Source organism: Nelusetta ayraudi, unplaced genomic scaffold, assembly GCF_046127955.1.
Source record: "Nelusetta ayraudi isolate G7.1 ecotype Tasmania unplaced genomic scaffold, CSIRO-AGI_Nayr_v1 ptg000021l, whole genome shotgun sequence".
Classification (NCBI taxonomy): domain Eukaryota; kingdom Metazoa; phylum Chordata; class Actinopteri; order Tetraodontiformes; family Monacanthidae; genus Nelusetta; species Nelusetta ayraudi.
In genome coordinates, this window is record NW_027466071.1 from 1369494 (window position 1) to 1440771 (window position 71278).

Below are 71278 nucleotides of genomic sequence, written 5' to 3' on the forward strand. Positions count from 1 at the left end.
TCCAGTGTTCTAAATCTCTTTAACTAACAGTTTTGTGGTCAAAGACATTGAAATAACCATCTCGTGCTGCAAGACATTTTGTGGTTGAATACTTGGCTAGATAGAGTTAATTGACATCTGTTTATTTTTCTGTAAGCCAGTGATTGGAAAAAGCACAAATGGAATTTATTTTTTGCTTTTAACATCATTTCATTTTATCTTTCATTTATTTTTACAGCAGGGTCTCAAACACAACAGTGACCCTGAATTTATGGTGTCATCTCTCGATTTGCTCAATAGCGAGACCTTTTGTGCACGCGAGAGCTCAACGATCCTCTGGGCCTGAGCGGGAACTGGGTTCTAGCTCCGTGGAGAGGTGCTCCACTGTGGGAACTGGGAGCCGCTTGACGCACAGCAGCACGCAGTGGTCTCTGTAGACCCGGCGTGGATGAGAAACTACCTTCACTGGGATCCCTTGAACTGGCAGGGCCTGCCTTCTCTGCCTCCTCCTCGCCTCTCGCTCCATCTGCCGTTCCCCGCCAGCAGGGCATGCAGCTCGTCGGCAGTGTGAGAACGGTTGCATCACGGCTCTCGCGGTTTTGTTAGCCCCTGGCCCCTGTGTTTCTTGGTCAATCTGTGGGAACCCTGAATTTGGACGGCAGCCTCTGTTCCCATCACCAGTCTGGTTAGAAAATAGACTTCTGGTCATGTACCAGGCACCCAGATCGACTGTTTGTAGCCCACTCCTTCTCACGAACTGCAGGGAGGAGAGACCAGCGGCTGTTGCTGTGGAGGCCTCTGTAGATTTCGTGTGCAGGTAAAGCGGAAACCAAAAGGCCCATGAGAAACAAGTTTTCTCTGTAGTTATACTGCTACACATAATACTTACAATCCTTGATTTTATTCTAAATGAAGTCATGACGGACATTTACATTGAACTCACATTGGAGCCAGTTGGCTATTGTCAGAAAACTCTGATAATCCATCTGAAAATCCATACCATTTTTAGAAAGCTTCTTCTTCAATGAGTCTCCTTGTTCCAGTTTTTCGTTTTGCCGTCATGCCTCCAGTTCTGTTTTTATTGTATCCACTTAAAGTTAAATTTTCCCCGTTGTCTTATAAACCAGTCCAATGTGCCTTTGACGACAATTGCATCCAGACAAATCCAACCTGGTCCATGTTTCCCCCCCCTTTCCCGGAGAGTTACAGTTTTGGGGAGCATAGCGGGAACAAGGAGGAGAGAGAGGACAAAGGCATCTCCGCTCACGTACGTCCGCGACAGAGATGGAGCCAGATGAGAGCTTCTCTGCTCCACACATGTGGACGGGAGAGAGACGGATCTCAGAGTCTGTGAAGACAGCTGGAAAATTCCCCTGAGCCTCGTCTAATTGAAAGCTTATCATCATCTCTTTGGGCTTCCTGAGCAGTGGGGGGGGGTTGAGAGGGGCGGTGTTCATGCACAGCGACTGGAATGAGACCTGGAATAAGTAGTTGGCAGCGTTTGAGACGGCGGAGATCTGTCCTGCGCTCACGCTGCGAGGTGGAGCTCGGCCCGTCTCGGTGGAGGTCGGTGTGAGATCTGTCAGCACGGGATCATGTGTGTGAGTTTCTTGTGCGTGTGGGGAAGTGCTTACAGAGCTCCGAGTTAATTGAATACAGCGTGTATCAAGTCTATGTGCACGTCCCGGGGCTTTGTTGTGCTGCCAACGCTGCCCCCATGGAAGGCCCTGACGCAGACACGGCAGCAGCCACAGGGAGGGAAAGAAAGAAAGCATCAAACCGAATGGGAAGAAAGGATGAAAGAGGCAAGGAGCAAAGATACAGGAGAGTATTAAAAAAAAAGAAAAATAAAGGAGTAAGTTGAAGAAGGAAAAACAAAGCTTTATTTTTTTGAGCCAAAGTCCCTTTCATGGTGCATCAACAGGTGGCAGTAGTTTAGGAGTGGAGATTTTTGGTGTTGTGTTTCAGGTTAACCACATGAGACATCTGAAATCAGACCACCCCATAAGGAAGCAGCTGATGTCTGTCGAAGCTTGCAGGCGTGGCTTTTGGCCAGTCAGCCAAAAAAGATGCCGTCGACGCTGCATAAACTAACAAACACACAGCAAGTAAAAAAGGAAGCCGACATTCCGAAGTTCTCCCGCATTGTTTTTAACAAGTAACGACTCGCACCGAGGTGCTAGCATGGAGGCCGCCAGGGTGGTATCGGATTCCTGCCTGCTTAATTCTGTGTTTGCCGTGTGGACAGCTCAGACATTTATTTTCTTCTGTCAAAATGCATGACAAGAGATGATCGCCATAAAACTTAATGGAACAGGATAATTATTTGAGGCTTTTGGGAAGGAGCTGCCAGGGCAACGAGGTGGAGGCATGCATGGCATTTACTGTACGAGGCTGAGAAACATTCATTGGATCAGAATGTGCTGGAAAGAAACCAGGTCCCACCAGTGTTTATTCTGTTTGTCTTGATGCTAATTCATTAGAGGAAAATGTGACAAGAGTTTTGTGGGGTGGATTACACTCGTTGACCTATCACTACTTGTCCCAGTTCAACGGTAAAAGACATCACAGTCCTCACTTCTCAGCACAGATTCACATTAACGGGATGAAAGCAATCTGATTTCATACTCAAACAATTGAAAAAAAAAAAAAACCCAAAACACATATGCATGAAATTCACCTTTTTAGTATTTGGAATAATTGTTTTCATATACCTCTCCAGGAGAGTTAATTGCATAAAAACATTCCAAGGACCAGTTTCAGACAATGTTTTTTAATTAAAAAGATTAAAAACTACATCATCCGCAAACTTTACAAGCACACAACATTGAAGCATGAACAATATCATTACATACATTGTCGAGATTCTTAAACAAACAGGAGTTTCAGATGTTCGTACATGCTTTGAGCATAAAGAAAAATCAAAGGAGAGACAGTTACATATATGAAAAAACCTGACATGTTGTATTAAGAAAACAAAAGAAAAAAAATAGTAATATTGTGCTCTTAATCCAATTTACAATAAAATACAAGTCACTTGTACATTATAGCTTTTGCTTTAAGAATGACTTTCGAGATCAAGACATGAATCATTTTACATCTATCTTTCTGACGGTATTACAGGCAGTTGTGAACATCTTTGGTTTTATTGTTGAAACCAAACAGTCATACGTAAGTATGCGTGCGGTTTCTCTAGCTGCATGATTTTTGCCCATAATAAAGAAAAGACGAAAAAAACTTAAACCGTGTAAAGGTTGCGGAGGAGAGAAAAAGGAATCATGCTTTTCCTCACACTTAAAGGGCGATAGGAATGAGACATTGTTACAATTATTTTTTTTTCTTTAAAAGAAAAGGCACAATAAAGCAAAATAATAAAACATCTTGTGAACAGCAAAGCAAGGCTTCCGGGTATTACTCACTTTGAAATTAAATCTAACTTTTATAGTGACTGGATACTCATCTTTCCGAGGCATGAATGCTTCTCTTTTAGAACTCTTTTAGAAGTAGGCAAGAGACACCTGATATCTTCTGCAAATGCCTTTCCACAGCTCATACCCAGATGATCTGTGTTGGCGCGTGACTTATTAGCAGAGCCATGAGCCCCTGGCACAGATGATCAGTAAATTAGACCAGAAAAGACAGAATCAGGACCATAAAGGCTTCAAAGACCTCACTGATTAGAGAGAACAAAGGGACATGTGCGCAGCAAGGCAACTTTTTTTGTCTTTCTTTTTTTTGTAGAAGTGCCCTTGGTGTTGGTAAGAAGATACCACTCTGATCCCACCACCTCCTCCTATACCTTCATCCTCCCACTCTACCTACTCTGGGGGATGTGGGATCACTTGTTACTCCAGGGCTCCCCTCCCTGGAGGCTCCCCCCACTGGTGCTGAGGATGAGGGAATGTGCACTCACAGAAATGTGATTTTCTTTTTCTCTAAAGAGCACTTTTGTTTCGCAAATAAGGATTATTTAATATTTAGTTTGGCATAGTTTCAGCTGTTTGTACCTCAATTCATGCAACCAAAAAAAAAAGGACAGTCCGAGATAGTGCAAAAACTAGGCAAAATGGCAATTTTGGTGCTTGTAGACAGTTTGGGATATACTTAAATGTTTTTCAGCCCTCGATATAGAAGTTGTTGGGTATGGTTGATCAGGAATAAAAGTTTTTAGTGCATCAAAGCTACATTGGAAGACAAAATAATTACATTAAAAAAGGTTTTGTTTTTTCATAATTTAGTAGCAATATATTACACAAATTCCAAATTTATACTTAACAACAAAATATGGTATATATACTGTTACATATAGATATCAAAAGGAAAAGGTATTGAGAAATGCTCAAGGATTTTCGGTATATGCGCACATTTCTTCACAATTTGGCTCAAATAAATATCAAAAGTAAGGCAATGTAATCCAGTTAAAAAATATCCGATCAGGACCTCTTTAATGATTGAGTGAGAAAACCGAAAAAGAAAAATTAGATGCAACCAGTTGTATTGTTATTCCTGCAAGAAACAAATGTAATTAACGCCTCAACGTGTAGGTCTTTACATTCCTTAAAATATTGGCCATTGTCCAACCTGGATACACTATGGACACACGAGTGGAGAGTCCTTACACATAAATGCTTTTGTTTAGGCTTAAGCATCCACTGCATACCCTTAACCAAAGGTCAGTGTGTCCATTTGGTATAATAAATTAGGCAAGAAGGTACTGCATATGCACTGTCGACACACGTCGACACCGCCCTGAATACAAATATTAACACAAACAACACTTTCTTTCTTTCTTTGAAAAGAATAAATTCAACCATTTTTACATAATTGAAAGCGCAGAAGAATTGCTACAGCAAGTGAAGCCACGTCTTGAAAGAAGTCCCTCAGTGAACTTGGTCTGCTTCAGTCACTCCTCTCCACCTTGCGAGGGAGTGAGTCTGGCAGAGTTGTCTATATGATGAATGTCCACTGTGGGGTTTTTTCATGTCCATCAGCTATGCCGAGTGTTCGCACTGCCATTGTCACAGGGCCAGGGCTTGGATCCTGAAGGGCTGTTGTAGCTTCTTAAACGTCTCTCGGGAAATTTGGCCTCCATTGTCCATCGAGGGCACACGTTCACACACAGTGCAAAGGCTTACTCAAATACCTGGAAGTACTGAGTGGGTTGCTGAAACTCGGAGCCTTATAAGTGAGTGCGGGAGGGCGGGGGGGGAAGACAAAACATGCAGCATTTTTTACTTTTTTGGTTTTTCTATTTTCTTTCAGTGTTCATCATATTTGGTGTATTATCATATTTGACTTTCAGCGCCTGATTGTCTCGCCGTGTATCAGTCAATAAGGCCTCCAAACAGACTCATCCAGGCGGCCCGAAGCACTCATGGCAGTGGGGGAGTTGCTGTGGCTGCCGTCGGCCTCCACACCCTCGCTCTGAGCATTCAGGCCCAGGTTCATCAGGCTGTTGGTGCCACCAGTGCCTGCGGCACCTGAGCACGACAGCAGGCGGGTGGGAGAGCGCTCGCCCCCGGTGTTCCCTGGTGCCACCATGGAAAACTGGTAGGAGCCGGAGCCTGTGCCGTAATACAGGTAGGAGTTGGACTGGAAGTTCTGAGATTGGTTGTTAGAGTAGGGAGGCGGCAGGTAGGTGTGATATCTGGAGGAGGCTGACATGCTGAGGCCGCTGATGCCAGTGCTGGAGGTGTTGGCAGAGTAGGGGAAGGCCCCGGGGTAGTGCATGCGGGGATCTGAGAAGCGAGGGTCAGTCAGCGGCGACAGAGACGGGAAGGTGGTCCTCTGCTGGAAGAGTTCAGTAGTCGCTGTTGGGTGAGACAGAGAAACAAAAGGTTGGAAAGAGGCACCAGAAACACATGGGTGAAAGCGGCATTTTCTACGACTCCATAACTACTCAGAACTTTTCCCCCCAAACCCAGCTCAGATTTCTAGTGATACGCCTGCCCATGGAAATGTTTGCTCACAGTAATGAACTGAGACATTTTTTTTTGGTTCATAACGGTCATCAAACACTGACAGCACATCATCCCACAGCCTCGTGCACAAGACCCACGTTATGAGTAAAGCCCCCCCCCCACAGCCACAGCTCTCCTGCCGTTCCTTCACATGGAGAGCAAGATACAGTATTCTCTCTCCTCCAAGGAATGAAAAGCTGTATTGTCAGCGCAGAGGGTTGCTTTGTATAAACACTGACGACTTGTTGTCGCTCCATGCAGCTCATGATAAATCATACATGGGCGACAGCGGCAGGCGGTCACAATTGGAGACAGACAGAGGAGGGAAATGAAAGGAAAGACGCACGAGAAACAAAAAGGCATCACAGGTTTTTTTTTTCTGTGCAAATATCCGCTAAATTAATGTGTCTCACAGGCCAGGAGCTGTCAGAGTTAACTGCTAAGTGTAATCTCACAGCTAGCGGAGCACCGTGAACCCAACTGCTAGGACTTCAGTTTCACTGGACACTTTCTAATTTATTCAGCTGACAAAGAAAAGAAATAAAAATATCGCTCAAGGATTTGACTTGGCAGTTAACTTCTCTGAGATTTGGGACCCCCACTGTCACCAACCTCACTCCTTAAGTCAAACACCATATTGCCCGTCTCACTTAACCGAGCAGTGTTTTTGGCCGATACAGCATCCTCTCAGCTTCAGATATGACTCCATTAGTCTGAAGTTGTGCAAGACAAAAAAACCCCCCACCATTTTCTGAAGTATTTGATTTTTGGCCCTTTGAGGTTACTGTCTCGTTTTCCACTGCATTATATGATTTATTGGGTTTCGCAATAGTTTGTTTTGGATAGCAAATGCAGTTCACATAACCAAGTTTATCCATCCAGTCTCATTTCTAACAAAATGGGCACGTCTCATCTCAAGCATCACTGGGAAGTTATTGATGGATTAAGGTGAGGTAGTCACAAGCCTGGCTGAATTTTCTGAAAAACCTTAACAGAAAGTTTGCTCATACTCGATGTTAACAGACAACGAAAGCATCCCCACTCCCTGCCTGCAGGCAAACTCATACTCTTCCAAAGACCTCAGACCTTGGTTATTTGTTTGTCCGCATGTGGCTTCCAATGGGTCCAATGTGCCTATGTGACAGCAAGTGTAAAATGTAGATTTGTATGGTAGAGAAAAGAGACCTTGTATTTGTGAAATAGCAAGCGCTTGCATGCCACCGCCCTGAGGGGGGGAAGGGGGCGGGGGGATGCTGAACTTGCGTGCCACAGTCTTGTTGAAATGTCTTTTCCCTATGTCTGGAGAACCGCGTCCATTTTCATTTTTTCAGTTCCTTCGCTATTTCCACAGACCCTGCTACTTTTTTCTTTTAAACAACACATCTCCACAGTTGAATTTCCTCTTCTTTTCGGATGAGGGAGTTTGCTAGTGGTGGGGGGGCTGTTTCTTTTTCCAGAGTCTACCCGGCACCAGAGTCAGACTGCATATCTTATTTCACGCGAGGAAAATCCAAGCCTTCAGCTGCTGTTGATTCGGGTGAAGTGGAGTCGGCCGGCTAATTCCTGCTGGACTCCCCAAAAGCCTTCCCTTTCTCCCCACCGACCCCCTCCCGCTCCCCTTTCTCATCTGTTCATTTCACTGTGTCTGCACTAAAATTAGACCTTGTCTGAGGTAGGGGAGGGAGGGAAGGAAGGGCCTTGCGCTGGGGGCCCACCCCGCACATCATCCCCACTTAATTGGAGTCGGTGGAAACGTGTTGGCAAAGCTGCGGTCGGGATTGACTCCTGTGTTCCGTCAGAGGAAACTGGACTGGACACTTATCACAACACCTTAATGGGCTTGTGCAGTATCAAGCCCTTGGCTTGGGGCCAGCAGGGGTCTGTTACCGCCCTAAAGCCTTTGCGTGCACGGTAGCTCCCTCTGGAGGAGAAGGCCTAGCAACCTGTTGAATAATTGGGAAGCACAGTTTTGCTGTCTGCTATTTCTCCTCCTTTGCTCATGTTGTAAGTCACCCCCCCTCCCCGTCTACCCTCCCACCCGATTTAAGTTCAGGCTGCACTGATGTGGCTGTGGTAACAGCGATGTATCTTTAGCAGAGAGGGTCTTCCAAACGGAGCCTAGTAGCTGCCTATAACCTCTGCGGCTCGCAGCCACACATGATCTCCATTAGACTCATCTGAAACGTGTTGACTAAATTGCAGGGACAGGAGAAGGGATGGACCCCAGAGGGCGAGCTGGCACAGTGTGCTCTCTGTGATGTTCCCAATCCATGAAGTTTGGAGCTGGAAATCAGTTTTTTTTTTTATAGAGGACGCAGTGTTCCGGCCCCTTTCTTTCCTACTCTGGCTTTGAAGCATGGCACCCGCACGCTTATTCAATTCCATAATGCCAAGGGTGGAGTCCTCCTCCTTTGTGCTCAGCTCAAGAAGTCCACTAGTCCACAGTCAAGCGTGTAACCCAGGCACGGCAGGAGGTTTGCCTCTTTTGCATGCGGGACAAACTGATTTTGGGTGTTAACATAAGCCCAGCGTTGGAGACGCTCTCGTCTGCATGTGTGACGCCGCACAGAGTGCCGCGTGTGCGTCCTGCCGTGGTGGCCGGCAATGTGAAGATGCAAAACTGTGCGCTCACCTGTGAAATGTTTACTCAGGTTTGATGCAAACCGTGACGGCCAGCGCCCAAGGATGGTGTCTCAGGCAAATAAGTGGAGTGGAAGCAAAGTAGAAGGGAAAAAAGAGCTCTGTAGAGGTGGTTTTCTAGCCTCTGCCTTATAAACCCAAGGTTCTTCGAATTAAAAAAAAAAGACTTGTTCTTTCGATTCCCAAAGATTTGTTTAAACAGTGGATGCCACAAGGATGAGCTGTCACTGTTGGGAATTGCCTGCTGATTAAAGCAACACTCATGCAGAGAGGCTGGTACCTCTGCACAGGCTGTAGAACAGGAGATCCAAATGAACACAAATCATCTCCAGGTGTTTATTTAGAGAGCAAGGCTTTGGGGCCGAGGCGTCACGTTGAATGCAAATGACAATCACCTCTGAGCGGTGGCACCTTTGGCAAACGGCGTGGGCGACTCATCCACGTCAGGCCCTTAATCGTGTAAGCGCAGGGAATTTGCATGCCTCCCGACTTGTGACATGCAACACGAGTGAATGGCAAAGGATGGTTGTGATCACAGAAAACTTGCGATTTTCCTAATGTCCTCAGCCAATGAGGTGACATTGCTCGTGTGTTTGTTAAGTAAATTTTCTTCCTACGTGAGAGAGGTAATACATATAGATGGGTACGGCAAGCGGATTAAGGTGTGTTTTATTGTTATGCCCATTTGTCTTCTTATATCTCTGTTTTACTTAGTTATTAGTACTGTCTACTGTACAAATGATCATCTGATCTGTAGAAAGAATCTCTCTCTGGGAAAAAAACACTCTTTCAGCGTTAAGAATATGTAAATATGTTATTCCCCAGACAAACTGCTTCGGGCAGTGTTCTTGTCCTTATAGCGCAATGTTACTCTGGCAGAACAGAACTTCATTATTGCACTTGTGTGTCTGATAGTGTCATCCCGCGGCGGGTGACTGAGTCGCGTGTCTGATGTGGTGTGGTGGTTTATGGATATGGTGAGCAATGGGAGACTGGGTGCTGGGGTTGGGGAGGCTGTGCCACCGCAGCGGAGATCCAAATCACCCAGAAGCAAACGATCGGGAGAGGGTGGGGAAGGAGGAAACACAACGACAGGCAGGGTGTTGGCTTCCAAGGAATGTTGCGGGCTGTAGTGCGGCCCTACAGGCAAAACGAAATGGACTCCAAAATTGTCACAGCCAGCCAAAGGCGCGCCCTTTGGTCCCTCCCACTTCAGCATTGTTTGTCTGTACGTGAGAGGCTGTCAGTGTCTGGTAATTAAAATGACTTCAAAGATGTTTTATCTCCAAGAGGTGTGTACTCATTTATCAACTTGTCCATCATTTATCTTCCTGGGTTGACAGTTCTTTCTTACCTCACCCTACCATGTTGACTGGTACACAGTATTGTTTTTGTTATTATTATGTGTCAACTAGCAGACACTCTTGCCTTGAATGTTTCATATGAAGGCACCGTTTCACTCAGACCCACCTTGAGTGCTCAAATTAGGGAGAAAGCTGAATTGAAAACAGCGTTTGCAACGTCTTACCTGGCCATGGTCTCAGGTCCTCTTCCACTTTGCATGTCTTCAGAGTAGGGGTCTCCATTTGTTCCTGCCACAGACCTGCAACACACATAGAAAGAAGTTTAATTTGATAAACCTCCCTTTGAATCTTGAGTTTTTGTGCACAAATGTACCATCTCCCATGCATACCACTGAATCCTCATCCTCACTGAATGAGGAAGTCAAATCCTGTGGCGTAAAAATCTTAAGGCCGAGTGGCAACAAACTATTCTTGACAGACTCGTCAAAACTGTCTTAAAATCTGTCTGTTTGCAGATGTCTTAATGTCACAGGTCGGCCTCTGCTGACAGAGCAGTGCAGACCGGGAAGAGACACTGCGGTTTTCTCACTAGAGTGAGACCAGGCCAGCAAAAACAAGCCTGATGGGTGCATGGGAGGTATTTTTGGGTCTTCCAGGCGAGACACTGCAGGGGCGGCAGCGACTTGTGAAGGGCAGGACTGTCACCAGCCTGTCCAGCCAAGCTGTCAGGATGGGAACCAGTTGGCCCGATGTGCGGGGCCCTGCTTTGCACTCACCGGAGACACAAACAGGGAAAGACTGATCCGAGTCTAAGACCTTGTGGCTTTGACTAGAATAACTGCATTCTGTTGGGAAAAGTTTTTGGTACCGTTTTTGTGCTTTCCTTTTTTTCTCTGTTACCTTATGAGCAACTTTTTCTTGACACTGTCAGCCAGCCATGTGGTATCCCTATGACTCTGCCCTCCACTGCTGAGATACCGCAACATAGCAAACTGCTAACCGCCTGTAGTGGCAATTAGGACTTAGACGGCTGCCAGGAGCCGAGAGGGAGGAGGCACTGGGCTGTTCACCTATGGCCACATTGGACTCAGTATGTGTAAGATCTCCGCTTCCCCTGGAGCTCCCTCACTTCCTTTGCAAAGGCCCAAATCAGCACTCAGTCACCAAGAGGTCCTTGCACACCGCCTCACAATGGCAAATTCTTACGCATAAATGGCCTTATTCAGGAAAAGCTTCCAAGCAGCTGGTGCGATTCGCTCAAGAAAATAAACATTACCTTCAAATATTTTGATTGGCTGGCAGACAACATCAATACCAGAGGCACAGATTACCCCTGTTAATAAGAGGACCAGCCCCCCCCAAGCCTGGGCGGAGCTGCCGAGTCAGGAGTGCCGGGACAGAGACGGGAAGACGAAGGCGCCGCCACCGTGTCACTAATGGGGAGGCTTTGGGGTGGTGCCACTGGAGTTTTTTGGGGAAAGGCACAAATAAACACACACGGTGTCGACTTTGAAGCACATGTGTAGATGAAAGGGGCGGGGGGGGGCTGAGAAGACGTTTGAGCCAAAATGGCATCCATCCTCGTGACTCCGGATCCAGCAACGCCTCTGAGACATGTAATGTGCCTGCCGTAATGAAGCGTGTCATTGAGACACAGTGAATGCCGCTCCTTGTGCTGGCTTCCTGTTTCGCTCGGGCCCGAGGCGTCGCAACGGGGAGAGAATGTGAAAGAGCGAGTGAGCGAGCGAGCGAGAGAGAGAAAGAAAGACGCCAGCGAGGGAAGGAGACAGAAGGAGAGCGTGTTAGAGAGGAGGAACACGGCCTTGGCTCAGCTATGTGGGACATTTGATATGTCTTTTAAGCCCTCACTTATAACGTGAGCAAAAACAAACACGGGGGCTAAAAAATCCCATGTTCTCTCCGAGAGCGAGTTGTCCTCCCACTCTCCGCTCTCGCCCCAGACTCAATAGAGACTGTTCATGGCACACATGTAGTTTGTGTAATTGCTGAAATGTAAAACTCCGCCCGCCTATGATGTGAAATTATAACTTACACAAACAGTTGAGTCTGGTCTTTCTTTTTAAAGAAAGGAAAAAAAGAGACTCTCACTTCTGCTTTTCTAAAGCAAGGACCCAGCTTCAAAAGATTTTTTTTTTTAAACCACAAGTGAAGCTTTCGGGCTCCATAACAAATAATGGACGAGGCAAGCCATCGGCATAATATGTAAATTGCAAAAATGATAGCGCGGAGCAGAAGTCAAGCGGAGCCCCTGATGGGGACCACTCCAGGCTCCTGCTTGTTTTGGTCGGCTCGGCCTCTGAGGCCGAGTTTCCTGCTTGGGTTTGGCAGAAAAACCCGCGTGAAACCAAGCTATTGCGAGGACTGAACTCAAAGTCCACACACGCATGCACACACAGACGCACACACACACACGGATCTGACGGTGTTCATTTTCCGTCTTCTCTCGCTGCTAATTGGTTGATCATGTCATTCTGGATGTGTGAATTAGTTTGAGCCTCTCGGCCATTGCAGTGGCAGAGTGCCGCCTCCGACCTGGGGGTCTGGCCGGCTTGTTTATGTCAAGTAAACAGTGTGGTCACTGTGGACGAGGCGGGAGGGGCAGCGCCACCTTGGGCCGGGCCTCCATCAAACGGGACTTTTCTCGCGCTAGGTCCGGTCCAGAGGCCGCAGCTTAAACAGGCTGACACATTTTCAGAATGGCGGTTAAACGGGAAGGCTCGTCCATTTTAAGGAAATAAAATAATTTTGGTAATTTAAAGAAAAAAAAGGGACATTTCCACCGGTGAAAGCGTTCACGCCACATTTCAAAAGCGTGCTGTGCATTAGTGATGTCAGTTTCACTGAACTACTTAACAGCATCACCACATGGGATGACACGCGACTCGCCCACGTGCACGCTCGTCTGGTCCCTCTTCAAAGTGCTCAGCACTTGGCTTAGTGGTGGAATGTTTTGCTCGTATCTGATATTCATCTCGAGGAAGGAACACACAGGTGCTGGAAGGAATAACACATTAAATGACACCGCCTCAAAAGTGCCAGGACTGCTTTGCTTCTTTTCCCCCTCAGTCTTTCGGCTGTTAAAACAGATTCTAGTTAGAGAGACTTCTCCGTGTCGGCTGCCTCTATTTGGAGACTGAGCCAGGGTCTCGTTAAGTTGCGTCTTCGTTTTTTAAGTGGAAGACTTGCACGGCTGAAATCTCTTTTGCACTTTGAACCCCCAAGAAAAATCTGTGCATTTGTGGACTTCTGTTAAAAAAATAAAAAATAAAAAAAAAGTGTTGGGCGGGAAAGTTGTGCGTGTTAAAGGATTAATGGCAATCCGTATTTGAGGTAAAGAAAAAAAAAAAACTACCACCCACAGACGGTGTACACATGCGCCTCACTTGAGGTTTTGAAAAACCAGAATAACAATTTTGTACTTGATTGTCTGAGTGTCAGATTTGCCCGACTGCTCTCAGTGAACCACACGTTTTCAACTACTTGCAGACTCGCGCGCGCGCGCGCGCACACACACACACACACACACACACACACACACACACACACACGCCCTCCACCCTGGCGGGGAATCATTCCACATGTCTAGAAGGCTTACCTGTGGCCGCAAAGAACAAAAACAAGCAGTGAGTGTAGCGTCTGGCAGCGTGCAGGAATCCTGTCACTGCATGCACTGTAATGAGCTCTTAATTACTCTGTCTGTCTGTCTGGGCCATTAACGCAGACCTTGCAACACTGGCACAGGATTGTTTGTGTGCGTGCATGCGTGTGTTTTGTCTTTTCAATTTACCTATGGGGCAATCGTCTTGTGTGCGTGTCTGTGTCTGCGTGCTAAGATTTCATGTTAGCATCGAGCAGATGTTTGGGGGAAAGCGGCCTGCCGACGAGGAAACTGAGGCAGCGCTCCGCAGCCAAGACAACAAAATAAAGTATCTTCTCGCCCGGCCGTCTTCAAGGGGGAAATGCGTGCTCTCTGTAGCGTTGGAAAATAGCAAAACATCTTTTGTCACGAGCGGCACTCTAATCCACATAATTACGATGTGTTGATGGACGATCCGTCACCTGGCGGTTCTTCAACAAACAAGGCCGCTGGATTTAAAGTATCTGGAAATTGGCCCGGCTGCCGAAAAAAACTGCGCCGCCGATGCGTAAACACCCAAGCGTCTTCGAACGGGAAGTCTAATTGTGTTTGCGCTTTCCTCATGGCGTTCCGGGAGATGTGTTCCATGACGCAGAGTCAGACAGGCAGACAGGCAAGGCGGGAGGGCTCGCTGCTCAGAATTTTTAATTATTTTACCACTCTTGCCCTGCGGTGTGCCTCCATGATTGTAATACCACAAGATTAAGGTGTGTGGGTTTTTTTTCTACACTCCTTCCCCCTTGTCTGCTTGGCTCACGCGCGCACGCCCACCCACCCACGCACGCGTACACACACGCACACGCTTACACTTCTAACAGATGGCCCACAGCCACCGGCAGCTGTAAGGTGAAGCTTGAGCCTTCAGCGCCTTTGACAGCTCCAACTGATGTTGATGTGTTGTGTCTGCTCTCGGCGTACTGTACATGTGTGTCGCAACGCCGCAGCCCTTTGAAGCCCCGACGAGCCTGTGACGCTCTAATTCCTGCCCTAATCCTGAGCGAGGCGGGCGAGAGTCGAGGGAAGAAAGCTGCTCGTCTACCGGTGCCCTCCCCTTTATCCCCCCATTTACTTGAGTCAGACACCCGAGGCTCCCAGCAAAGGCGTCGCTGCAGGGGGGCTTTTTATTGGCAGTCAACCGACCGAGGGTGCGGCAAACTGTTAAAACACCAGAACATTGCCGCGTTGAAACTCCGCGACGTGGACAATCGGCATGACTTTGTTCCACGGCACAGGGAGTAGTGTACGCACAGGGAGACGTGGGGTGAAAAACACGCGACGTTCTCAGCAGTCAGCTGGTGGCCGGTGACTCAGCGCTGGCTAAGCTAAAGCACAAGGCCAAGCGGCGCTCTGTGTGGACTGATAGAGCTCCTTGAGTCGCGCCCACGCACGGAACGGCGCTCCCAAACAAGCGCTATCGTCCTCAACAACACACTGATACAAAGATAATGAGATTCATTAGCCAGCATGAGAACTACGGAGGAGGGTGTGTGTGTGTGTGTGTGTGTGTGTGTGTGTGTGTGTGTGTGTGTGTGTGTGTGTGTGTGTGTGTGTGTGTGTGTGTGTGTTTAGTCTGCATGCTTCCAGTCGGAGCCTCTTTACTGTTAAAGAGCCTCTGACACATGACGAAGACTTGAACACTCATCCTCACCCCGACCGTCTCCCACGCAGCTGCAAGCAGGCACAATCATGAATAAACCAACCCGTCCTTTCCATCGCCACCCTCCCCTTCCCGCCGACTCCCAGCCTTCCTCCTCACCCTCCCTCCGACTCCCAGCCTTCTGCTTCTTCCCCCGCACATTCGACCAGTCTGAGAGTGACGCGATTACCAAGGTAGCGGGCGAATGCTAAATTCCTGAGGTGTGTGTGTGTGTGTGTGTGTGTGTGTGTGTGTGTGTGTGTGTGTGTGTGTGTGTGTGTGTGTGTGTGTGTGTGTGTGTGTGTGTGTGTCGCACGGGGGTCCGGTGTCAGCGCCTAGCCCAGAGTCGGTTGGCAGCGCCCGCCACTCGACCCCGGCGGCCAAGCAACACCAACGCAGGGCATCCGGGGACAGATCTGACATGAGCCTTTCCCGCCTCAAAGCCGTCGCCACCTATCGAGGCACCGCGGAGAAAGTTCACTCCAAGTGTTCTTGGCCGCGGCGAGCACCGCGGGAAAGGCATGTTCCGCTGCCGAGCGAGTGACTTGCCTAAACAAAGGAGAATTTTGGAACAGTGCTGATTTGCAGTCGACCCCCCCCCCCCCCTCTCGTGGTTGCACGTATCAGCAGTCCTCACCTGGTGGGGGACTGAGGTGGGTTTGGTGTGCTGGGCGAGTGGCTTTGGAAATTAACGAGGGGCTACGGGCCATTTGAACCTCAGTTTAGCCAAGAATGTGGCTAAAAAAAAAAACTTTTTCAGAGGCGTAAAAATTGCTCCCATGTTTTTCGTCTGCGGCTCGGTTTTTTCGTCCGGACATAAACAACGAGGTTGCGCCGATTGCGCGAGTGTCAGAGTGCGATGCCACCCCACCCTGGGCGAAGTGCTAAAGTTAACACAGATAACTTCATAAGAGGGACTGACCAAGGGAAAAAGTCGACAGCAATGGCGTCATCAAGCCACATTTCCTTATGGCAGGATTTTAACACTTCTTTACGCATATGCATCTGCCACGTTTCCCCAGTTTTCAAGAACACAGGCAAGAACACCTTTCCTTTGACATAAGCAGTGTCGCTGACCAAAAGTGGTCAAAGGTTGGCTTTTCAGCCAGACACATTACATTTTTTTCAAGGCTTTGTTAAGTTTGTGTGTGTGTGTGTGTGTAACATCTGCAGGCGGTTGAGAGCTAAATGAAGCTGGAATAGTTTCCCTATAGCTTTCTGTCGTAGCTACTACTTGGACACTTTTCTCCCTTAAAAAGAAACACTATGCCTTTTATGTATTTGCCTTGGCACAAGCCATGGTGTTGATGACTGTGGATTTCAATCTTTAAAAATAACCAAGCTTTAACAACTATTTTTTTTCCCATGGCCACCAAACATTTAGAAAATGCTCGACCGTAGGGGCCAAAATTGGCCAAAAATATTTTTTAAATTTCATACCCTGGGGACGTGGGTTGTTGTTCACTGGGCCAATACGCATACTCCTCTGGTAGTGCTCAATCTCTGACAGCCTGTTCGAGAACTGCATCTTCTGGTCTTCCAGTTTCACTCTGTGCCCTGAAACAGATAGCACAATAGGAATTAGAGCGATATCCAGCGGCTATCGGCTGTGGCAGCAAAATGTACTTTCTTTTCCCGGTGTTGTTCAAAAATAGCAAAGAAAAACGAACAAAAACGAACAAAAAAAAAACACCACCAGCTCTCCAATTGGACAATGTTTTTTTCGCTGTGTGACGGTTCGGAAAAACAACCCTCGACTCCATGAGCTGCAATTAGTGCAAAACTGACTTGACGAGCGAAAATATCCTCCAATGTACATTACAGATGCTCGCAGGATGACGTTACAGCACAGGGACACTGTCACTGTGTTTTTCAGCGCCCACGCACAAAAATATTTGCGACGCAGACCTTGGAATCCATCAGACGGTGTCTCAGCGCCGCCCGGCTGCACCTGTTGCTGCGTCAACAGCGGCGAATATAGATAATAATAGCCGGAGGAATGCCCCTTTCCCTGAAAGTGTATTAAATAATTAAGATCTTGAGGGATCTTGGCCTTATCAGGAAAACCCACCCACGCACATTCAGGTCTGAGTGACACAGCGCTGAGTCAGAAGGGAACTCGCCGACATCGCAACACACAAAGCCGCCAGATCTACCAGTCATCACTTAAAAATGTAATTTTGGAGAAAAAAAACAAAAGACAGGGGAAAAAAAAGCAGAGCGCGTGTCTCTTCTGTCAGTTTTACCCAGAGTCGGCTGGGATTGGTAGTATTCAGCGTCAATGGTAGCAAAAGAAAATCAAAAGAAGAAGCGGCTTCATTGAAAGGCCTCCGATGTGGACACACTCGTCCATCTAATCATGGTCAAACGCACATTTAAATGCATAGACTCACACACACACACACACACACACGCCATATGTGCGCGTGACAACACACCTTAAACATCCGACGCGAGTCCGGATGAGGCTGGCTCCTCTAATGGGAGGAAGAGATTTTAATGTAACTATCAATGCGCCAAAAACCGTGTGTGTGTGCGTCAACCGGCATGTATACATTCTGTGGTTTTGGCCCTGGCATCTCCGCAGAGTAGCCTAATGCGAAGTAATGGCTGGATTTGAATATTTTATCACTATATAAAGGGGGCAAGGCAGACGGACCAATATGGATTTTGCCCGTCCCTTCCCTCCGACTGACCCATGGGCAATATATCTTCCCTCCGAGGCTGACCCATGGGTAAAGTTTCCTCTCGTTTACCGCTCTGTCCATTTGTTTGTGCCCGCCACCTCCCTTCCAGCGCCTCTTTATGAACTATATAGAATGATCAGACAGCGACACCCCCACCCCTCCTCGCCCCTACACTCCCCGCTTCCCGCCTCAAACAAGCGCACAGATTCGTAAGTGGCTTGCGCCGACGCGGTGTCTGAACGCAGCCGCTGGTTCTAATGAAAATCCGCCCCGCGCGCTGTTGGCTTTTGCGCGACGATTCTGTCACGCCCTCTGCTCAACAGATGCTTTGCGGCGAGCGCGAGGAAGTAGAAGCCAGTCGGCCGTTCTCGCCGCTCTCTAGCGGTACAGAGCGTCAGGATGTTGGATGCCGCACCAGAACGTGTGTGTGTGTGTGTGTGTGTGTGTGTGTGTGTGTGTGTGTGTGTGTGTGTGTGTGTGTGTGTGTGTGTGTGTGTGTGTGTGTGTGTGTGTGTGTGTGTGTGTGTGTGAGATGTTTCAACCGACCACCCACCACTACTTGAGCTGCGTGCAGATACTTAGGAACAAATGCTGGGCGACCACACGCTGAGACACTCGCGCCGTGTGATATCTTTTTTATTCGCGCTCTTTAAACGGAGATGGAAGGAATGAAGGTCTGCGTTCTCACTCTTTCTCTCACACACACACACACACAGCGCGAAGGTTCAGGCTCCATCGTGTGCGCGCGCACACACACGCACACACGCACACAGACACTGTGGCTACTGTCTGTTCCAGGCCAGATCAGGGGTGGCCAGGGGGGAAGCAAGTCTTCCAAATATAGCGCCTATGTGTGTCCTTGTGTAGTTATTAAGAGATTTACACCACCTCAAAAGGTTGAGGTCAGGGAAATGATACATCACACCGCTTTCTGGTTGGGGGCAGTGGTGGTGGGGGTAACCCACTGCAGGAGGGGGAAAAAAGGGATAACTGGTCAGTTTTTCTGCGGCCACGGGTGGTCTGAAATGAATTGGCTGGCTCTTCAGGGATGAAAGTGATCATTCAGCTGCCCGCAAATACACACACGCACACACACGCGCGCGCACACTTGAGACGAGTCGTGGCCCGCTTCCAGTTGGCAGGGACATGCGGAGCGTTTGGCGACACACTCTTTGGTGCTTTCAGCAGCGGGAGGAGGAGGAGGGGGGGGGGGGGGGGCTGTGAAAGAGTGATTTTTGGGGGATTGTGTCGGATGGAGGGCTGGAGCTTATTAACCTGGGGGCCTGTAGCCGCTGTTAACACCACCAGTCATCACAGGAAGTCCACCACCCTCACCCTTCTCTTGGAAACTAACAAAAATTACACATTTGTTATCTTTTGTTGCCGACGATCTCTCGGCCATCGTATCTGATCTTCGATTATTCCCCTTTGAATTTCCGTCTCTGTGCCGCCTTCACCACTGTCAAGAGTCTGGCAGTCAAGGTCTACTGGCGCGTTGCTCGATTTTGAGCAGCGCTCGATTTCTTCATATCACCGTGTCCCTAAAGTGTACGTGATTTGAACCAAACGGGCGTTATTGAGTGCGTCCCTGTAGCTGAGAAGACGACACTCTTGGCAGGACAACAGCAGAGTGAGTTCACCTGCATGGCCCGGTCAAACCGCTGCCAGTTGACCCCGACCCGTAAGCCACAGCGCGCCGTCTCGGACCGACTGCCAACATTCGACTTCCACTCTACAGATCCGGGGGGCCGGAGGGGTGCCAGCCCACCACGCCGGCCCCATTTCAGAAGGGTTCCTGCGGTCGGATGAATTTTTAATGTGTTAGGGTGCACTTAGAGAGAGAATGCCCCTGTTTTTTTTTTTCTCTCTATGATATCATAACCGCAAGATAGAGCTGGGAGATGGGGGCCGGCGCACACATGAGGCCTAAACAGCAAGCGCTCAATACCCAAGCAGAGGCAAAATGGATGCGTGGGGGGTCGCAGATTTACTAGCCTTCTCTCAGAGTAGCAGTCACATCATCTGAAAGCATTATGGAAGTGTATGAAGAGCAAATAAAATGCTTGATATAAAGTGTCTGGTATTAACGATGTACCGGACAGACAGCGGCTGTGTTTTTGAGGGGATGGGCGCGCCCTCGTCCCGGCCCGCTTTGTTTTTGTTTTTTTTGCTCGCGCGGTGCAGCACGTCTCTTTATTTCCTGACACTTTAGCGGCGCTGCAGAGGGGAGCGCGAGATGTTATGCTGCTCTTTTGACCTCGCGCTTGCCGAGAGAAGCCGAAACGTGGGTTGTGCGGGGTGCGTTCGAACGTCGTCAGCTGCTAACTTGACAGTGTGCGACTTAAAAATATCGCACTTCGCGACGCGTTGCCCCCGTTCGAGCGCACTTTTCCCACCACGCGCCGGCTTTTTCTGTCTTTTGCTTGTTTTGTTTTGTTTTTTCGAAACAGATATGTTCCCATTCACACGTTAAACACAGGCTCTTTTTTTTTTTTTTTTTTTGCAAAGCGCATACGGGCACATTTAAAGGGGGCAAAGTGAAACACTATCTGGGCGGCAAAGGGCAGCCGTGCTTTGGCAGCGGCCCAAGTCTGCCCCCGAATATATTTGTGGTGTAAATATTTGTATTTGACGTATAAATGGACTCGATAGGCCCAATTGATTTGGAGCGTCGGTATCTCACTGAAAACTATGTCTGGACTGTGAAGTCTGCTGTGTAACTATGTGCACAGGATTCTACACAAAGGGCTTTCAAAAACACTAATATGCAGGATACTGCGATAGCCGTTGCATTTTTTTTTTTTTTTAGGGGGGGCGGGGGGTGGTTGTTGTCTCGTTTGGTAGCTCTTCTCGCCTGAAAGTACAAAAAAAAGAAAAAGCGTTTAAGAATGACATCCTCGCCTCGTGCATGAGACACACCGGCTCCATCTCTGAGAGCGACAGTTGAGCACGCAGCGCGGCGAGACCTACTTGCTCGCGAGCAAACTTCCGCTGCAGCCTCAACAGACGGCGAGGACGTTTCGACATCTGTGAGCAAAGTCTCGTACACCTGTCTTCCCCTTCCTCCCTCCTCTCTAGCGTAGCTGAACCCCCCCCCCCCCCCGCCTCACCCCACCCCCCCGCGTTTTCGCTTCATGCCCTGCTTCCTCCTTCCGCCCTTCTTTCTTCTACTTGCTTCCCCTTTTTCACGCTATCACCGGCAATCAGCAAAGCTGCGCTGGTTTTTTTTTTTTTGTTTTGTTTGGTTGTTTTTTTTTTTGTTTTTTTTTTGCCTCTCAAGACCACCAATCACACTCTCGTGCATCCACGGCGGGACGAATCAAAGTTGTCGTTTCTGAGGCTGACCCTGAAGGATGTGGGTTTTACCCTTGGCTGGCGACTGTGGCTGTCTCGTCTGGGGCCCAGATGAATCGACAGTTGCCTCACGCAGGCTTTTACACTGCTCTACTCTGCCACTCACAACGCTTTCGTCATTAGTGCTTCACTTTTCGATGGCGGCGCCTTCAAGAACAGAGTGATTGTCAGGCATCAGGGGTGCGAGAGCGTTTCCACTGAAAACTTTATGGCATGCTCACGTCTGGGGGGGAGGGGGGGGGGGTATGCAGGTTCATCTTTAGGCAGCTGCAACCGTCTCTTTCCGAGGACTTTGGCGAAGGTGTGATGTAGCCCCAACCCCGCCACCACCTTACTACCCCTGCACCCAACCCAACCCTCCCCCCTTCCAGGTCTGAACACAAGCTGCTCACAGCGGATGTTGCTGCAGGAGTCTGTTTGAGCAAATAGCAGCAGCCTTCCTCTGCTGATAAAGTGTCGAGCTCTCTCTTGGTGTGACTCTGTGTGTGAGGGGGTGGGGGAACGAAAGAAGCTGTGGCACACGGGACAGCAGCAGTGCAGGTCTAGGCAGGCACACACACACACGCACACACAGAGTGACGGGCTAACAGATCGAGGCCCAGTGCGCCCGGATTCTCGGAACAATGCGGCGCGGCCCGTAGCACGGCGGGCGCAATCATGCCCCTTTTGTTGCACCTTTGTGCGACCATGTCTGTGTTTTTCTTTTACTTTCCTTCTCCTTCTTCTGTCCTCTTCGATATGAACCCCCTCCCCCACTGACCCCTCCCCCCCTTAACCTCGAAGTCGCGGCGCTCCGGCCCTTTGCGGAGCACAGAGGGCCCATTTGGCTCTGGTGACAGATCACATTAAGAAAGAAGCTGTGTTGAGTTTGTTGTTTTAGCTGGAACACTGAATGTGTTTTTTGTCCCCAAGCCCCCTCGCCCTCCTCAGTGTACATGGTAGCAACGTTCTTCTGAGCTGCAAGCTTCAGAGTGTGTGTGTGTGTGTGTGTGTGTGTGTGTATGTGTGTGTGTGTGTGTGTGTGTGTGTGTGTGTGTGTGTGTGTGTGTGTGTGTGTGTGTGTGTGTGTGTGTGTGTGTGATGGGTGTGGCTCTGTGGTGGCAGAGACCTTTGCGAGGCTGTGGGAAAGGAAGGAAAAGTGCCGCTGTCACAAACATCAGTGCGACGCCAGTGAGATGTGTCAAACATGTCTCTGCGTTCACACCTCCGTGCAGGCCGGGTCGCGCACAATAACGTGCGACAAAGTGCACTTGCTCCCCCCCCCCGCAAAGAGTGCACAGTTCCACAGAAGGCTGATTGATATCCCAAGTGGGTCTAAATGAGTGTGTGAAATATGAAATGTGTGAATTTCCACTGTTGAGAGGATCAGTTTCGCTTTTGTGTGTAGTTTTTTCTTTCTTCAAGTTTTTCTTTTTGTTGTTGTTGTCTTTTTCAAATGCCATGTTAGTCGGCTCCTCCGGCAGTTTTCGCCAGCTACGACAGCCGGACCTTCTCTTTTTCTGCGATGAGTGCAGTCTATTTTGAAAAGCCCCGGTTTCCCTCTGTGTTTATCCCGAGGATTACAACCTCTCTTGGCTGCTGGTAGCGACAGAAAATTCACCCTATACCTATTATTTTGCACGCCGTTCCTTACCATTAAGATCCCCAAGAAATAAATATCCCCAAACCGCAGGGTGGCGAAACGCACTGTCTCTTCCAGTAACCGGCAGGTGCCTTCTTCCCACAACTGCCCCACCCCCCTGCTCCCCCCCCTCCCCCTCCCCCCCAACCGGCCCTAGCACCCCTCCCACCCGTCCCTGCCCCCGCTGAAAAAAAAGTTTATTGTCATATTTCAGCAGTGCGAGAAAATATTCCCAGACTCACGGGCGATTTTTATTTTCATTCTAAATGCGGAATCGGAAACGTTTATTGAATTACAGCCGAAAAGTCATAATGACTCCCTCCTTTATGGGGTCAGTGTAAATAAGGAAGAGCGAGAGCGCACAGAGTGGGCATTTTGCTTCCCTGGGTGGGTAAACAGGAAAGACGCTTGACTGGTCATTTTCTTTTTTCTTTTCTTTTTTTTTTTTTCTTCTTCTTCTTCGCGAGGGTTCTGGCTGGGTGTGCGTGAAGAGGTGACGCTGGCTGAGTGTCGGCGATTCTCAGAAAATGTCTCTCTCTTGCATCACCGCAGAGGATTAAAAGCGCTGTCTGTGGTGGCGCTAAATGAAGGTCTTGGTGAGGCCCCGCTGCTCTGATGTCAGCAAATGTGTGGTGGAAATTTTTTTTTTCCCTCTCTCTCTCTCTCTCTCTCTCTCTCTCTCTCTCTCTCTGTCTCTGTCTCTGGCCCGCTGAGGAGACACTGCGTCGTTTGAAAAAAAAAACTGTTTAACAATGTTCTCCTTTTTTTGCCGTTTTAAGCAGAAAGTGCCGACGCGGCGACGGCTTGCCAAAGAGCGAGAAAAAAAAGACAGAGAAGTGAGAGGAGAGGAGAGGAGAAAAGAACATTTCCTAGACACAGTCTCGCAGAGGTATTCAGACTAATTAGCTTTGCTTTCACAGGAGAGCCTGAGTACGAAAGCTTATGTAGGATTACCAGCAGCTGTGCGTGTGTGTGCGTGCGCGCGCTTTTGTGTAAACCTCAAAGGGAATTGGCCTCAAAGCTTCTAGATGTGGTTAGGTGGCAGCGGCGGTCGAGAGAAGCTCCATCGCGCTCCTTTTATTTACTGTCCCGTAACAACATCGCCCTCCGTCGCTCCGCCCATCACGGGAGGATCTGACGTCGGCCGCTCGGACGTCCTGCCACCTCACTGTCGACCCCCCCCTCTTCACCCCCCCCCCCCCCCCCCCCCAGCCACCTAACCCTCAGACCGCAGAATGCGGCCGAACGTTCCGATCTCGACGCCCCGAGTTCCTCCTCGGAAAACCTGTTCAATGTGCTCCGCAGCATTCCAGCGGATTTATCACTCGGCCAATATTTGCTCTACTTTTAATCACCGAGGCGTAGTGTGACGCATCTGGAGTGACCCCGGGGAAGAGGTACGCCACAGCTGATGAGCCGACCGCCGGTGCAGACGCCACAGCTCGGCGGTTTCTCAGAAGAGTTCGCGCAATCTTCGGCTTTTATCTGTGTTTTTTTTTATTGTCTGGGTGGTAACCGAGCGCAGAATGTCCTTTCCACTAAATCTTAAATTAAGCAGCCATGAGTTTTATTATCATTGGAAGTAGACGCATTTTTCCTGTTGCAAAGTTTTTGTCTTCTATTTTTCTTTTTTTTTGGGGGGGGCCGTCGGGGGTGGAAGGGGGTGGGTTCCTCTCCTGGAACGAACGCAGATCTCGCTGTGACTACGGTCTTCCTGGAAACGAAACACTTTCCATTGTACCTCGCTGCTTCTGACACCCCTGGTTATAAAGTTTTAGAATGAAAATCAGTTTATAGACTGCTAAGTGGGAACTGGCCAGGTTAACACTGTGCACACACACACACACACACACACACACACACACACACACACACACAAAGGCAATACTACCAAATCCTAACAAGTACATCTGCTGCAAACTGCGAGGGGGAGCATCTGTGCGAGTTTGGGCCCACTGTGTCTTCTGAGCTTCTCCAGCTCGGATTCCTGCTGAGTTATTAGCAGCGAGGAAAGCACCCAGCGTCACATATGCCACTGTGTTGTTTTTTTTTTTGTTTTGCCCCCCTTCCCCCTTCCCCTGGCACCGATACACCTGTAGGCCTTCCTTTTCAAAGACACCCATCTCCACTTTCAAACATCAAAGATGCCTTTGAGAAGAGCAATTTGCAGCGAGGCCGCGTCTTTCATGTGATTTGTGGCGCATGGGCGTGGCCCTTTTCGGGGGCCCCGACTTAAAACGACGGCCGCACCTGGCAGGTGTATGCGCCCGGCAAGGCCGTGCACACAACAGGGAGGGCCGGCCGGCTGGCCGGCCGGCGCGAGCCTTTTTGTGTTGACTCTGTGGGGAGACTGAAATATTGCAAGAGAGGAATAACACAGAAAATGCCCATTGTTTGTCTATTTACATACTTTGTACAGTCTGTGTGCCAAATGCAAATAGAATCAACCTGCCAACTCTGACATGCGCCCCCTCCTGCCCCCCCTCCCCCCCACACACCCCCGCCGTGCCCGCCATTCTCGCCATTCTCCTCCTGGAGCTGTGCGAACACACCCAGGCGAGTAAACAAACGGCAACAAAACAGCACGGCTCCTGTGCGATTCTGGTGGCTGCGCAGGGCCAAGCCACAAACTGAACTGGTGCAGCGTGGACCGCCGTGCAGATGTGCGAGTGAGAAGTGCACTGAGGGAGCGTACAGACACTCAGCAATAACTGTCATCCTTTCAGTTTCTATCTTCTTAGATTTAGAATTTGCCCAATGCTAACGATCTTGCATTTAATAATAATTTAGTATGTATAATGTATAATGAGTATGAAGAAAATTAATAATTAAGAATATTTAGAGTTTATGCATGTGTGCATATCTATATATACAGTATTATAAATCAACATTTAAAAAAGGATTCATCTAAATTTTTTACTTCAATACTGCATTTCATACGCACGCACGCACGCACGCACAAACACTCATACCTAGCTGTCACCATTGGATTGCTCAATTAAAAAAAATAAAAAATAATAATAATAATCTCCCTGACCCTGCCTGACTTGCAGTCGAAGGGGGTTTGAGGGTTGGGGAGGGGGGGGGGTCAACTTTCAGTTTCCGCTTACTGATTCATTTCAGGCTGAGAACCGCGGAAACGTTTTCTTTCTTTTTTTTCCGCGTTTCTCAGCCTATATTTGTTTCTGCCCCTCCCCCACGGCAAAAATAAGCAAGCGGCTGATGTCATATGCAAGTCGGGGAGTGAGAAAGGTGTCAGAAATAACGTCGCAGGCCGCACTAAGTATTTAAGCGTCGCCTGCGGAGGCATGCGAGAGAGCGGTGACAAGCAGGCACCTCTCTACCGTGCTCGACCCTTTTAGCCTCGAAAGCCGACCGTTTTTTGACACGGCGCAGACATACAGCCACATAAAGAGTTTTCGGTTGCAACAGTTGTGCCTTGGGTCCGGTCTTAGCTTAGCAGAGGGGCTGATTATATAGTATGACAGAGAGGTCGGTGGAAGGGGAGGGGAGGGGTTGATGATGAATGCCGGATGCGCTCTGAGGAAATCAGCAGCAACGTGAGACAAAAATACTCGAGTGAACATTCAGGGACGGTCGTGAGACGCACGTCCGTTTGGAACCAGGCATGGCCAAACTACGGCCCGGGGGCCATATGCGGCCGGTTAAGCTTTTAAATCCGGCCCACTGAACTCGAAGAGATCATATTAATAGTAAAGGAGTCATACAATGGCTGTATTTCAGTGTTTTCAGAGCCATTGCAATAAAGAGCTGAATACCGTGGGGCTTCGAAGACAAACTTTGCTGCAATGCTTTTGTTCATTTTCAATTGTCATTAAAGCACATTTCTAAATATTCCATGATATATTTTTTCCTCCTATGAGATGAGTCACCCAAACTCTCCATCCATCTGCTCCTGTTCCAACCCCTCTGTCGAATTTTGCAACCCATTGTGGCCCCACCTGTCAAAAAGTTTGCCCACCACTGCTTTAGACTGATTACTCTCAGAAAATAAAAACAGCATCGCTCTCTTGAAAACCACACCGCTCAGGTGTCTCTCGCACGGCGTGCGACTGCTCCACAGGCGGGACAGCTACCGCAGTCTGGTCCTTCGGGTTTCTCCCGACTAGATCAGTAAACATTAATGAAAAAAAAAAAAAAAACCTCCCCTCCTCCTCCTCCTCCTGCCAGTCGTGCCAACTCACGCTGCGGCTCGGTTGCAGGCCGTAAAGAGCGCCGCAAAGCCCTGCGCTGGCGAAGGGCCGGGCGCGAGGGCCTGCGAGAGAGACAGGTGAGCGCTCGTAAATGTAATGCGCGGCTGAGATGCATGCGGAAGCGCGCGCGATTAAGGGCGTGTTCTTTAATGAGACGCGTCATTAAAAAGGAGCTGTTTACAACTCTGGCCTTGGCTCCACGCCTCGCGGTTAAAAACGCTTATATATATATATATATCTGGTCTCGTCGCCGAGCTCGTTCCGAGGAAAATTCTGATCCAACGGCTCATTCCGAACCCTGACAAAGGACAATATCACCCTACCAAGTTTCAAAAAAAAAAAAAAAAAAAAATACAACTCTCGCTATTAGGCGCGGGTCGCCACTTAGTGTCCTGTTACAGTGGATTCAGCATTTGGGAGATCTAAGTGGATGCATTATTTGTGTTTTAGCTGAGCTTTGACTATGTCAGCCAAGCGGTGCTGAACTGTAAGCACGGACACACACACACACACACACACACACACACACACACACACGGCCTTTGGCTCGAGCTTGTTCAAGCGCAGGGAGCTCTCGGTTTGCACGTACGGAAATCCCACTGATACGCTTTTTAAAAAAAACAATAATAAAAAAAAAATCAAATCACATGTCGCCCTATAGGTTTGATTTCTGTCCATCTGTGGAGTCTCTTCTCAGCACCGTGCAGCAGAGTTTAATGGAGCCCTAAATTCCCCTCTGCCCTATATTAAACAGTGTCACTTTATAGCACCCAGCGCCAGTGTAAAAGTAGCACGGCCACTCTGACGCCTCCGCCGGAGCTGCAACATGTTGACAGACAGGCGGGAGACGACCTTAATGCACGCCATTATTTCAAGCGGAGACGCTCGGGCCCCCCGCCGCTGCGCACGAGAATGCATTCAGGCTCGCAGACATGTTAAGCTTTCTCTCCCTCCTCCCACACACACCCCAGCAGCCGCCCACGCCTTCCCTTTAACCGAACGCTATCAAATTGAAACCATCCATGCACACGGCGTTTATTATTATCTGCCCCCCTCGCTGCAGTCACTGTTCTCTTTAATGCCTCTGAAAATAGTGGTGGGGGGCTGGCAGGTGGGGGGTGGGGGTAGTGTTGCCCCCTCTTTGCCAACCCCTATACCCCCCCACCACTCCCCCCACCCCTCCCTCTCTCTCTCTCTCTCTCTCGGTGCACTGCTCTCTGTTTTGACTGGGCTAAATCCAACCTCTCTCAAATGCCCTCGACGAGTCGCAGCTCCCATTTTGCACGGAGACCCCAAACGGGGAACCCAACACCACCCCGCCTCCCCCACGTGCCTGCCCTTCACAGGTACGCCACGAAGCGGCCACATCAACTGATCTAAGTCGTTGTGAGCTCACAGCAGCAACAACAACATAAGCAGAATGATGAACGTAGAAAAACGACCCCAAACCGCGTCAGCCCCACGGCCCCTGGTTTATCTCGGTAACCCCACGCTTTGCCATCGTAATGGTGGCAGTAACAGCGTTGGCAGGAGGTGGGGGTCGGGGGGGTAGGGTGGGGTTGCCCTCCCCTGGCAGGCCTGACCAGTGGCAGCGGAGTCTGCCTGCCCCGTGTTAAATCAACGAGCCACTTATGTGGTCGGTCAGGTATACAGCCTCCCTGCCCAGGGAGGGGGAGAAGCAGGAGGGGGAGGGGAGGGGGGGAGGCGACGAGAGCAACCTGCGGCTTGGAGACTCGCTCGGCCCCTCTTAGCGGTCTCGGGTTAGGCCTTAATATGCTTTGCAATTTCCTCCGACTGAGCCCGTCCCCACGTCCCTCCAGCAGCAGCAGCAGCAGCAACACGCTCGTGAGGACAATTCACTACCCCCCAACCCTACCCCACCCCACACCACCACACGCACACACATATTCATCCTGCGGAGGCTTACCATGACCACCGCCCGACCAAACCCCCAGCGCTCAACCTAGAATCAAGTTTAATTTTAACACCAACACCCAGAAGGAAAAAAAAAAGAATAAAATCAAGCGGAAACGCCAAGTTCTTGGTTGGGGTGGGGGCACACCTGCGCATTCGCAGCTTCTAGTCGTCAGATATGATCTCTACATTTGGATAATGCACGCTGGATGCTGCGCACAGTGATTGAGTTTTGTTGTTGTTCCTGTTGCTGTTGTGTTGTGTTTACTGGGTTGCGGTCGATTGCCGCGTCACTATAGTGCACACCCGGTGCATCAGCTGCGTGCATGTGTGTGTGTGTGTGTGTGTGCGCGTGAGTGCGTGCGTGCTTGTACTCACGGCGTGGCTCCCGGGGTCCGTCCACGGTGACTTTGATCGCGCGGTGGTAGGTGGCCACTTGTGGCGGTCCCGTGAACACGGTGATGGTCAGGGTGAAGCTCTTCCCTGCAGCACGACAACAAAGCAAAGGCAACAGGGTTTAGTCTCTTTATAGTGCCCCCCCCCCCCCACCCCACCCGACACCCCCCCCCCCATTTATATAAATGCCCTTTCCGCATTATCTGCAAACCATTCTCCCCCCCTCCTCCCATCCCTCTCGCTCCACAACAATACTTTGCTTGTTCGGCTTCAAATCATCTCCACTGGCTTTTGTCCCGCCGCAGCCTTTGAATTAAGGGGGAAACAAAGGAGGCAGAGACCACCTCGTTTGATGGCCCGAATGCGGGTATGATTCGGATTATTGGAGGGAATGCGTTCCAGATTGTCCCAAAAAGGGCCTTACAGCGATAGTTTATTGTTCAACAAGGCAGGATCTTGCTCCCATCTGCGCCCGAGTCCATTGTGGAGGAGTGTGAGGGGGGGGGGGCTCGCAGGGAGGCGTCTCATGTTAATAAATGCAACATTAAAATAATAATAATAAAAAAATTGACAAAATAGATCGGAGAGTGAAGTGGGGAAAACGATGCAGCAAAACTACATGTAAAAGATAAAAATAATAACAATGCATATTCATTTGTAAGGAATTTTCTTTGTTAAGAAAAAAAAAAAATCTGCGGAGGCCAATTCAAGGCCAGAAAAAGCTTTGAGAAGCAGAAGAGAAATTGCATTTTCTCCATAAAACATTTGCACACAAAAAAACATATAATAATTGTTTATACGTCGAGTATATTTCTACAAAGAAAAGAGCAGGGCAGATATTTATTCAAAATAGCTCAACGATGTAGCTCACAAAGGCCTTCGCCTTCACCGTTTACGCACAAACAAACGGGCCTTTTTTCATGAGCAATTTTTAAATATTTTTTTACGACATGATCAGAAGAAAATGCATTTTTCCACGAGGCTTTCAAGTGGTGACGGCTACGTGACAAATTGACCCGGGGACGTGTATTATAAGGTGTTCTTTAATCATCATCCAACCCCGTAAGACTTTGGTTACTTCATGTGGATAATTATTTGTTGTCCTTTGGATTTAGAAAATTACAGTGACGGCGCAACTTTTCGCCGTGACTCAAGCCAGATGTTTGAGCTGACAGCCGCCGGACGTCAGCTGCATGGCGACCTTATTGATTCAAGATTCTCATTTTTTTTATTTTTTTTATTTATCTTTTTAAAAAACTAAAAAAAACATTTATATGACAGTAGAAATCAGATCGCAGATGACATTTAATATATTACAGACTGTATTTTTGAAAGGTCCTGGTTTGTCGGAACAACCTTGTTTTTGTCACCTAGAAATAAAAATGCTCTAAGGAGTCAGACGCTGTTTCTCCGCTAAAAAATGAGCCCTTGACATCCGCGGAAAGATTCTTAAAGATTGTAAAAAAAAAAGAAAAAAAAGAAGAAAAAAAGCCAAACCGCAAACTGTCTCTCTGGCCGTGCCGGTGGGCCTCCTGCGTGCGCAATATGGGCAAGAGTCGGTGCTCACCTCGGCCGCTCCTTCCGACGAAGCGCAGGTCGTTGAACCGGGCCACCTGGTTCTTCATCACGGCCGAGGCGTTCCTCAACTCGGCCGAGTAGTTTTCGTCATTGCCGGCCATCACGGTGACCAGAGTCCCGTCGGGGACGTCACCAAGGGCCACGACCTGCATCACATAAGAGGGAATGGGGTTGCAAAATGAGCGAGTTACGCTCGGTCAACACTCCGGCAGCAGCCGCCAAACTGCGCGCAAAAACAAAAAAACGCATCCGGCCCGAATATATTCACCCCGGGGGTGTTTCTCCACAACTCCACCGCGATGTCAGCACTAAATCATCTCATAAATCATATGGCAGGCTGTCGATCATCTCAACAAATAAGACTGTCGTTATTATTGCTACATTTTTATTTTTATTTCTTTCTCATTTACACGACAAAACTTCTGAACGGTATTTAAAAATATTTCTGATGCATTAAATAAATAAAGAGCGAAATTTGATTCCAGCTCCAGTGGTTATTCCGGACGTGTTATTCATATTAATATCAGTCCTGATTTAGAAGGTTATTATTATTAATTTTTTGGATGCTGCCAATGACAGCCTGCTGAGAAAAGCGGGCATGTGTTTTGTCCTGCATCTCCACATTCCTCTTTTTCCTCAAATGTGTCAGTGCATCTTCTAACACAGAAACGGCTCATATTTGTAAAGCACAAAAATCTATATTTTAATGTTAAATCACGCACATAAATAAGTCTGATCTCTTGTATTTAACCAGCGGTCAACTTGGGCCGCTCTCATCAAAAATATGCATATAAAAATAATATCTAATCATAATAATTAGGCGTGCTTCTTGCCTTGAAAGCCACGGGCAGCGTCTTGTTGCACCTCCAGTGAGACGGCAGCACCGAGCAGAGGAAGTTGGGACTGTCCGTGCGCACCAGCTCGCCGGCGTGGTCCGCCAGGACGTCCACCACGTTCCTGTTGTCCGGCCTCGACCTCAGGGGCCCCGGGGTGGCCATGGCCCCGTTGCTGTCTCCAATCTTACTGCAGGGGAAGGACGTCGAGGGCGGCGTGAACCGTCTGGTCGTGGGCGGCTCTACGGGAATATGCATCACAACAGCTTGGGTCAGCGCCACCTGACTGACTGTAGGGTTCGTTTTGTTCCGGAGGAGAGTGGCTTTTTTTTCTCTTCTGGAGAGGAGTGCGTTTCTTTCTTTATTTCTCTCAATTTTCCCCCCCCCCCCTTCCTCCAGACGTGGCAGGTCTCGAGAGTCCAACTACGTGCGCAAGAAGGATGGAGGCGAGAAAGCCGCAAAGTCACCCCCGTGTTAGGGATACGACTGGCTCAGCGAGCTTGGCTTGCTATTCTGTCACCTGCCCGGGTGTCTTGCGCGTTTGGCGGACTTGGCCGAGCGTCTCCTGCAAAGTTTCTCACACGTCTGAACGCGTGTTAAACCGGCGCGCTGCTCTCAGCCGCCCTCTCTCGCTGTGTGCGACCACCGCAGATCTACAGCCTACTTCAGCTCTCTCTCACACTCACTCAGCGAATCCCCCGAGTAATTTTCTTTCTACGCAAATCAGCGAAAATCTGCGGGCAGTAGTCCAGAAAAAGAAAAGTTGAATAATCCAGCTGGCTCTTTGTTTCGTTTTTCAGGATTGAGTTCTCGAAAAATGAATTTGAGCAAACTTTGCTCAAGATCTCCGCAGGGAAAAAATGTATTTGAAAAAAAAAAATTCGTGTACCTACAAATTGAAGTACACTACTGTCCGTTTGCGTTTAAAAAAGTTCCTCCAACTTTTTTTTTTCCCCCCCTTCTCACTCCGCTCGCAACAGCAGCAGCAGCAGCAGCAGCTCTGATGTCTTGATGCGAGCGGTCCCGTCACTCCTGACGAACGAGTCTCCCTTTGGAAGGGAAAGAAAAAGTGGAAAAATATCCTGGAAGCGCAAAGCAGGAACCGCGGAGCGGGGCGCAGTGCAGAGTGCTGCGATATTATTTTACCCCAGTCATTTTAGCGTGCAGCGCTCGGGAGTGTGGAGGTGATCTCCACCAATGAATGGCCTGGGTTGGGCTTTTTTTTTGGGGGGGGCGGACCAATCACACCCCGCCTTGTGCTGCTGCTGCTGCTGCTGCTGCTTCAGCCCCGCGCTGCTCTTACACACGAGCTGAATTATTGATGCATATCTGCACGCTCCTCTTGCGCGTGTTATCCATAGTCGTGCGTTAACATCGACAGTGGCAGCGTGTGAAGAGGGCTTTTATAGAGAGGCAAATATACAGCGAGTAAAATTGGATGATTTTTGGGGGACGAACTGATACGTGAAAGCGGAGACACATTGTTGTGGGTCGTTACTATGAAGAAACTTGGGCAGAATGATTAATGTTGCGTGCCTTCCTGTGTGGGGGACCAGTTGAATCACTCTAATCAAATCAAAGGGAAAGATGTGCGCAAGCCCTCTTAATGAGTCTGTTTACTATTATTCGCTAAATAGGTTTATCTCATTCATCAGTCTCCTCTTTAAAAACGTCTATGTCCCCGAGGCTTTGCATCTTCCTAAGTGCGAAAGAACATTTTAATCAACTGAAATTATAGGTGCGTGACAGATTCTTATCGATTTAATTTGCTGTCGGGACTGAATGAAAGAGGAAAAGTGCAACCTCCACATCAAACGGCGCACAAGGCAGCAGTCGCCGTGTGCCAAGGGGCTGAAATCATCATCACAAACCCCAAAAGCTGCTGAAGGTTCCGTCAAATCGCACTGTCCTGCCATGCCACTTTCCGACGCTAGTTGGCGCATTTGTCTTTTCAATCGGGCTCGGCGCAGACGATCTGAGGCGGACATGTCACAGCTGCAGACAGAAGGGAACTTTGATCTGCGTGATCATTTTAGACAAGTAAGTCCAGCGAGGTCTGTCTATGAAGGAGGTAGCAGAGGGCGGCGCAATTAGATACGTCAATTTTTACGTCAAAAATGTTCCCCAAATCCCTGCGATCTTTATAATGAATTAAACTCTAATTTCAATCTCCCAAGTTCTTTTTCGTTTAATCACGGCATATTAAAACCACGGCAACAGTCAGAATTGCCGCAGTCACGAAACACAACATTTGATTAATATATCCCTTCTGCTCTGCTTGAACTAAAATGTAAATGCTTAAATATTGATTCAAATACTAAAAAAAAAGAGCAAACAAAAACCCTCCCAAACGTTGATTATCGTGGTCGATGCGTCAGGAATTACATGTTAAAAATCACTTGGCTCTGTATTGCATGCTCTATAAATTTATTTAAAAAAAAAAAAAGATGATAAAAGAATAAAAACAGTACGTAATAAAAATCTTTACATTTTTAAATGACCTACAAATGCATTAATGCAAACAGGACTTCTGCAATACAACGAGTCATCTGGAGCTGCTTTGTAAAGCATTCAATCAGCCTTTATTTTAATAATCACACGTTTTATGTTCGTGTGTGTGCGCGCTTCTGCGGCCGCTTTTAAGTTGTTTACTCGCATGAGAATAAATTAAGAGCAGTTAAAGTGGGAAGCTCTTGGATTGGATTCAGTTTTTTTTTTTAAGTTTTTTTTTTTTTTTTTTCCGCTTTAATTCCAGCATCCATCGCTATAAATCAGAGCCACAGGCAGGGAGGACCGCGTCTGGGAGACCGGAAGAGTTGAAAACAAAAAGGAAGAGAATGAGCAATGACAGCATGGTCCGCTGGGGTATCACAGCTAATTTTTACTGTTCCTATTGATGTGGCTTTCGCCGCGCCGTGGAAATTGCTGCCATTTCAATGGAGCACGAAAAGAACGAAAAAATGCAGCTTACTTCCAAAGAGTCTATAAAAGCATGAGAATTAAAAATAAGCTCTTTATTACGTCTTTTGGATGGACAGTTATAGAGCATTGCGACAATTAATTAATCTACAAAAAATGCTTTTAATCTTTATAAATGTTTTTTCTAAAAAAAAAAAAATAACAAACTGTTGTGTTAATAGATTACAAAAAAAATCGAAAAAACATTAAAACTAAAATTGTGTCCATCACAGAAAACACTTAGTAACCAAAGGAAAACTGCATAATATGTGCTTCACAATTTTAAAAGGGCCAATACAAACAGAGGTCTCATATTATGTAAATTTCACCAGTGTTTTTCACATTAATGCCTTTGTAGCCTGCCAGTAAACCTCCAGAAATTTGGGGAAAGTCCACTATTTAATTGTTTTGCTGGCTCCACTCAAAAAAGGCACGTGCAAAAGCAAAGTTTGGAATGTCTTATGGTGATACCTCGCTGATACTCCTCCCCCCTATAGTGACAACACCTCCAGCCAGGTGTTGGTTCTGCCCTGCCCTGCCCTGGGACCATCACAACAAGTTTATCTCCTACCAAACACAGCCAAATAAGTTTTAGAATATTTTTGCAGAGAGATTAAAAATTCTATTATTTTTTTAAAAAAAGAAAAAAAAAGAAAAGAAGTGAGGCTGCTCTACTGGAGGTAGGGACAAAAATGAAAGATCAGAAGTTGAATATATGACCTCTGTGGCTGAAACATCGCTAATTGTGTGAATTCAACAGCTAGCCCGGTATCTTTTCTTCACAATCCAATATAGTTTAATGTTAATCCGAGAGGCTTGAGGGATCACCTCTGATCCAGTCACCAATCACGCAGCCTCTTATTATATCACTGGAGTCCATCTCTCAGAGCGCTGACACACACTGACGCTGCCAGAGGTATTTTCGTCTCCCCTCCTCCTAAATCTGTAGTTCATCATTAATACGTGAGCACACACCCCTTGCTCCGCTTTAATGTGTGCTCCGGGCGCCTGTCACATTTAGACCTCCGTGTTTCAACGTGCACTTTCTACTGTTTCAGCCGCACGGCCATCGTGGACAGAGCCAACCGTGCCCCTGAACGATTTTTAATGATGCGGACGGGTCGAGCCTTCAAGGCAAGGACTGATGGAAGATATGCGAAACCTTGGAGCCACCTCAATCAGACCTCGGCGCATATGATCCTGAACCAATGAGGGATTAATAGAAAATGGATAGTTAGTTATTTTATAGAGTGAGTGGTGATTGCTTTGTAAAAAGAAGGATGGGTGGTTGCCTTGACCTGACGTACAGGACAACACACAAAAAAAAGCATTTTCTTCTATAAAAAAAAAAAGAAGAAGAAGGTTTTCCTGGCTAAGGAAGACACGGCGAAGTGAAGTTCCGATCCAGTGCTGCTCAATGGGACGTGAAGCGGTCCCACTGAGCAGTTGCTGAAGGCTCTTGGAGTTTCCAAAGTCCCCAAACCATGGCAAGCTCACTTAGTAGTCTGGGTTTTTTGTTTTTTTTTTACGTGCAATGAGTCACATTATAAAGCTCATTATGAGTGTGATCTCCTTTTGAGGAGAAACCAGTGGAAGCCTTTGGAGTCAGTAAACGTATACCTGCCTCTAAATGCCACCCACACAGCTTTCGGTGCCACTTTCAAGTGGCTTTGAACATGAGGACGCTCGGATGCAAGCCACCCCTCCCCACTGCACCCCAACCCAACCCCCAATTCTTTTTATTTTATTTTTCTTTCCCCCCAAATATGATCTCCCATCCGGCGTAAACTCCGGGACTATTTTCAGACGCGCACACATAAGCCCTTTGGATGGGTAGCTATTCATTTGGGGAGAAAAAAGGGGGCTATGGGGGCAATTAGAAATAGTTTGAGGTTCGTCGATGACATAAGACAAAGATTTCTATCTTTAGAGGAGTTGCGGCAGTCGCATATTTCTGTACATTCACAAATTACAGGGCGAGCTTCGGCCCTCAACCCGCCGAATGCATTCCTTCCGAAAAGTGTCTGCTCGGATTTCAGCCGAGGGTTTCTGCTGAGTGGAAATATGAGGTTCTGAATGGACGACTTCTGTGAAATCGAGTTTTATTCCTGTTGGATTAAATAAGATCTACTTTTGGGTCTCGGGTTTTTTTTCTCTCTCTCTCTCTCTCTCTCTCTGAATGATGAATTCTGTGGTCGCTGTGGAACGCCCGGCTTGTTTACCCTCCTCTCTCTCCATCTCTCTTCATTTTTTTTCCTTCTTAATTTTTCAAGGCCTCGCTCGCTATGAAATGGACTTTTTCTTCATGATATGACAAGAGAGTCTGTGATTTCTGAGCATGATGTAAGTCGCCAAAGCCATTTGTGCCGGTCCCTTCAAAGCCAAATCATATTCTAGCGTTGGAGTGTTTATATACACAAGTATATGGAGAAACTTTTAAACAACAGTGAGTGGGTACAGACTGTTTGGGTTTTAGGCTCTCGCCGCTCTGATGGCTGATTCGCTCTCAAATTTTGATTACATAATGTGTCAGCACATCACAATTGGCGGCCATTTTTTGTCCATTTTGATGTTCAGACGAGAAAATAGGAAACACATTGGTTTATTTTGATCATATGAATTTATGCGCAATTTTTTCGCTCCACTGGGGCTTGCTGTGTTAGTTTTAATGGTCAAAGGAATGCGCTTGTGTATTCAAAGTCCGTTTTAGCTCTCAATGCTTTCTTTTATTTTATTTTTTGTTATAAATCTCACCTCATCATGTGAGTCTGCCCAGACACTCATGGAAGTGTCATGACCCTCCTCCAGGTCCTTTGACTAAATGCTCTACAACAAATGATGGAGAGGACGCTCACATCCCCGAAAATGCAGCAGCCAGTTTGCATGTGAGCCGCGAGATGAGGAGCACGTTCATCTCATGCATCTTTAATATCAGACTGTATAAAAGGTGCAGAACAGAGCCGGGGGTTTACGAATCAATTGAGCAGCGTGTAATGGCTGCTGAGGGACGACTCCGAGCGCGTCTCAATTTCTTGCTGCTGAATGTAAACGAAGTTCGACGGAAGGAGCGTTCATTTTCACGTGCGCTCGACCCCATTGTGCCCTGAATAAATCATGAGACGAGTTTGACAGTTGCGTGGCTTTCGTACGCCGGGGTGTGAAGCGCAATCTCTCGAGGAGGATTCCTTCTTCGCCAATGACTTTGTTAATCTGGGAAGAATGTGCTGCATCTTTTTGTTCCATCAGACTGTTTAACAACTTTCCGAATCTGACTTCAGGTGAAATTAACACGAAGTGAGTGAGTCTGTAAATTGTGCATCCCTAATTCTAACATATGTATATTTTTAAATGGGGATTAATGACCCCCAGTTTGCTGCAAACCAGGTACTCGGCTCCAACTGAAAGGTATTGGCTTGTGTCAGGTTCTGACGACCTCGAGAAAAAATGTCACGGTTTCACAATGATTACACCGCAAAAAAAATGAGTTGAAGTCTCTGTAAACAACCAGAAGTATTTTGTTTTCCCCTGTGAGCGCAGCCTATTTTGTTCCTGAACAACATGTAGGATAGTTGTGCTGTTCAGTAAACTTCTTTGTGGATTTGCAATAATAAAAATGTGACGGTAAGCTGCGCAGGCCTGAGGGATTCCTGCTACTTAGTGAGAAGTAGCTCACGCTGCAGAAACGGTTTGATGGAAAATTTTGGTCGTTCTGAAACCTGATGACTTTTTAAAACCACATCATTGAAACCGGTCAGTGTCCCGTGACTACGTCCGACTAATGCTTCAGTGCTGAAAGAGGAATCATGTTATTGAACTGTGTGACACAAATGTCAAGGTTTAGGGAAACATCACTGTGTGAATTCTCTTTTAAGGTTGAACTCAACGGAACTCGACTGAGCAGACAGGTTTTTGTCTTTTTCACTGTGGCTGTACTTTTCCCGCAAGTGAGCATTTGTCACGCAAACTAAAAAATTACGACTGCCCACTGAACAACAGTACACATTAAACTGTGTTACAATCTCGCTTCAATGGGGTTTCGTTACTGAAGGTAATTTATGGTTGCAGGAATTTGGCATCGCCCTCAGAATGTCATGCAACTGAGTTTAGTTTTATAACGCTGATCTCTTTTTTTTTTTTGTGTTGCAGCACTTTTAATACGAATATATAAATTCTGAGCTTGAGGCCACGTCCAAACTTTTTCTTTCTTTAATGTAGCTAACATTCTATCACCATGTTGTGTGTGTGTGTGTTTGCGCACAGGCGCATGCGTGCGAAAGTGAGATACCCAGCCTCCCTTTTCAAAAAGAAAAAAAACATTAAAAGAAACACGACTCGTGGCTTCACTGATCACAATAACCCACCCAAAAGCAACAAGTCAAGGTGAACACCGCAATGCCTTCACTACCTTTCGGGGGTTTGGCCCCTGCACTCCCCGTCCTCTGCCTATCTTTGCAGTTGCACTTCAGTGACATGCCACCACACCCGCGGCGGGCGGAAGGGAGGGGGTGGTCCTGGGGGGGAACTCCACGTAACCCCCCCCCTCCCCAATGTCACCGTGGCTCCGCCCTCACATCATCTGTCGGGTACACTCACCCAACGATGACAGTCAGCAGACTGTGATGTGGTTTCCAGGCCTGTTTATTCTTTGGAAACCCACTAAAAGTAGCATTGGATGGTAAGCTCACCAAAAGGCCCCAGTGCTATTATAGGAGCGCTTGGGGTTGAGTTTTGATCTGATGGTGGGTTTGTAAATACGGCCCTGCCTTGCTTGCGGGCCACCGCTCTCGGCCTGCATTGTTTTCGTGTGACCTGAAGGAAGCTTTTTGATATTTGTGCTGATTTGTACCCTGGCACGATCCAGAATGACATGATCTCCTGACTCGTCACGGAGGACGACGACTAAGGCCCTGTCCACACGGGAACGTTGCCGTTTTTTTTTTTTTTCTTTCCCGGGGTCGAAAAAGGTCGCGTCCACACGCTGGCAGATGGAAACGGAACGGTGGGTGAAAACCATGTAGTGCGTATGCCACACCGAAACGTGGCGCTGTTAACAGACGCTGACACAGCCACTGGACCCACGATTTAGAAAGAGGGCATTTCCGCCACGCACTAAACACACAGAAAGCAAAAATGGCGAGTGGCGGGAAAAAAGTGAGTCTGAGGTTTTGTAGTAATATTGCCGAAAAATCTTGGAAGCGCCTGCGATACAAAGACAACTCCGCTGGCCGCCATCGTTGTCGTTTGTGCCGCCGTATGCCGTGTTTTTTTCCGGTCACACGACAGTGACGGTGCGATGACGTCATCGTTTTACAAGGAAAAGCCGGCGAAACGGCATTGTCAGATTTTCCCACGCTGGGACCCGTTTTCAAAAAAAATACCGTTTCGTCGGGGGACCCAAGACGCCGTTGCCGTGTGGACGAACCGCCGTAATGGTGAAATACTTCACCGTTTCCGCCAAAAAAACGTTCCCGTGTGGACAGGACCTAAGACTACACCAGGCAGAGGCTCCCGAGTTGCACCCAGGTCTATTTTCTCCCTCTTTAGGCTGAGGGTACCGGTTTCATTCTTTTGCAGGATTGTTAGTCCCCAGTCGTGCTCAGTACGACTTTTAAATCTAAATGAGTCCCATAAATACATCAACTCCCCCCCATTATTCAGCTGCGGTTTTTAGTGCGAGCTGTAATCATTTCTCATCTTCCTTTGTCTCTGTCTGCCTATTTGTGTGTTGCAGCACACACCACACACACACACACACACACACACACACACTCACTCACACACTCTCTCACACTCCACTCTAGAGGCACACGGAGACGAATTGCGTTTCTTCTCTCTCAGTGAGAGCTTCTGATGCAAGGATGGCAATCTGTAATCTGTAGTAATTGCATGTTGCAGAAAAACATTTTTCCGCTGTGGTAATCGCTGCAATATGTGCAGTTGCGTTGCCAAAGTGACAGCACCCCCACACCCTTGACAGACACACACACATACACAATACACACGCTAGCTGTCACACACAGCACATCGCGGCTCCCCTCCAGCTCTGCCGATCGCTTAAACTCTGCCGTCTGTCCCTCGGGCCAATGCGACGGCGACGCGCTCGCACACCATCGCACACCTGTAGCGCCTCCATCCCTGATTTCCTGCCAGCGGCAGTTGAACAGTCGCCTGACTCTCACCACCAGATGAAAAGCGCAACGATCAGGCGACAAAACTTTCATCTCACTCCCATCCCCGCCAAACACCCCCCGCACCCCCACACACCCCCAGACTCCAAGATGGCGGCCCATTCATTTCAATGTAGTTGCACACCCAGAGCAGTCGCCGAAAAAGTTTTTGACTTTTGCATTAATGGGCCCATAGAGCATGCTCAGTAGTGTCACTTCCCATCATGCCTCTGTGACTCGCGTGATCTATTTGGCCAATCAGAACGATTCTGGAGAACGTCACTCACAGACACGTCAGGACGCACGCAGCCAATCAGAACGAGCTGAGACACAGGACGTACGATGTTGTGACGTCATGCTGAGAATAAACTCGTTCCGGTGAAACCATTTAAAGACCATAACTGAAATAATCTACATGAGCTATAATCTACATGCTATGAATCGCGTTTGGAAAATGGGAAAAATGCTTTTTGGGGCCCTTTTTTTTTTTGCTGCAGTACCTCGAGTGGCCACTGGGAAAAATCTTTGCATATTGCCAGTCCGGTTTCCAGTTCTTATAAAACATCCATGCCCCCCCCCCCCCCCCCCCCCCACCAGCTCCTGCTTTTTCATCAGCCGCCACCACTGCCGCTGCCTTCCACTTCTCGACGGCTGCTACGTGTGAGTACACAGAGAACAACCGAGTCCTTTGCCAACATCCGGCCGCCACATTAAACACTGCAGCGACAGCTGCAGCCCGAGCTGCCGCCGCCGCCACCGCCACCGACAGCCGCCGACGCCGCCGCCAGCCATCTGCCCCACTCTGCCGGACGACGGCGCAGGTTGATGAGGTCATCGCCCCTGCGAGGAGTATGTGTGTCAGAGGACGGCAGAACGCCCGCGATAACAGTTCCTCTGCCTCCTCGGGGGGGGGGCACCGCAAGTTATTTATTTTCCCCTAAATACGTCCACCTCATTGGGCTTTGATACGATGCATTTATAACTGTAACCGCGCACGCACACACACACACACGCAGGCAGGCAGGCAGGCGCACACCTCGTATGAGGACAAGTAATGCTCAGAGACATTTATAGATACACAGCACAGACACCAAGATTGCAACCAGACTGAGTGCAAACCTTTTTTTTTCCTCCCTGGGCCCCGCTACACTGACTGCCGAAGCCGTCCCACCACGCGGCAGTTAAGACTTCTCTGTGCCGCTACAACGGAGCCCCCTGTGTCAGATCAAACGGCTCGCGCTGACGAAGAGAGGAGACAGATTGCAGGGCTGGAAGCCGTTCGCTCCCCGACAGCTCGACACACACACACACACACACACACGTTTGACTGGCAACGCTGCCTGCGTCTGTGGCGGTCCCACACAAATATAGCGCCACCAGAGCGGGCGGGAGGAGAGGAGGGCGGGTGGTTGGGGGTGGGGGCTGCTAGGGGATAGTGTTGTAGTACTGGAGATTGGTCTTGGTCTCCAGACCACTTTTTAAGGGTCTCGTCTCAGACTGGACGGACTCAGGATTTTTGATCAAGAACAGTCAAGACTCAGCCAACACCACAATGACAGATAATAACTGTAAAGAATCCAGCTGCTGCCGTTTTAGGCTCTGTTAGTGACACCCATAGTGACACACCCCCTTATGCCTTAGTGAATTTGTTTTTTCATTTTGTGAAGTAAAGTTTGGTTCAAACTAGTTGGCAAAGCAGCAAAATGTGAAAGAAAATTATTAAAAGATACCTCGCTGAAAAGAGATGTTGCTGTTCGATTTAGAAGCAAACTTCTATTTAAAAAAAAAGATACTGGTCATTTTTCTCTGTTTTGTTGTTATTTTTCTTTGATATAATAAGTCTTGGTCTTGTCTTGATCTCGATAATCTCTAGTCTTGAAAATGTCTTAGTCTTGGTTGGTGCGGTCTTCACTACAACGCTACTAGGGGAGCCTGAGTCTGGCAGTTGAAAAAAATAAGTTGCAAGGCAAACCCCTCGCACCCCCGCACTCCCCGCCCCTCCCAAGAGGCAGGAGTGTTCTCCTCAAAATGAAATTGCATGTGGGCCAGAATATTAGGAAGCGCGCATGCATGGCTTCCAGCGAGCAGCCGAGCCTGTAAACCACATTTTCACCAGGGGAACAATACCCCCTTTTGTACTCGCCAGTGTGGCCGTCCTCTGGAGGGGGAAAGAAGGCACGACGAGTCAGGAAAAGTGCAGGAGCGCCAGAGAGCGGGGCGTGAAGCAGGTGAAGCGTCACTTTTAGATCCCCCGAGTTAATTGATGGACGAGCGGGCGGGCGGGCGGACGCGATGGTCCTCCGCCTCAGTTGCGTGTGGGAGCTTTTTGATGTGGCGCCGACATGGAATGCACCTCGCTCGTTCCCCGGCGCAACAAAAGCCACATGTTTTAATTTTTATTTTTTTCCTCCGGCCCCGCTGGATCCTCTGTACTTAGAAATGGCGAACGAGGTATGTCGCACGAATGGCTCGTGTTCTAAGAAGAGAGAAAAACCCCAGTCTCTGCGAAAACCAGGCGGCGGTCCAGATGTATCGTTCCGCGCACTTATTTTCACGTGGTTTTCTGGAGGCAAACTCTCCCAAACACGTCGCAGCCGCGTGCGGAAAAAAACCCCCCCGCGAGTTGGTGCCGCGTACAGTAAATCAGTCCCGACCGTCGCTAACCGACTCTTTAAACGAGGGTCATTCCAGGTTCTGTCACCCGGCGAGCGCACTTCAAAGCACATCCAAACACTTCGTTGGCGTTCGTTTGCCTTTTTTTTTTTTTTTTTTCCCCAGAAGGTTTCCGCCTCTCCTGGCACAGGCAAAACTAAAAATCTGACCAGATCCAGGCAGGAACAGCGGCGCTGCTTTTCCTCGTCAGCTGTCCGCGCCTCGGGCACGAGACTAGACGGCTCTTGGAAAATACTCGGCTGTGCTTTTCATCACGAGGGAGCGAGGGAGCGGTGTCGGCGAAGGAGCTCAGGAGAGGCAGCTGGACGCGTGATGGCGTCGCGCCCATCGCCAAGTTTGTCGTCGATCATCCCAGCTGATTTCACACCGAGTCAAAAAAGAAAACAAACAGTGAGTCTGTGCCGTGCGATGTCTGCGGCTGCCGCTCTGAGATGAAGCAGACCCTAATCGGAGGCTCAAACTTGTTTTCGGTGGAGTTACTCCATTAAAATCAGCGCTTCAGCCAAACGCGGGGGCTCGGCTTAATTGGAGTCCGGGAAAAACCGACCGCAGGGAAACCCGCGTGTCTGAGGCCACTGAATGTTTCCTTCTCTCCGTCCGCGCTGCTAATCGGCGGCGGCGACGCCCGCGTACGACTCGCAGCTGCGGCCACGTGGAGCCCGGCGATAATAAGGTTGGACTTTCTCCTCCTTTGACTCACAGGCTCCGACGTCGATCGAGGCTTTGCCGCGACTGCACACTAATCCCCTGATTGCTGTGTTTAGGCGCAGCGCGTCGCTGCCCCACGTCAAGGTGGCCGCAGTTTAACGACGCGCTAATGACACAACGGTGACAAGGAGCGTTTGTAAAACCCAATCAGGAGCCTCGGAGGCCCGGCGTCGCCCCGTGATTAGGTTAATCAAACTCGAATACCGACGGCAATGACTGGCCTTGCTGTCTGCCTCTTATGTCATCAAGTTGATTAGAGGGGAAGGGTTGTGTTCAAGGCTGAAGAGCCTGTCTAACGCAAATGTCTCTCTACTAACCAAGCATTGTCAGAACATGGAGGCCACCGTTCGATTTGCCATCCTGTCAAAGATAATCTTCAGATCATCTTCTTCGGCAGAGAACCCTGAACTTTACACCCTCCTCCAAAACTCCAACACCTGGCTGTTAGTTGCAAAGTCACATTTTCGCTGACCTGAAAGCAGTGTCGGGGAGGTTGCCGCACCCTCTGGGACACCACACAACACTGATTTCCAGAAGTTTCGATTCACTGCGCACTTTCTGAGAGGCGGCGAAAGCAAAAGAAGCAAAGGTTGGGTGACTGTCATTTCTAGAGCGTTGACATTTCGCCTCCACCGCTTTTTCACATGCGGGAGAGAAAATGCAATGTGGCAAAAAAAGGTGAGGAATTTTCATGGGATTTCCTCTCACCAAAAATGTCACCAGACTGTTTTCATATATGAAGTGGGAATTTCAAATTCCTGTAAAGAAAGTGAAAACTGTGTTTCACTGTTCAGAAACACTGATGAAGTGAATTCCGTGCATAAAATGGGACTGTGAGGAGAGGACAGTCAGAATGTGAATCGGCGACTCCTAGTGCAACGGTTTTAAGAATCTCTCTTTTGGTCATTGATGGCTCCGTTGAACCTGAGACACTGAGATTTTTTTACAACACGAAGAAAGCAGCCGGACGATGTTTTTCACTTAAGTCCTTTGCCGTGTTGTCACGGTGCGGGTAATTCTGCTGGACTAGAGCTTCGGCCAAAGCATGTGTTAGCGCCGACCGGTTATTACGATGAGGTCAGACGGCACTTAGAGTGGGAAAACGTCACGGTCATCATGTTGACATGCGCTGCTCCTCTCTGACTCAGCACGGGGGTGAGGGTGGAAAGAAAGAATCTCAGGCCGACAGTGGTGTGTGTCTGCGTCTGTGTGTGTGTGTGTGTGTGTGTGTAAGTGAAGTGAACCCTGGTACCTTCCAGCTCGTGACGGCGGCCGCTGCTCGAGCCGTGAGAACCGTCTGGGCGACAGACGACGTGACCTCACGGCAGACAGACTTGTCGAGAAGAGATGCGGGAGCCACTTCTTTTTTTACGAAATTCTGGGGAAATCCCTGGCACGGTGCATCCGAGCGAGCCAATAGGGAAGTGAGCCTGCCGAGCGAGACACTGACGTTTGCTTGCTCTCGTTTCATGGGTCGCTCACCGAGTGCCTGACATAGAAGTAAGTATATAACAAGATTTGATGGTCTTGATTTTCATTTTGTAGCAAAAACATTTTTCTGACTGTGTGTGTGTGTGTGTGTGTGTGTGTGTTTGACCTCAGTCACTTGGGTTACAGTGTCCCATTACCAGAGCTTTTTTTTAATATACATTTTTCTGGGGCTTTTTTTTATTTTTTTATTACATTTTCAGCCTGTCAGTTACAGCAGAGTACGACGCCTCCAGACACAAGCTACAAAGCGTGCCGGAGCGGTCGAGTGCGCTGGCAGCGCACGAGCTTATATTTGCACAGCTTGACGCGAGGGTGAAATTGTAGAACGTCGGCTCCACTGAATCGATGGACGCCGGCGACGCAGAGAAGGAAGAAAGCTGCTACTGTTATCGCCAAGGGGACTCGCGTCAACGTGTCTTCAAAATGCAAAACTCATCTCGTGTGAAATCGTCCAGCTCGCAGGTCGGCTCATAACGCTGGAACGTGCGCGCTGCACTGCGATCGTGGCCTTGAGATAACATCCTGCCGTGGGCGGGGAAAAAAAAGAGAACAACAATGAAAAAGATTTTGGAAGTGTGCGTAGATCCTCATTAGGACAGTCTGCGAGTTTAGCCCAGCTGTTGATTTGTCCACCCCAGTGAACAGACTGGGGGGGGCGACCACTGCAAATTCCAGTGTTGAATTGCCGAACCTCCCATAAAGTGGAATCCCAGTTATGTCGAGACGTGGAAGCCACCCCAAAAAACACGTTTTATTATGGCGCAAACAATTATGTGTATGTAAACAAGTTAAGTGAGAAAAGGGAAAATAGAGAATCCGAAAACATTTCTCAGCCTGCAGCCTCTCGCATCCTGTCATTATCTGCATTTTTTTTTCTCCACCGTAATTAAGCTCTTTTTTTTTTTTTTTTTCTTTCTCCTTCATTGCTTATGGGAAGAGGGACGAGCCGTGCGGATGTTTTCCAGCTCGATTAAAGTCGCACATAATGATGCGCGGAGATTCGCTCCTTTTTTTTTTTTTATTGCCTTTGAAAAATATTTCTTTTCTTCCTTTGATGGTGACAGAATGAGTTCTTCCGGGCCTCAGATCTTTGTTAAACTTTCACACATGATAAAATAAAACCTTCTGTTCCTCCTGTGCTCCGTCTCATGAGAGGAAAGGAACAGGCGCAGTCGCACAGATGCACACACGCATGCGCCCAGACGCATTCTCTCGCACACACACGCGCAGGGTGCTGATACATCCCTGAACATGTGGAATCTCCATAAGTTTGAGTCATTTTATGTGCTGCCGACCAGATCTCGTGCCCAGCCATTAAAGTAATTTGTGGGTTCCAATGCAACTGTAATGTCAAAAACAAAAGTGCGTGGCGGTTCACATCATGCTTAATCATGGGCGTTGTTTTTTTCCCTTCTTCTTCTTCTTCGTCTTGTCCTTCCTTCATCACCTTCTCCACCTTCTACAGAAAGGATGTTGTTGTCAATATGTGCTAAACGAAACAGGGAGGGACCAAAACAACACGTGGACCACATGTGAGTCAGGGGCAGGTCACAACTCTCGAGTGGTGGCCTAAAAAAACAACCTCCACCTGCATCGCTGGCGATAACAACATGTGTGTCAGGCCTGTGAGTGAACCCGTCTCGCTGGACTTCCCGAGCCTGGGCCACTTTTCAGAAAGCTCTGAAGTCAAGCGCAGTGTTGAACCTCACTGGCTCCAAACATAGGGAAAGTCTTCACGAAGCACCAACATTGGCGGGAAGCTAAAATTGAGTATTTGTGCTGTTTTTTTTTACATTTTACTCGGGTCCAAAGGATTTTTTAGATCGACAATCATGCTCCACTAGACCAGTATGAAAAACAAAGATCTGAAAATTTGTAGAGCACCTAACCGTTATGATCTCCATGTAATGGAAAATGCAGACCAACTCCATGTCCTAAATGCAGGTTAATATTGTTCATATTATTATTTTTTATTATAGATACTTCTCTCTCTCTCTCTCTCTCTCTCTTTCTCTCTCCCTCTCTCTCTTACCCTCTCTCTCTCTCGCTCTGTCTTTTTGAAGTCCCAGCAGTACCGTGCAATTAGCTGTGGGTCTGCCCTGTGGTTTAGGGCGTAGCTTTCAAAAGAAGTTATGAAACAATTTCGCGAGAGGAGCTTTTCCTCAATACGGTCGTCCACCGCGCAGGACAAATGAGATCATCAGGAGGCTAATAAGACGGATGTGGATATAATCCTTTGACTCGGGTCTTATTTGAACTATTATCACCTTGTAAACAAAGGATAACATGGGTCTGAGGAACGGAGAAGGCTCCATCTGTTAAAGACATCATTTAAAAAAAAAAAAAAAAATCTGATAAAAGTCTTTTCATACACACACACACACATATATGTATATATACATTAGTTGTCGGTATTACGCAAGCATTTTGAGGATGTGTGTGCTCTTATGGCAACGGGGACTGTGTTCCTGTTTTCGATTTCTGAGGCAGTGACGATAGGATATTCCTCTTGCGTCACTTGAATCACATCTGGACGCTTCCTTCCTTCGAAACAAATATTTTCGGTCACCACGCTTTAAAAGTAATGCAGAAGTACAAGATGGATCACTTACGTGTTTACGTCAAAGTTTTAGAGGTTTAAAGATGTGCGATTGCATTGGAATTGTAATCGATGCTGCTGCCATGTGAAAGTTGACCATAAACTACATTTCCCACAGCGCTCCATTTTAGTCACAGTCGCTAGATTCCAGTGTTTCCACATCAGTGGAATGTTTTCCCCTCCAACGTGTGGAAATGAGAAATGCCCACATATCTTCCCAAAATGACCCAAATGACAAAAGATGGCAGTAAAGCAGAGTTAATGCAGTAACGTGTGTTTGGTGATGTTTGCCTGTATTGGCCTGAAACATTCCATCTGTGGATTAATGTAGATTTCTTAACGTGATGAATTGAAGAATTTCATTAAACTTTAAATTATTTCAAGACTTATGTGTACGCAAACTGAAACATATAGCTCAGAAAATCGGAGGGACGTTTGTCTTTGCGGTGAAATTTTGGAATGCATCTAAAATGTACTTTAACATTTACAGGTGAAGCTAATTTGACATTCTCTAAGCTTTTTGAATAAACATGTCCAACTGTTCAATGCTTCACTACTTATTGGATAACACGCAATTAGCAAGGGGACAGACCACAGTAATCACAAACACAAGCGTCTGATCCATGCATTGAACGTTGAATATTCTGGTTTCAGTTTGTATTTGAACAGGCGTCTTCATCATGCTGTCCGCATTGTGACACCATGTCAAAAGACCAAGTCAAAGAGGCAAAGGTCACATGACGAGCTATTGAGACATAACCATGTTTGTGGCGGTGTAGCCACCACTCTTGTCAGCTGCTTTTTCCCATACGTTGTATTGCACTGTCAAATACTTTCATGATATAATTTCACTGTGACGCGACTTTAAATTTCACCTGAATTTCACCCAAAAGTCTAAGATCCCAACTTTTCAGGAGTTGTGCCACTTTGTCAGACACTTATATTAATAATCGCCAGAAATGGACATATTACGTCTGTATAAGTGATAGAAATTCCACAGTTTTCCAGTTACAACCGGGCCTCTTGAGGGCAGCCATAACGCTGAATGCTGACCCTCAGTGAAAATGCGTTTGCTCAGCTACGGATCCTGTTAACGAGCTCCAAGATCTCAGGTATTACCACCACCACCACCACCACCTCCCAAACACAGAAACCCTACAGAAAGAAAACATGAAAGTCCATATCATCAAACGCGCCGTAAAGAATCCGACCCCTGCGGTCGCTCGCCGACCACCAGAAAATTGTATTTATGGCCGCACTTAGCGCGACTAAAACCTTGACCGGTGAACGGTGAGGCCTCTCTGCCGGAGCCGCTCGGCGCTACGAGGGCGTGGGCAGGTTTGGGATTAGCTGACCACATAATCAGCACGCCCACTGTGCATGCGCTACCTGGAAGCCATCTCAGAGGCAACCCCTGAGAGTGTTCCCCATAAAGCCGTGTTGACAGACGGTAAAAACGGCGAGACGGACCCAAAAGTAAATAAGTACCTCCCAAAAAGCGTTTACAGCCCTAATCAAGTCCAGAACATTCCTTCTATCCAACATGCCCTCGGAGTTTTATAAATAGATATCATACGCGGCTAAGCTGGACGCAGGGTTCCTGCCTCCCTCTCTCCCTCCCTCCCTCTCTCTCTCTCTGGCCGTCATGAGTTTTCTATTATTTGCGTTTGACTGGAGATTATTGAAACTCTAATATCTGGTTACGCGTCCTCTGCCCCGGCCTCCCTGCTTCTGGCTTCACTCCGCTGGGCCTCACACTCGGCAGGGAATTTTCAACGGGCTTCATGTAAACATGTTAATTCGAAAAAGGAGGGGAAATCTTTCGCACACAACTTTCCTATTAATACGCGCGACAGCGGCGGGCCATTTGTTTTCGTCAATTTTACAGCTTCTCTTTCATTTCGGAGCTTCTGTGCGAAGCGACTTTTTTTTTTTTTTTTTTTTCCTTTCTATTTATCAGTGGCTTTTGTTTTGGCGTTGGATGGCAAACTCACGGCTGACTCATTCACGTTTCCAGTTTCCCTTTCTCGCACGTGTCTGTCGGGCCACTCGCCGACCTTTTTAGGTCTCGTACAAGCGAGCGGGCCGCCACGCAGAGATCCTTCCCAAAAAAAGAACCCTCGCCGCGACTGCGATGAGGCATGGCGTGTTACTCACACACACACACACGCACACACTAACACACGCAAGCCATCACTTCCATTCATGCCGCGCAATAAGCCAAACGTATAAAAGCGTTCCCACCCTAATAAACTAAGGCCTTATTTCTCAGCCACAAAGGAAGCTGGCTCCCGACGGCCCAACGCCGTAAAAAGCCGAGCCTGGTGTAAAACCGCCTGCAGGGAAACTCAGTGGCCTTCTTCCCTGCCGATGCTGAGGGAAACGCGGCGACAGATAGCGGGCCAAGGATCTGACCCCGCCACGCACACCAGCTGGTATAAACCAGGTGCCCCCACCCACGAACACCCCCCCCCCCCCCGCCGCTCCCCCAAACCCACCTGATGCAAATAGCGCCCATACGTCTGGATTGGAAAACTCACTAAAGTTTATACAATCCTGCCTCACAGGGTGAAAGTCCACTGCTTTTTTTGGAGCTGGCTGCTTTAAAAACACACACACACTCACACACTCACACGTGCACACACCTACGCACGCACACAAACTAACGCCGTGCGCCTCGGAGGATCTCGTCTTTTTTCATTCTGATTAAACGGCGGCTGCGCCGAGTGAAGGTTAGCAGGTGTAGCCTCGTTTTGTGGTTATTATCAGTGAACGGGTGCAGCGGCAGCGGCACTGCGAGTCTGCATCAGATTAACGGCCCGTTGACGCAAAAGCTCCCAGTCTCTCTCTCTCTTTACTGTTTTTCGCGTTTCGTAGCCAAGTCATCGTCAAAGCGAGTAGCTTCCCACCCCCCCGCCATTGGAGAAGAATAACCCCCCCCACCGGGACGCCACAAGAATGGCAGCTGCTCTGCTTATCGGCTCCCTCTGCCACTGTTGTTCACTGGGTGTCACATGCTGTGTGTGTGTGTGTGTGTGTGTGTGTGTGTGTGTGTGTGTGTGTGTGTGTGTGTGTGTGTGTGCGTGCGTGTGCGTGTGCGTGTACGCGTGCGCGTGCACCAATGTCTCTCGTCTCTCGAGCTTCAGCTCAGGACTGAGGTTTCTGAGGTGAGCCGTTCTCTCACTTCTCACGCGATGTGCATCTGATGTCGCACATCACATGCTTACATGTGCTCTTTGTCTCCACTGCCAGACGCTGAAATGTGTTTCCAATGTAAAGTAATGTAAAGCCAATATAACACCTAGGGTGTACCTGTGTGTGTGTGTGTGTGTGTGTGTGTGTGTGTGTGTGTGTGTGTGTGTGTGTGTGGGGAGGGGGGGGGGGGGGGGTTAAGGGGAGTTAATTTGCTGATATTTTAATTACACACCAGTAGCTGCGTTTCCTTTACAGTTTTTCGCAAATAAAAGCAATGTTTTTAAAATTTCAGCAAATTACAATTGTGATTTGCAGGTGTTTCCATTCAATGGTTTGAAGCACATAAGCCGTAATTCTCATAAATCTCGTGGGACGAGATTTTACGTTTTCTTTTGTTTGTTTACGTTTGTTTGCTGTCAAGAATGGTTGTTACATGTTTCTCTTTGATTAAATATCAAATATTTATTAAATATTACATCTCCTCCTCCTCCGTCCAAACATAACGCACCATTTTCAAAAGTGTTTCCATGACACTTGAGCAATATTTCGGAGCTTTTTCAAAATGTAGGTGTTTCCATTACCAGTTTTTTTTTATTGTGGTATTTAGATTTCGCACAATTCAAGGGGTAATGAAAATGCAGCTAGTGACACTGGTCTCACCCAAAGAGAAATAAAAAAAAAAAATTAAAAAATCAAATTTTTGTATTGGCTGTTTTATTACAAATCTAAAATAATGTCAGAGAGGTTTTTAGGTGACATAGAAGTAAGTATAAGTTAAGTAACCCAGACATATTATAGTCCTCTGATTTTCTTCAACCAATTCTTTTCTATTTTAGTTTGATTTGAGTCGTGAAAGGAAACTCCAAATTGCTTTGCGTCTGTAATGCAAGTTGTTAAACTAACCGCTGGGGTATTTTGCTTACACGAGGTAGTCCTAATTTGGTATCCTCTCAGATTGAACGGGGCTATTTAATGACCGTTAGCCTTTGTTCCCCTGCAGTTTGGTTCCAGTCTCCTGACAGAACCAATTGTAAAGGATATTGCATATTCTCTAATGATTTCCAATGGATAATTACAGCTTTAAACGCACGCTTCCTCTCTCTCTCTTTGGACCTACGTCTCTTTTTCTTTTTTCCTCTCCTACATTCGCTCTCCGCTCCCTGGTAGGGTTCGAAATTAAAGTCAGGCCGCCCAAAGGAGCACATTACTATGGGGTTTGGCATGACTCGCGAGGCTGATGAACAGCTCTCGCAAGAGGCCCGGGATCAGTGACGCCCTTAATCTGCAAACAGCGAACAGATAAAGGAGACACAGATTTCCAGGTTTTTTTTTTATGGAGGGCAGGGAAAGAAAGAAAGAAAGAAAGAAAGAAAACCCGGGTGGAAGGAGGCCCGAGCCTCTTGTCGGGAGGAAACGATGGATGCCAAGGGGGGTGTCTGCTAGAAGCTGTGAGAACACTGGGACGTCAACCTCTTGTCGCTGCGGTTCCAGCGGAGGATATCGGGGGGCGGGCGGGGGTGTGGAGGGGAGGGGTGGCGTAGTTTGTTCTCATGCGAGAGACAGATGTAGCGAGCGTGTGGGCCTCGGCTGTCTCCGTCCTGCGACTGCATGTCTGCGCGCGAGGCTCCAGAGATTTTTAAGATATCCTCTGCAAACAATTATGAGCTGGTAGTGCTTCTCCTGCGGCTGCCTCTAATTAACGCAGCGACGAGGCCCTTAATTGGGAGGCAGACCTTGTTTTCGAGCCGCTGCCTTTTGGGGTGGCCGTCGCGGCGGTCGCGTGACGAATAGCGGGGGTGGGGGTAGTTTAGTTGGGGGTGTGTTGGTGGGAGGGCGGGGGTGGTGGGGTGGGGGTGGGGGTGGTAGCAGTGAGAGTCGAGGCCCCCATCGTGTCGTCAGGCTGGCAGCAGCCTCTGAGACCGACCAGAGTGAAAACCCCGTCGCCTTGGAGCGCTCGAAGTCGACTGGGTCAAAGTTTCTCCGACTTTTTTCTTCCGATACTTAAGAGCCTCGTTATTTGCGCAGGGGAAAAAAAAAAAAAAACGGGGCGCCTGATTGGATTCGCCATGGCAACAAATGGCTCCTCCAGCGAGGCCCCCGGGCGTTAAGCGTCTGCTGCGAGTATAGTGCACTCACCTCACCGCACAGACCAAAAGTACCTCCTGGAAGTAAAGCAGAGTGAGACGGCCTAATATGTTTTTTTCTTTGTTGTTTTACCCCCTCCCCCTCTCCCTCCACCATTCTCTTTTACTGTATTGCTGTGTTCCAGTAAAGGGCTGAGTCGCGCGGAGCCCGCTAACTCGCATTCTCGCGACGGGAGTTTGCGCTCTGTAATGAGTGTCTGTGGTGAGGATCCCATTATGGCGCTACTCCATCACATCCTGCGGAGAAAGACGGGAGTGGGCGAGGAAGAGGAAGAGAGGCATTTAAGAAGCGTGTCAGTCGAGTGGGGCTTGCCCTGCGCAGAGCCCAGAGTGAGGCGGGCCCTGCTGCTGCTGCTGCTGCTGCTGCTGCTGCTTTGTGGACGCAGAGAGACCAACGTGTTCGCACAACCAAAAAGGAACCAGGAGCGGAGCAGCTGCCACATGTGAACACGCTTGTTTTTTGGTTGCTGCTTTGGCTCAGAGTCTTGTCAAATACCCCGAACCCCGATTGGATGGGAGGAAGAAGAGAAGAGAGGAGGAAGAGTGGGGAGGGTGGTGAATGGTGCTCTCCATGATTGAATGCTTTTGTAATGATGGTGGGCAAATTTATTTTATGGGTTTGTCTTATGCATTTATTCTGTGATGAAGAAGCCACCTGTGTGGTGCACGCAGCTGCATGCGGTCGTGATGTGAGTGCCGTGGAAAGCAGCAGAGCGTCTCCCTCGTTTTTTTTGTTTGTTCCTCCAAAGTGTCAAGTTTGGGTTCACTACGGTAGCTGCTGTGATCGGCTGCTCTGTCAAGAGAGGAGGAGGAGGAGGAGGAGGAGGAGGAGGAGGAGGAGGAGGGGGAGGTCAAAATCGGCACTCACCCCTGAGCAGACCGCTGCCACCGTAGCTGGAGAAGGAGTCAAAGATGCTGTTGGACGCCATCGGGCGGAGGGGGGAAGAGCTTGCTGGCTGCAGCCGACCTGGAGGATGGTGGAGGGAGGGAGGGCGCCGGTCAAGTCGCAGAAAATGTGAGGAAGGAGCGAGAAAAAAGGGACGACGGCGACAACGGGGTGGTTGGGCTGGGAGGGGGCGGAGGTCGGGGAGGGGGTGGAGAGGTGGGGGACGGGGTTGGGGAGTGAAACTCCTGGAGCTCGCAGGCGCTCTGCTACCAAGAATCTGGGGGTTTGTGACTACCACAGGAATTCCCAAGCCGCAGAAGCTTGCAGAGAGCACAGCGGCATGAGTTCGCAGCAGCAGCAGCAGCAGCAGCAGCAAGACTCGTCTTCTACTACTTCTTCTACTTCCTTTCTTTTGTGTGTGTGTGTGTTTGTGTGTGTGTGTGTGTGTGTGTGGGAGGAAAAGATGGTCAGAGGGAGACGCGACAACGGGAGGAGACACCGGGGCGATGATGTGCAACTACCGAGGCTGCAGGTGGACTCGCAGAGGGCTGCAGATGAATGAGGGGTGGAGGGGGTGAGGGGGTGGGGGCGGTTCGGGGGGGGGGGGGGGGGTGAGGGTGAGGGTGGGGGAGGGAGGAGGCCCTACCTTTTACAGGAGTCCCGGCCGACGGCGGCGGAGGAGTTGGTCCGGCGGCGGTGGCGGCGAGCGCCCTGGGTTTGTGGTCCTCTGTGGCGCTGAAGCTCTGAGGTTTCTCTGGGTTCCTCTCAGCAGCAGCAGTAGGCGGCCCGGCGCCCCCCCCCCCAGTCTGGTCTGGTCTGGTCTGGTCTGGTCTGCCTCGGCTCAGCTCGGCTGTCCTCTCCTCCTCCCCCCACCGCTAGTCAGAGGCTGAGAAGCCACAGTGCATCTGCATCCTCCTCGCCATTCTCCAAACAGAGAGACGCACACACGTGCTCCTCTGAGTGGTGGAGCCCACGTCACATGTCATGTGAGGTCACCGGGCCTCTCCCTCCCTCTCTCCCTCCCTCCCTCCCACCTCCTCACTCACCCTCCTTCCCCTCCCACCGTCTTCTTCTTCTTTGACCCCCCCCCGCCCCCCTCCTTCTCCTCCCCTTTTTTTCTTTGCTTCGTGAATTTGTTTTTCCTTCCCACAATCCTCCTCCGACATGCCACCTTCACTCGCCGTTGATTGGCTCACCCCAAAGTTTAGGAAATGTCCTGTTTTTTTTTTTTTCTTCTTTTGTCTTTTTTTTTTTTTTTCCTTCGCCGAGGTTCACAAAGAGCTCCCGAAACCACGCCGGAGGGACGGGAGAGGCATTAAAACCTAATAATCGTAAACGCAGTCGGAGGAGAGGAACTGCTGAGGCTCAGATGATGAGGATTTAAAAAAAAAAGTGTCTTCTTCTTCTTCTTCTTCTTCCTATTCTTCTTCTTCTGCTGCTGCTGCTGCTGCTGGGCAGCGTGAGCCGCGCCGCTGTTGACTGCGCAGCGTCGCGCTACTTCTGGATGTCTCACTGACTCACTGCACATCTGTGTTTGCAAGAACCGGTGGTTTCGAGGCCTGCAAAAACCTCCACCCTCACTTACCACTTGATAGTATCGTAACACCGGTGTCATTAGAAGCGTCGTTGCCAGTTGCTCGACTCTCCCCCGTTCTCGGCGTACAGCCTCTCTGCGGGTCTCACTTCGAAGGTTCCCAGAAGCCGCCATCAAACTCGTTTTGGCTCAAGGGAGTTCAGGAGGTTTTTTTGGTTTTGTTTTTTTACGAGTACCTGAGCTTCATGCCCAATTTGAAAAAAAATAAATAAAAAATAGCACAACCACTTTCCCCGGCTGAGAGTACAAAGCAATTTAACCTGATTGTGGTTTTTCACACTTTTTTGATTTTCTTCTTGCACTGTAGCAGCCTGGTATGCAATTTGACTTTGCAGTTGCTTTTTTATTTTACGTATATGCATATATGTACAGACATATACTCGGTTTTTTTTTAAACGCTAAATCCGTGTGGCACATGCATCCGTCAAAAAACAGGAAATGAGTCATCCGCCATAAAACGGAGAAATTAAGTATAAAGGAAATCATCAACAGGCAGTCGCTCCTTAGTTCACGGGCCCCGCGGCGTCCTGTGTGTGTGTGTGTGTGTGTGTGTGTGTGTGTGTGTGTGTGTGTGTGTGTGTGTGTGTGTGTGTGTGTGTGTGTGTGTGTGCGCGTGTGTTTTTTGCACACTCCGCCGTCGGGGCACGTGCGCGCTCGCAAATCACTGACATTTGCAAACCTGCGGTATGTGCACTTCCTCTCTCCTTTCTCCCGACTCCCGGTGACACGCTGACCATGTCTGGCCTGTGGGACAGTGTGACCCAAACAAAACCACCGTCTGGTCACTCATGTGACCTCGCGAACGCTCCCCCGCCGCTGTTCCCAGTCACTCCCCTACAACCTCTTTTCACCCCGACGTTGTGCTGCCAACCCCATGGCGGCGGTGGCGGCGGCGGCATCGGCATCGGCATCGTCCTCCTGCTAATTAGCAAACAAACTGCAGCAGCTGTTTGTATGTGTGTGTACAGTAAGGTGTTGTGAAAGCCTGCACAAGTGTGTGTGTCTCTCTGCATGATGTGTGCGCGTTTTTGTTGGTGTGTGTCAGTGTGAGTGTGTGTGTGTGTGCGCGCACACACACGTGCGTTTCTGTGTGTGTGTGTGTGTGTGTGTGTGTGTGTGTGTGTGTGTGTGTGTGTGTGTGTGTGTGTGTGTGCGCACATGTATGCGTGTGTGTGAATTAATGTGTGTCCCTGCGTGTGAGAGTTTGTGCGTGTGTGTGTGAGTGTGTGTGTTTGAGACAGAAGCAGGGATGTGTGTGTGTCTGCACGCGTGTGTGTGTGCGTGTGTGTGTGTGTGTGTGTGTGTGTGTGTGTGTGTGTCTGCACATGTATGCGTGTGTGTGAATTAATGTGCGTCCCTGCGTGTGAGAGTTTGTGTGTGTGAGTGTGTGTGTTTGAGACAGAAGCAGGGATGTGTGTGTGTCTGCACGCGTGTGTATCCATGTGTGTGTCCGTGTGCATGTGTGTGTATGAATGAATGTGTGTGTGTGTGTGTGCATGAATGAATGTGTGTGTGAGAGCCGTTGCCTCTCTCTCTCTCTCTCTCTCTCTCTCGCTCCCCCTGGTCGGCCGCACTGGCCTGTAAATGAGCAGTTGCCGCTTGGTTCGGCGGCAGCGCGGCCTAAATGACACGGCGAGTCGGCGAGTGTGGCCGTGCGCTGAGGCCGCAGCCGCGGCTCCAGGGCTTTTATCGGGCCGTCCACGCGGCCGCCGGCCGGCCTCTGGCTTAACCTCACGGCGGCGACGGCTTCCTCTTCTCACACCTCCGCCGCTGCCGCCTGCCCGCCGTGTGGCTCTGGTGGAGGAGGGGGGCGGGGGGCGGGCTGAGGTGCCCTGCCGAACGACAGGAAGTGTTCCCGCGCTCACTACTCGCGGCAGAGCGTCGGCGCTGAGACCTTCTTTCTCTCTTTAGTGATCAAAACGAGTCGCTCCTCAGCATCGTTTATGGTTCTGCGCCTCGTTCTCGGATCCTGGTTTCACGTCGCCGTTGCTCTCAGCGGAGCCCCGGGTTTGTTCGCGAGAGTTCCCATTACAGGAGCCAGCGGTTCGTTTTAGCTCGTCATCACTTCACGTCTTCAGCGTGCGTGTGTGTTCTTTATTTTTATTTTTTTTTTGCAAGCCATCCGTGCCGTTTTGTTTCCCAGATTTCATTTCTTCCTCCGCCGCCGCCTCTGGAATTTCTCGATGAGGAATAGAGAAAAGTGAAACAAGTGAACGGGGCTGGTTGTGTAAGAAGTGGGACTCGGTTTCCACTGCAGCAGCAACCAAAGAGGTCCAGAGTTGAAGAATAAAGGCCTCTTTTCCTCCGTACTCCGTCCTCTGTTTTTTTTTTTTTTTTTTTCTTGCTCTGTGTTTTTTCTCCCTTTTCTTTGTCTAGGTAAACATCTGCTTCATGTTTTGAAATGTATCTCATGGCTTTGCGCTGCCCATGACCGTGAGGGGAAAAATAGTCCGAAGATTATTGTGGCCGTCTTTCACTCGCTCTTTTACTTTTTTTTCTCCTCTCTTCCCCTGCCCGGACCTTGTTTATCAAGCCCCTGTATTTAAGCTTAATATAACTTCTGTTTTGCTGAGAAAACTGTGGTGGTTTAATCACTGTCAGTGGTCCTACGCCTCTCGGGCGTGGCCCGCCATGCAAAAAGGACCCAGTGCGGTCGTGCGTCCAGCTGCAAAGGGGCTTATTTTGTGGTCTAAAAATTGCAGGCTTCCCCATATGTTCCCTATAAACGTGGAATGCAGCGTGGGACTTGAGGAGGCTTTTATAATGAAGTGGCCGTCATTGCATCAAACACCACCGTGCTGCCTGCCTGGCTGCCTCTGGGACGGGCCATCTCCAGCAGCCCTCTCCTGGCCTTCCGTGCGCAGCTCCAGCGGTGTCTCACCAGCTCACTCACACCTCATACTGGCCATTGTCTTTAATTATATTACGCCACTGCCTCCGGTGAGTGGTGCCCCTCCCCCTCCCCAACCCTCCCGTCCAACTCTTTTCTCATTATGGTGGACTTGCCTGCGCAAGTTGAGAGCGTGCATTTCCAACATCCATCCATCCCTCCATCCATCCATCCTTCCTTCCTTCCATTTTCAATACCCGCTTCTTCCTGAACTCAGGGTCACAGAGGTCTCCTGGAGCCTCTCCCAGCTGTCATAGGGCGAAGGCAGGGTGACACCCTGGACAAGTGGCCACTTCATCACAGGGCCACATAAGCCCTGTTTCCATTACAGTCTTTCACAAAATAAAAGCGATATTTCCAAAATTTTGACAAAATACAATTGCAATTTGCAGGTGTTTCCATTGAATGGTGTGACGTGCATAAGCCGAATTACGTTTGCTTTTGTTTGTTTATGTTTTATGGTTGTTATGTTTTTCTCTTTGATTACTTGTGAAAAATATTCCGTCTCCTCCTGCGTCCAAACGTAACCTCAAACCATTAGCACTTGAAGTGAACTGGTCACATGACCCCGTACGTCCCGTCCGCTGACGCATAAATGTGAAAAAAGTGTGAAAACACTTTTGCTATATCGATATATATGGATACGTCTGAAAAACCACCTCATGAGAGCGTCAAAACCTTTTTAGCCATGTTTGAGAGGTTTTTTCAAGTTTAGCTGTTTCCGTTATCAGTTTTTTATTGCTATATTTAGGTTTTGCGCAATTCTAGGGCGAATGGAAACGCAGCTGTAGAGAGACAAACCATTCGCACTCACACACAAACCTACGGGCAATTTATAGTTCCCAATTTGACTCACAATGCATGATTTTGGACTGTGGGAGGAAGCCGGAGAACCTGCAGAGAACCCACGCATACACGGGGAGAACACGCAAACTCCACACAGAAAGGTCCAAGGTGCGGAATCCGAACCCACGACCTTCTTGCCTTCTTGCAGGAAGACATTCTTCTCTCTTCAAATCTTTATTGTGCGTTCCCCCCCACCCCCTCACCAGCAGAAACTCTGCGTTTAGTTCTGCGAGTTTTTTGTTTTTTTTAATCCTCTCGCCTGCCAGTCGCCGCTGTCCTGCTTGTCGTCGCGAGCGAACGAGGCACACCCAGGTTTTTGGCGGTTTTGAGCTCGCAAGCATCATCACGGTTGGAAGCCATCGCCGGGGCCCATTATTTATTTATTGGCTCCAGCCGACTGGGAGACTTGACTGCGGTAACCACACGGAGAGGAGGGGAGAGCAGCGCCGAGTCGCCACACACCGAGCGGCCCCGCTCAGAACAGGCAGCCACATGGGGGCGGGGGAGATATTTACTGAATATTTAGGAATTTTGCAGGAACGTCAGTCGACACCGAGACCGGACGCATTCGGCCCGTTTTACAGGTAGCAAACGCTCCGTTCCAACCCCCCTTTCACCAGAACTCCTTCCTGTTATCCGGCCGCACAAAGGGGAAAACATCCAGCTTCCTGTATGACAGGTTGATTCACAACTTTTACCAGCGGTGGAAATGAGCTGTCGAGCTTTACGGGCCACTTTTACTGCCGCTGAGCAGCTCCTCACCCGTTTGTACGGAAACAAAACAAACAGATTTGGTGCATCTACTACTTATTTTTCTCCGTTGTACAGTACAGGAGGAAACAGAATGTAGGTTCAGCAATATGTAAAAAAAAAAAAAAACCTTAAGAGCTGACCTATTTTACTGCAGCTGGTGATCTTTGAGTGTTGTGGTAAATCTTCAGACAGATGCAAATTTTTAAATATCCAAGTGTGGGCTGCTCTTTAGAAAATGAATAAGCATTTTGGTTTTTTTATGAATTTTCATAGAGATAAATCTCTTAAATTCCACCCCGTGCCAGGTGCAGTTACCACGTACACTCTGTCACAATTAGAGCAACGTAAAACACGCCCCTGGGTTTTTTCTTTGCTTTGTTTTTTTCTCCTCGCTTCACTTATCGCGTCGCTCCCCGTCTCGACCAGAGTGGTGAGTTTGCGCTGGCTTTTGAGGTAGACGCAGGCACCACATCTTGTCTGCTGAGAGGCCTGCAGGGTGCCGAGCTGCAGCCTCACATAAAAGCACCCATAAAGCCGAGACCTCAGTTACCCCAAATGCCCCAACACACGCGTGCACAGACACACACACACGCACACCAGAATAGAGCAGACCATGGTCATGCCACAAACCTAACTGATCCCACCGGCCTCCCTCTCATCACCAGGATCCTCGGAGCTCACACAGGTGGCATGTTGCAGCCTTGCAGCCTTGCAGCGTCTCCTCGGTATCGCCGCACTCGTCAGACATCCATGTTTTCTATCAAAGTTTCAGGTTGCCGAATAGTGGTAGTCGGGTTTCTATTCTAGACGCCTTTCAGAACCTATAAGCTCAAGCGCGTGTGTGTGTGTGTGTGTGTGTGTGTGTGTGTGTGTGTGTGTGTGTGTGCGCGCGCACGTACGTACTTCCTGTGGTGCAGACGTGGGTTTTGGATGTGACAGACAGCTTGCAAGCCGTCTCTCTTTCCTCGCGGCAGGATGTTCCTCCACAGCAGATGCATGTCAGTTGATTCGACGCTGCTCGTGAGAGCGCGTTTCGCTTCGTCAATCGGCTATGCCTCAAATATCTGCGTCAAATCTTTTTCACTTATGAAAAGGTGTGAAAAATGACATTTTTCCTACTGAAATTACATGAAAACTATTTTTTAAAAAGTTACTAAAATATACGACTTGTGCCTCTGAGAACTCAAGATAATTAGAAAAGTATTGTTTTAAAATGCATAATTGAAGCACCTCAATCAAGCTGGCAAAATTGCAGTTCTCATAACCAGAGGAACCAGACTATTGGATCGAACTTGGATCTCTCCTGCAGTGCACACAGAGATGTACGATAGGAATCGGAAAATGCCTCCTACGCGTTTAGGACAACGGTGCATCCTGCCGACCACCGCGGCGTCTTTGAGAACAAGCTCTTAAGTTTATGGTAGAAGGACGAGGAAAGGAGATTTCTTTTTCTCCAAAAGTCTGACTAGTACAAGCTTGGCCGGAAGTGTCGTAATAGCCACCAGTTGAGACCACAGCGCCACCTACTGTGGCGGAGGCAGACTTACTGAATCGGAAAATAGCAGTTATCAGTCTGACAGACCCTTTCCAATTATTTGAGTCTTTAAAATGCTGATACCAGCACTGATGGCCTTTATTTCATGTCTATGCGACTTGTTTTTTTCTGCTTAGATTAACTGCAACAGTTTGAATAAAATTCATTTTTGCACTTTCAAAATTCTTTTTTATGTCTTTTTTCTAAATTTTTCATTCAGGTCGTGTATTAATTGTGTTTCACATTCCAAAGCTGACAGTGAATTTGTCAAACTTGAAGTTGAAAATGAAAATTCATCACGGAGGTAAATAGTCTGTAAACTATTAAATTGTTAGTCATTGGTGCATGCGTGTGCATGCGCGTGTGTGTGTGTGTGTGTGTGTCTGCCCATGCTTATGTGCACGTATCTGCTTTGCACGCTTGCACTGACCTTTTTTTCTTTTCTTTTTTTCAAATTGCAGCCTACACATTTCAGTACCTCGGTGGTTTTCTTACTGACCTAGAACTGGGACGCGGGGTGGGGGGTGCGGTGGGCTCCTCGGAACGGCCGCACAGCGCCGCGTTTGTGTACGTGCGCGCGCGACGCTGGTTCCCCCGCGACGGTTTGTCGCTCTCCGCGCCGGCAAATACCGAGCGGCAGCACCATGTGCGAGAGGCGACGGCGGCGCGGCCTCTCCAAAAGGAGCCGGGGACGTAACGGTGCACTTCATTTTTCTCCCTCAAACGTCCTTCTCACTTTCTTCTTCCTCGCTCGCTCGCTCGCGCCGCCCCTCTTTGGCTCGTCTCCCCCTGTGACAAATGGGAGCGATGTCCATTAGGATGCTTTATGAGGTGGCGGCGACGCGGGGCGCTGGTGACGGCCTCGGACGCCGCCGCCTACGCTCCCCACAGGCTCTCTCTCCCCCTCCTTTCACCCTGTGTGCTCTTTAATATCAGAGCTCATTGCTCTTTGTCATCCATCGCAGTGCATGTCTGCCTTGATTCCTTTCGCGTGTGTGTGTGTGTGTGTGTGTGTGTGTGTGTGTGTGTGTCTGGAGCCGATTCCCTCGGCTCTGGCGGCGATTCTCGCTCGTGGAGAACCAGATTCCGCGGCCGCTACACATGTCTGATCTATGATCGCCTGCCTGCTTTTATTCCGCGGGAGACATACAGTGTTTCCTTTGTGGGGAGGGCGAGTGTGCGCGCGTGCATGGGGGAGGGGGAGGATGGTTGCGCTGCTCCTAATGAAGGCCACGCAGGGTGGCCTCTCCTCGCCAGGCCTCTAATGCATCCCAGGCCCCCCGGGCTGCCTGGCAGGCTGACTGAGTGCCGGCGCTCCGGCAGACCCGACTCGGAGACTCGGAGACTCTGAGACTCGCTCTCCCCTCCGAGTCCAGCGGCGAGGAATGCAGCACAGAGCCCCGCAGTGTCAGAGAGCACCTCGAGGAGGCCCGTAATGAGTCCCCCCGCGCAGACGGCCGACATGGAAGACGCTCCTCGGGCCTCTCCAAGTGCCTTTTATTCACAGGAGGATATGAGGACCAAATGGATCGGTAATAGGGCTGCGTCTAATCGCTTCCATATAGAGACATTTTTTAGTGTTTCCCTGCAGAACTTTTCAAAGTCAGGACTGAATAAATTATTCCAATTATTTTCTCTGCAGCTAAAGGCTAAACTTTCACTTCAGTGAGTTGCTTTTTTTTTTTTTTTTTTTTAATCGAACGCTGTGGTTGGTTGTACTGAAAGCTGTAGTGCACACTTGGATACACACCTAATAGCCTTAGTAAAATGGGGATCCTTCTTAAATCAACAAATTAGACAACAGTTTGGAATATCCAGGTATCAGTTTTATTGTTTACCTCTCCTGTCCTTTAGACTGCAAACTGCCCAGGGACAGGAGGCAGAACTCTTCATAGAGTCCTTTCTAAAAATTTAAAGTATTTGTGAGAGTGAGAAAGACAGACAGACAGACAGACAGGGAGGTTTAGAGAGAAATCCTTTATGACACGTTGTTTTTCAACACAACATGTGTGTGTCATTATCTCAACGCTGGCAAGCATTTTCACAATATCTGCCCGTTGCATCTTCTGTACCATCCATTCAAAACAAGCTTGAAGATGTGTTTGGTACATGCAGAGTTTGGATTGAAGATTTGGTTAAAAAAAACAAAAAACATCTATATTATGGAGCACAGTCCTTTGTTGCTTGGATCCACCGTTTATCATCCAGAGAGAAATATGACTTCTTTTTATTTTTTACATGTATATGCATTAAAATCCAATTTTATCTAGTGTGTATGAAGTTTGTGAAGGAGTCATAAAAGACAGACATAGCGTACGGGGGTATTTATGCGCATGCAACACATGGAAGCGCTTTGCTTCAATCTGTCAGTCGCGAAGAAAACACTTCTGATGTTGTTTCCCACGCTCATCGCTGTAAATAGGTCTACACACTGCAGGCTTTGTTTGTACTTTAGACACATATGCACAGACACACACCGACAGAATGAAGAAAAGAAAAGGCAACTGCAACGCGTCTGCGAGGTCCGCCGCCATCTGTGCATTGCTCTGCCTATGTTGCTCTATACGGTGCCACGGCGAGAGGCAGGTGCGCTGTGCATTTTTGTTCCTTTGGAAAATAAAAAAAATAGCACAACGAGTGCAACTTTTAGTGCGTGTGCAGATCATGTGCGTGTGTGTGTGTGTATGTCTCCTGTCTGTCTGGGAGCGGGTGTGCAGCCAGGTGCCTGCTATGGGCTTTGTGGTTGTGGTTGGTGGCTTGCTTGCTTGCACTGCAGACAACTAAGAAGGAACTGTCTCTTTTTTCCTGTGTTTCTATCTGCTTGTGTGTGTACGTGCATGTGCGTGCTGTACTTGCGAATAAATTCTGTTTACTCGCTCACAGGTCTGCAAATTTTCCTTCAACGTGACGACGGGGATGAGGGGAGGTCTAAACGGCACTCACCTCACTACTGTGCACCAACACAGGTTCTTTAATGTTGCTGATTTTAATCGCGAGCCGTGAAAGCGCCGCCACGTCTTCATAATGAACTTCTGCAAGTCGAGCGAGGCCAAAAGCAATAGTGGTGACTTTGCGCGATAGTCGGAAGATAAACCAGCACTGGCTTTATCAAAGGACTGTGCTCAAAGGAGGGAGACGGTTGCGGGCTCACTACAAAGGGAAACAATGGTTGGAGTGGGAGTAGATAGCGCTCCGCCATTCCCGCAGCCCAGCCTCAGGACTGAAGGTGGCTCTGCAGTATTGACGTGTGTGTGTGTGTGTGTGTGTGTGTGTGTGTGTGTGTGTGTGTGTAATAGGGTTTTTAAAAGTAGCAGCACGCAAGTCTGGTTCAAAGGCAATATTATAATGCTTAAGTATACAAGTAAGTATAAAAAAATGAATGCATTATTTTGTTTATTTGCCTCTAAAAAAAAAAAAAGGTGCAACATGGACAGCAGAGCAGCATAAAAAAATAACTTTAAAATATTAATAATAATTTAGAATTTAGAATCAATTAAATTATTTTCATAATTTTTACGACAAGGAGATCAAAAAGTTTTACATTTGACAAACACTTTTCCCGCAAACATGACATCGCACAAGGAAACGTGTGTGTCCGAATTAAATGACTGGCACGACTGCAGTACGTGTGCCGGTCCTGTCAGTGGCGCTGTAACATCGTCTCTCCAAAAAAACAGAGAAGAAGACACGGAAATGGTTGTAAATTTGTCGCAAGGCAAACACGAGAAAAAGTGGGCAAAAGTGAAGGATTTGAACCTGCAAGCGAGGGCCGACCACGAGGAAGAACTTTGAACGGACGTCGTGATCCAACGTAGTAGCTGTCGTTGGCCGTGTTGCCGCATGTGTGTTGAGCCAGGGGCGGGGCTACGGTGTCAAGGTGGATTTTGAACATGGAAACAAACGCAAGGGTTTGCAATTTCCACCAATCCAATCAATTGCACGGACGGGAAAAAAACCCCTTTTTTTTTTTTTTCTTTTGCAAATACCGCAAAACGTCCCATGTCTCTGCGTCTCGCACCTCTCTCCTGCCCAGCGTGCCGACGAAGCTCGAGGATTGAGGCAGACTTTGCCGCAGAACAGGACATGCTTTTGCCACATTCTCACGGTGTTGGTTACCCAAACCTCCTTACCCAGAACTGTTGGCTAGGTTCTCCTAAGTTGAGTCACTGCAGACGAAAAAGCTTCGAGCATCACCCGCACACAAACCGCTACGTGGGATCTGAGTCACACAGAGATGAAGCACAGAAAACCTTCACTCATCTACAACACACACACACACACACACACACACACGAGCATGCGCGCGCACACACACACACAGATTTGGTCGTCGCTCCAGTCCTGATTTGACTTCACGCCGCTGCGGACAGGTCGCTCACCGTGATGATTTTCCTCCCCCACACACACACACACACACACACACCTAGCAAGCCACGAGGAGACGCGTGGAAAGCCGAGCGAAGCGCAAGACGTGTGTGGGGCCTGCGATTCGGTCCGACCTCAACATTTAGCACGAGGCTAAAAGCGGTTTCTAAAAACCAACCAGCAACCTTTCCTCCCCCCGTGCACACGTTTCCACTGCGACGACAGCTATTGCTGATATGCAGCTGTTGTGATGCACTCTTGCCCAGAGGGGACATTGTGCAGTCGCGCAATTAAAAGGTTACGGAATATCGCTCGAGATGAGCCGTCAAATTCAGTTTTCGAAAGTACGGACGCTGCCGTTTAAAAGTTGATGGGGTCACTGACTGATTTCTACATTGAAATCCATTCCAACCAGTTTCACGAAATAATGATGTTGAATCCTCTGCGATCATCACGAGCGGACGAAAACCAGTCAAGATGTGCTTCACAAGTATGGGAACATTTCAGTGTTTAATGAAAACCATTTCCAGTGTCTAATTAAAAGTGATTGAGAGAATTCCAAGTGTGCAAAATTCTGTGTGAACAGACTAAAAGTGGGCTGAAATATAAAAAATGAAGCTTTTATGGTTTAGCACACCCAATTAAGTGTAATTATTATACAAAGCTTTGTTTTCAGTAATTTTCAACTTCAGCAAATTTCATCGTCTGTAATGATGGCTGCATATTGCACACTTGACATTCATTTTCTAAAATCACATTCACGTAGACTGTCAAAGCCATCCCATAATGTGTTCGGCACATCCTGACTGATTTTCGCGCGCCAGTGATGTTCTTAGACCATTCCAGGAGATTCTTTCATGAAGCTGCTTCTAATGGAGCTCAATGCAGAAATGAGTCGCCGATTCCAAGCTTTTGGAAACTACTGTAGTGTTTTTGCTGCAGTTCAAACAAAGGCAACTTTTCTCTCAAACAGGACTTAAAAAAAAAAAAAAAAAAAGTGACTTTGTGAAAACAAAAAAGAAATGCAAAAGTATGCATTTTGAATGAAATATTCATCATCTGAAACTGGACCCCCGCTTGTCAAAATAAGCCATAAAATATTCATGACGGGAACGTCAGCGGCCTGTCAAAACCTGAAACTTTTGCTTATAGAATAGAAAGCATTCCGTGGCCTTCTCCTTCCCGCCCTCTTCGAGAGGTTTCAATGCGTGTGAACGCGTCTTGAGGCTTTGCCGGTAACGGGCAGCGCGCGAGACCTGCCGGTGCTGTACCAGCGTGAAATCAGAGACGTCAGGTTGGCACGGGGTTGGCGGAGCGCTCGCCTCGTGTGCGCCGAAGAGGCCGCGGAAATGGGTTCCGGTATGAGTTTTATGGCGTAGGTCGGTCTCGCTGCGGCTCGACTGGCGTTCCGAGAAGCCGCCGCAGAGCTGGCGGCGGTCGGTGGCCGTCTGACACTCCGGCCAGGGCGACCCGCAGCGTTTGACCCGTCTCGCACTTATACCGTTGTGTCAATTTAGAAAGAATTTCGAAGAACTCTTTATTGTCCACCAGGGTGGAAAACTGTCTTTGGCTCGGCAACACAGGAGACAAGGAGAAATACAGACATGTTAGAAGACAAAATACAGAATAAGTTAAGAGTGAAAGTAGTAACAGAGTAGCAAAGAGCAAACCGGTTCACACTCGGCCTCGGTGTAAACTCGCCTCAGACCAGGCGCCGCGGAACCCTTTTCCTCCGTTTGTTTTAAATCAAATATTTCCATTTGTTTGACAAACGGTTGCTGTGCGTCGGCGCAAATTCTGAAGCGAAAAAAATGTGAGTCACCCCCAGCGATGGCTGAGCCAACCAACGGTCTGCGGCCCTCAGACGGAGAGGCAGATGTGACTCACCTCATCCAACACTTGCGGTCGTCAAAGCATTTCACTCGTTAGCCAGATGTTTCCATTGTGCGGGCGAGCCGCCTTCCTAATCTGTGCCAAAAGCCGCACAAAATTGAAAATTATTTTGTAACGATTTGTGCTGTTGGGCCCCGTGCACTGCGCCATCATCCACGATGGGCGTATTTTATTTTAAAGTGTTTGCGCAATTGAATTCTCGCGATTTCAATCTCGGTGCGAACGCACAAATTATTTTTTTTTTGCTTTTTTTTTTTTTATCAATCTCTTTTTTTTTTTTTTTTTTTTTTGCTGTTTTTTTTTTTTTTTGCAAAAGTGGCTGTGTGTTGTGTCTGCACGTCTCCCCTCTCGCCTTCCCTAAAACGAAGAAGGCAGAAGTGAGAAACGGTTGAGAAGTACGACCAGCGTCTTCCTGTTATGTGTGTGTGTGTGCGAAACCCCAGACGGCTGTCGGAGCCGCTCGCACGCAAACGCCGCTCGGGAGCCATGGCAACGGCAGGTCTCACATGCAGAAGGCGGAAGCGAGTCCGCTCGCTGGGGGAAGTTATCGCTCCTTTGATGGCCATCGCCGTGGTTTCGTGAGAAATACCGTGACTCGCACCCCCCCTCCTCCTCCCACCATCGCCGGGCCTCCCAGCGGTCAGCCGCTGTGGGAATTGTCGCGTCTGCCGCCTGAGGGCGCTGCCCGTCACCGTCGCCGTCAGGTGGCAGGTGGCAGGCGGCAGGCGGCGGCTGTTTGTCCGACATGTGAACCAGAGTGTCAGTCACCAGCGGGGCTCCTATCAGATGGGAGAGATGCACCTCAGCAGTCCAGCAAAGATGAGCCACTGCGATAAGTCCAGCCATCTTCGCCATCATCTTCATTTCAATAAAGAGCTGAACACCGTGGGGCTTCAAAGATTTTGTTGTAACTTTGCTTTTGTTCATTTTCAATTGACATTAAACCACGTTTTCTACATATCCCATCATATGTTTTTTTTCTTCCGATGAGGTGGCTCACCAAAACACTCCATCCATCTGCTGTTGCTCCGGCCCCCTGAGTCACATTTTAGAACCCATTGTTGCCCCACCTCTGCTCTGAACGGATTCACGCGCCGCTGCTTTTTTTGCTGACGCGACAGAGGGGGAAAAAAAAAGAAGGCCCGTCCAGGCGTCAGCGCGTCGTCTTTTAGTGGCGAAGCGGCTTTCACCTGGACTTCACCGACCACAGCGACCTCAGCCGCTCTTTAACCCTCAGGTTCTCCAGTTTTTAGAAGTGAATTTGTGTGTGGTGGACAGTTTATCCTCGCTCAGCCCGCTGCATTTACCTGTACGGATGCTCAAAAAAAAAAAAGCAGATTTATAACCGCCACCGCCGCTGCCACTGCCGGTGGCGAGGCCTCACAGAGCGGTTGGCTCGGAGTCACGACACCATGATTTCACGCTGCCTGATCTCCCGCTGGCCGCCGTCTGTCGGACCCCCCGGAGGCTTTTTAAACGTCAGCGTTTTCTCACCGCGGCAGACGAGGCGTCTTTATTTTCTGTCCATTTTAAATACTGGGTAAATAAAGGTCCGAGTGACTCGCTCTCAGGCTCGCTGCCGCGAAACCCTCGTGGTCGTCTGGCTCATGCCGGATGTCTGTGAAAGAAGATCTTACAACACCGATGAAATTTCACCTTCAGCCTTGCAGGGTTCTCCATTTATTGCCCTCTGCAGCCGGCGCAGACACTTTGCTTTCTGTTTCAGTTTATGTCCGTTCCTGCAGGCTACTGGCGTTTGTCGGGGTTTTTTTTTTTTTTTTTTTTTGGTTTCTTTCAACGCTGCCGCTCTGTCAGCCAACTCCTATGTTTTTGCATCCCCTTGGATTGCTTAATTTTTATCCTAAAGGGGTTCTGTGTAACTCTCGTCTGAAAAGTCGACAGCCCTAGAAAAACACAGGAGTCGTCCAGGTTTTTTTGCTTCAAATTTTTATTTATGATTTCGCTCCAGTGCCCTAAAGCCATTACCAGTTCGATGTAATCCGATCGGAGAGATTTCCGGAGCAAAGTACACATTCGTGCAAGTGCGCACATCCCCCACTGGTGAGGTGGTGGTGGTGGGAGGGGGGCTGGTTGTGTTTTTACAAGTGGATCGCTATATTCTCTAATACGTCTCTCGCGCAACATCTGCGCAGCACAAAAAAAAAAAAAAAAACAAAAAAAAAAACACGGCATCGCGATCTTGCTTCGCAGCGGCGCTGTGGCTGCCCATGTGGCTGCTTCCACCCATATCCCATAGCCACACCTGCCACAGTCTGGCTTCTGTTTGGCCTCAAGCCTCCTCCGAGCTGCGCCTAGGTTGACCGAGCACACCACCACCGAGGCACCCTGGGGGGAGGGGGGGGCAAGAACCCCGCAAACCGCCCCACCGTCACCCCCACCAGGCCGCGTCCTGGCCGAGAGCCAGAAGGCGACGGCGGTGGGGGAAACCGCCCTCCCCTCTAACTGGGTTCTTGTGGCGCTCTCAGGCGGCCGCAGCAGAACTGGAGCGGGGGGGGAAAAAATGAAACTGGAAACAAACTGCGTCGGCGGCAGCACCTGATCCCGACTGCAGAGCAGGGGGAGGAATAGAGGGGGGTGGGGGGAGGTGGAGGGGGGGGGGGGGAGAGTTTACGAGCTGCTAAATGCCAGACTCGCCACAGGTGGGAGCTCCTCCGTCAACCCCATTAAAAGCGGGCAAAATGGGGAGTCTGTTCTGTTTCGGCTGGCCCCCAACCCCTCCCCCAACTCACCCACCACCCCCACCACCCCCACCACCCCTGACTTCCCACAATGCTGCAGGGGCCGTGG

At 48.8% G+C, this 71278-nt stretch overlaps 1 protein-coding gene across 2 annotated transcripts; it reads right to left on the reverse strand.

The window, feature by feature from the left end:
• Positions 1–2736: 2736 nt before the first annotated feature.
• On the reverse strand, positions 2737–55458 carry runx3 (RUNX family transcription factor 3). Of its 2 annotated transcripts, XM_076027581.1 has the most exons (8): positions 55242–55458; positions 54578–54676; positions 31775–32016; positions 30931–31087; positions 29346–29450; positions 16618–16734; positions 10108–10182; positions 2737–5789 (listed from the first exon to the last, which is right to left on the reverse strand). In XM_076027581.1, the coding sequence occupies exons 2-8, from the start codon at positions 54636–54638 to the stop codon at positions 5308–5310; spliced, it is 1239 nt and encodes a 412-aa protein (XP_075883696.1). In that variant the 5' UTR covers positions 54639–54676; positions 55242–55458; the 3' UTR covers positions 2737–5307. The 2 variants fall into 2 exon arrangements, with proteins under 2 accessions (XP_075883696.1, XP_075883695.1); XM_076027580.1 differs by lacking the exons at positions 16618–16734; positions 55242–55458.
• Positions 55459–71278: the final 15820 nt, after the last annotated feature.

Bases quoted from the DNA above. Each gene is read 5' to 3' on its own strand.
- runx3 (XM_076027581.1), bottom strand. From the start codon at position 54,638: ATGGCGTCCAACAGCATCTTTGACTCCTTCTCCAGCTACGGTGGCAGC. The intron at 32,017-54,577 runs GTGAGTGCCGAT...ATATTCCCGTAG, and splicing joins TGGCAGCGGTCTGCTCAGGG to AGCCGCCCACGACCAGACGG. The intron at 31,088-31,774 runs GCAAGAAGCACG...TATGTGATGCAG, and splicing joins CGCTGCCCGTGGCTTTCAAG to GTCGTGGCCCTTGGTGACGT.